Raw genomic sequence first — 72,089 nt, 5'->3', positions numbered from 1 at the left:
GTCATTCTAGGTTTACACTGTAAATCCAGGTCGCCTGCTCATCTTTAGAAGCCCTCAGTCACAGATGACTTTCGATTGCCTTGAGGTTTCTGCGACTTCCAGCTGCAGAGCTCTTATCCGGTTGTTAAGCGCTGACGTAATGCATCACGTGATAAATCTGTTTCCGGGTCCAAAGACCTCCAAGTTTACAATTAAAGTTACGTCTGTTTGATCCTTTTAAGGATCTACAGTTTAAGTTTAGTTTGGGTTTACATTGTGCGCAAACCTCCGTCCCTCCCTTCTCCGCCTCCACCTCTGTTAACCGCATTCGTCTGGTTCTGTGGTCAGAACACTTAATAAAACTTTTGTTTTCTTTCACTTAACATATTTTATTATGCACAGGTAAAATATACATGTCTGTTTGTTAATAAAAAATTATTTATTACAATAAACAGGACGTTAAAGCGCAAACTTCACTTTTCACTTTCACTCCCCGAACGCAGCTCACAGCAACTTCCATTGAAAATAACGGAGAAACAACCTGAGCGTCTGACATTTTTACATAAAACAAGCGCAGTAACAACGTCTAAAAACCCAGTTAATATACCCAGGAGACTTTTAGGCACAATATACAAAAGTGTTAAAGTGCAGCCTGATCAGATCGTCTCAGTGCTGTTCTTAATGTTAATGACAGCGCGCCGTTTTTGTTTGGAGCCGGAAGCTGAAAATCACGATGCGTTACGTCACACTTAACAACCGGATAAACATGCAGCAAGCTATAAGGTCAGAAGGACCTCGACAAAGCTGTGTCAAACATGTACCACGCGATCTGCAGGAATTGACTGCCTCCACCATGAAACTGAATAACTACTTAATTCTAAAACCAGTCCTGAGGCGTGACCACTTTCCATGTTGAGTGACTGCTCTGACCTCAAGTACACATGTAATAGTCATGGTTGGGACCATTTAAGCATCTTAACTAGGATGTAGTAAATATTTAAAGAAATAAGTCACTGATGTTCTAAACTGAGCAGGTTAAAAAGCCACAGCACTGAGACCTGCTGATGAGCACACGTTCATGTCTACAACGTACAGTTGTAGTCAGAAGTGTCCATACACTTGTCATGAGTGTGGATGTCATGGTAATTTTAGGCTTTTAATGATGTCTGAACTAATCTTTTGCCAAGGTGGGACCATCTGTCATCAGTCTACGGCTTCATCCTCTCTGTGCCCGATCTGACCCCCAACATCAGCCTCTTCTGGTATTTCTTTGCAGACATGTTCAGACATTTCTGCCTCCTCTTTCGCTGCGTCTTCCAGATCAAAGTTTTCTTCTACACCATCCTGTTAATCAAGGTCAAAGAACATCTGGTATTTCTCATTTTATGCTGAGATTCAGCATACTTAATAACTCTGGGGGTGGGAAGAAAAAATAATTGAATGCACATCTGAATTTGGTTTGGATCTTCCCTAATCTGTACAGGGTCAAAAATATACATACAGGCTCTAATGTATACACACAACTCTTGTAATAAGGGGTGCTGACAGTTCTGGAATGCCTTAAGGTGAGAAGGCCTTAGTGGCCTTAATTCATTAGTGATCATCAAGCGACACTATTGTGCTTTATACAGCTTTGTTGGCTAGCAAGGTACGCTAGGCTAGTTAATGGCTAAATTAACGGTAGCTCTTCTGGCTATAGTTGGCCTACTTTTGAGATTTGCACTTTAATTTTACATGATAGTTTTTAATGGTTCTTCAGTTTAAATGGTTCTTTAATAGCTATCAATAGATAGTATCAAAGTTTAGGGTTTCCATTAGAAAGCATGTAGAGTATGGAATTTGTCTTCCTTTAGTAGCAATCCATAACCTAGCTAGCAGGGTGAACTTTAGATAGAAACCTAGAATGTCATAGCTTCCATTTATATGACATAACCAGATTTATAGCTCAGCCTGCTAGCTATAATTTAGTTTTACAACAAGTCTACAGATTAGGTAGATGTATACAACAATCTTCTCTTCACTCAAAAAAAGAAAATGTTGGATTTACTTAACCGAGTTATGGCAACCAGTCCCACGAAACTGTGTTAATTTAGATGTATTGAATACAGTTATGTTGAGTTTATTGAACAGAGTTATGTTAGATTTACTACACAAGGTTGCATAGATGTTATTAAATAAAGCCATGTTGGATTTAGCTAATAAAGTTATGTTGGATTTAATTAACATGTTGCATTTGGTATGTTGGATTTATTTAATAAACTTGTGTTTAATTTATATTTCTCTGTTCTGTACTGTCTGCATTTGTTCATTACATGACGCAAAAGATTTAACCAAGTTTTATGTCTTTTATTTGTCATCTTTCAGTTTGAAAACAGATGGGCAGATTACAATGTCAAAAAAAGGTTACTTTGCAACAAAGGCGAAGTCTCTTTCTCTAAAGTGCACAGGCATCTTTAAGTGCATAACCCCCCCCCCCCCCCCCCCAAAAAAAAACAGAAAACATTTGGCAGCATTACCAAAGCAAAGAAAACATGTAACCGCCCAAAACAAGCTCAAGCATCAATCAAAATGACAACTTTTGAACAATACTAAACAAAGCAGCTTTCCAAAAAAATGTGAATATCATGGAGAAGTCTATTTATTTCCATAATTCCATCAAAATATTAAACTTCCATAGATTGTAGATTCATGACCAACATTTTAAACTATTCCAAGAATTCATTTGTTTATTCTTACATATTTTGGACTTCCAGGTCAAAAAACCATGAATACAGGATTTCAAAAAATTAGAATATTGTGATGAAATCACCATTTTATTCAGAAAAAAAAAAGAAAGAAATCCGGCTCACATCAAATCAGTGGAAATATGGTACATTCTAAACTACATGTCAATGTTCAGTACTTGATTAGGAAGGCTTAGCATTGAGGCGAATGGCAGGGTCATTGCATGAGAGTTATGGAAGCACAGATATCCTTGATGCTTTGCTGTCAACTGTTTTTTGTTTTTGGATCTGGTGAACCTCAATTCCCTCTTGATTATACCCCATAGATTACCAGACCACATTTAGGTACTTTGGTGGTATAAGCATTCTAACTCACCAGACCTAAAACCCCATTGAGAATCAATGGGATGTTACCAAGAGGAATTTCGTGGACAATAGACTAAAAAATAAAGACTTGACAGCAACCGAAATCTGACAGGTAATGTGGGTTTCCATAACTCCCGTGAAATACTACAGGCAATCAGCCACAGTCAAGTTTTAAGCATTAAACCAGGTTTGGTAATAGAAGTGAATGGCCACTGACTTCTATACAGTATTTATTATGGAATTATGGAAATAAATAAATTTTTCCATGATATTCTAATTTTTTGCAAAGGGCCGGTATATTGTTAAAATATCAATCAAAAAGCAGTAGCACCTACTGGGAGATGCTCGAGGACTCCCAAGACTTCAGTGCAATACCAATAACAAGTCACTTTTTGACATTTGGCAGCATTACCAATGCAAACAAAAAGTCCAACAGCATAAAAAAAAACAAACTGAAGACTTCAGTAGAGGAAATGTATGTAACCCTTCACAGCTTTGAACTTAAATTGACCACTGTGCCAAGTAAAAAACTCAAAATAAAATGACAATGTAATGAATGTCATACATTGGGTGCTTTTGTAAAATTGCTATACTGCAGACAGCAGTAAAAGATGATAAATTAAGCTCCATGCTCAAAAATATTGTCTGATCCAACATGTAAAGTGAGGACAGACAAGAATCATGTCTTTTTTTATACAAGTGTGATTCTTTAACTACAGACACTATTGGCCTTGTAAATGTAATTTCCACCACACCATTGCCTTACAATGTAAAGCGCCTTGGGGCAACTGTTTGTTGTGATTTGGCGCTATATACATGTGCTCTGATGTCACTGTTTATCTCCATAGAAACTACCCAAACAATCTTTCATACAAACTGTTTAGGGACATTACAGTGTTGTGGTGGAAATTACGGCAATAGTGTGGGACAACTACATTTTGTTTAAAAAAAATCACAACAGTTGTATGACATTGAATACCCCAATTATGTTTTGATTATTTTACTGATATTTTATTCAGAGATATTTTAAAACATTAGAAAAAAATGTTTCTTTACCATTCATTTTTATCATTGAAGATCAAAAGTCTGGGTGTGGGACAAGCACAAAATGGCAATATTTGCATATAATGATGCTGAAAAAAGGTGAAAAAGTCATCATAGACTACTAGAACAAATTTCTTAACACACTTTCATTGTAAAGATAACTATAAAAGTGTGACATTTCCCCTTTTTTCTGTTTTTCATACAATATGATCAAAGGATATAATAAGTGCCTGTAGTCTAAGAATCACCCACAAACAAAAACATAATCAAGCCAACAATCACAAACCAGTAGCACCTACTGGGAGATGTTCAATGACTCCCAAGATTTCAGTGCAATACCCAACAAGTCACTTTTTGACATTTGGCAGCATTACCAATGCAAACAAAAAGTCCAACAGCATAAAAACCAGGCTGACAGTAAAAAGATGATAAACAACACTCCTTGCTCAAAAATATTGTCTGATCCAGCATGTCAAGTGAGGACTGACAAGAACTATGTTGGCTTGATTATATTTTTGTTAGATTGTATAAAAAAGACAACAATCACAAACCAGTAGCACCTACTGGGAGATGTTTGACGACTCCCAAGATTTCAGTGCAATGCCCAACAAGTCCCAAGGACATTCAAACAATGCAAAAAAAGTCTGCCACTCTGACTCATTGTCATGCCTTGCAGCAAAGTCTCGTGTTGACTAAAGGAGTTTTTGGCTGCTTTTTACAGGTCTCTTTTCCAGGTATGAGCCATCCTCTTTTGAGCAATGAAACACGGCTTGAGAGTCACAGTGTCATTCACTGGTTAACGTTCCTTGATGGCATTCCATTCAATTTCACTCCATTAGACAGTCACCTCCATCTCCAATTGAAATGATCAAATCAAATCAATTTTATTTATATAGCGCCAAATCACAACAACAGTTGCCCCAAGGTGCTTTATATTGCAAGGCAAAAGCCATACAATAATTACAGAAAAACCCCAACAGTCAAAACGACCCCCTATGAGCAAGCACTTGGCGACAGTGGGAGGGATCAGCAATGCTGTATGTGTGAGACAATGTGTGTGTGTGTGTGTGTGTGTTAGTTATCCAACTAGCACTGCACATGTTGAGAGGACACGTTGAAAAGATCACTGGAGGAGCCGGTTTTTAAGGACTTTCAACATTGTGGAGAGTCGCCTGCCATCCAACTCCATGATCACTTTCTGTAGAAATTCAAACGTGCTCTTCAACTCTTTTGGGTAACTTAAATTCAGGCAGTAAATGAGGCCGAGCAGCAGTGCACATGCATTTGCAGTGTTCCTCAGACCGTGCAGAACTTCCACCCTTTCGATGACGATTCCAACATCTTCAGGATCCTCGTCGGGCTCTGCTCCCTCATGTTCTATCACATAGATCCCCATGATGGTGGCCTCCATCTCACGGGTTGCCTCAGGATCAACATCCTGACAGTGACATGAGACATACAATTGGTTTTCTCTCACACACTGTTCAAATAAACATACCATTCCAATTACAGAGTTCACTTGTTAGTCAGTATACAGGTGCTGGTATTATAATTCGAATATCATGAAAAAGTTGAATATTTTTTGCCCCTCATTTCATAAAGTGAAACCTAGCTATTGTATAGATGCGTTACACATTGAATGAAATATTCTTTACAATTATTTCTTGATATTTGGCTCACAGATGTTGAAAAACCAGAAAATTATAACATTGCTGCTTCAATAATAAAGGGTGTTCTAAACAAATTGTTTAAAGGCTTCTGAATAAGTATGCTAATTTTGAAGTGTTCCTGGCATTCCTGGCATCCTTTTGCATAAAGAACTGCATCTATGTGGCGTGGCATGGAGGTGATCAGCCTTTGGGTACTGCTCAGGTGTAGTGGATGCCCAGGATGCTTTCATTGCATGCTTGTGGTCATCTGCATTGTTGGGTGTGGTGCCTCCAATTTTGATAATTCCCCACACATTCTCTATTGGGCTCTAACCAGTTAACTTTGCAGGCCAATCAACAGTACAGTAACACCATGGTAGGTGTCAAATCCTGCGGTAAAATGAAAACATCTCCATAGAGTTATTCAGCAGAATGAAGCATGAAATTCTCTAATGGGCTACAAATGTCACATTCCTCATAAGAAGCCACTCCTGAACCATATGTCTTAATTATCTTGCCAAGGCTATGGAGGAAAACAACTGGACATTTGCTCCAGTTCAAAGTCTGCTTTTTACATTAAAAATAAATACATTTTACAGTTCATTTGGAAATCCAGCTCTTGTATGAACAGTGTAGATACTGAATCCGCTTGAAATCTTGCATGAAGTTTACAGCATTTGATATGGGGAGCCATGTCACCTGAGGGGTCAACTGTGTTTTTTTAGTCTATAGTCGACACAACTATCAATCACCAAATATTAAAAAAAAAGAAGTTATGCTTCATTTTGCTGAATAAACTATGACCATACCAATTTCACTTAACAGCAGGATTTGCCACTACCCATAATTTCAAATGTACAAAAAGTTGGTTCAGTCACCATGGTGCTACTGTACTTCACTGGCCAGCAACGTGTGGGATATTATTAAGAGGAAAATAAGACACCAGATCCAAAAATGCAGATAACCACAAGCATGCGATATAAGCATCCAGGACATCCACTACACCTGAGCAGTGCCCACAGGCTGATCACTAATGCAGATATAACATATAAAAGGAGGTTCAACCAAGAAATGAGAATACTTTTCAGAAGCTTAACATTTTCTGTTTAATACACAGTTAATTATTGATTAATAATATCTAATTTTCAGAGATACTAAATTTAGCATTTTCATCATCTGTGAGCCACAGTCATCAAAGAAAGAAATTAAGCCTTGCAATGTTTGACTCCATTTGTAACAAATTTGTACAAGAGATGTGTTTCACTTTCTGAAATTAGTGACAATATTCAACTTTCATGATATTCTAATTATGTGACCTGCACCTGTACAAATTAACAAAATCAGCAGGGGATCAAATACTCATTTCCTCCACCATAGCCAAAATTTCAAATTGGCAAAATGTAGTATGTTAACATCAGTGATTACTAAGGTAAGGTCCACTTAATTAAAGCTTACCTGGTAGGTCCGTCCTAGGCTTTCAGGCTGTTCATTTACGTAGACGCATAGCCCTTTGAGGAGACATTCTCTGCGCATCTCAACACTGGGATTCTGAGCGGGGGGGGGATTTCAAATTTTTTTCAATGTAAAGCAGGGGTCTACAACTTTTCTGGGACCAATTGTTACCTGAAGGATTGGAATACTTAAATGAGTCAATTGTCCGGTACAAATAAAAATGAAGTATTATTGTTACCTTTAAAATAAACAAAAACATTAAACATGATTAGAACACCACAAAAAAGAAAGAAGGAAAGAAAAAAAAAAAAAAGCCCTTACAGCACCTCAGGGTTATGGCAGTCACAATACTGGGGGCCCCTGATACTCAATGTTATATATACTTCTATTACTCACATACAATTTGAGGCAAGGTAAATAAACAAAATTGGGAAGGTACAGATTTAAAAAAAAAGTGCAATCAGAGCTGCAACCTGCTTCCCCTTCCCAATCAGATCTCACGCACGTCCAATTTCTTTTAGCTGGGTGCAGGGTCAAAACGTAAAGTTCATGTAAGGCAAGGAAGAACCACGTGGTTCTTCCTTGCCTTACATGAACCTGCCTCCCCTTGCCATTGCTGTAGGTATATCATGCGACACATAGATGTGCGTGCGTGTATTTGCCCAATACAAGTGTGTGTATGACCGTGCGTGTTCGGCTCTCCTCGCAGGCAACACAACAGCAGACAGTCGCACAGACAGACAGTTAGGAAGCAACACTCGTGAATCCATTTTGCCTACTGTTGTGCAAAGTCAACAAGCAATGGGTAGAAATTAAGAGGTAATAACCAAAATATTATTCTGCAGGTGGTGTCCAACAGACACTTTCTCCTTTTTCATCTTTTCTGGCAGATTCTTTGGTCTCGTGCATTTTGTCAGTGTCCCACCCCTGGAGGTACCATGAGGCAGTGTCTATCACCCACTGAATTTGCTTGTTCAGCCAGAAAGGATGAAAAAAGAAAAGTGGGCTGTGGCCACATCACCAACTATTTTAGAGTTAAGTGTCAGAGATGTTATTAATTATTTTATTATACCGGTAATAACATTATCTCTCTCTTCCGGCTGTTACTGCTTCTAGATTCTGCCTAGGGGGCAATCACAGGCAAGTGCAGAATGAATGGAAGTCAACAGAGCAAAGACCCTTCATGACCAGACTCATATGGTGGTGCCATAGCCAAACTGCCTCTAATAGTAAGGAATAGGCAATACACTATATAGGTATATGATATCTATGGTCACTGCAACACCTGGCCTTCAGGGAGTAAAGGGGAAAGCAAGGTCATATTTCTTAATGTGAAAAGGTCACATACCTTGTCCATGGCTGCCGTGATCAGTCTGAGTTTGCGTCCTCCTTCACCCCCCTTATTTCTGAACACTTTCAGTAGGCAATCAGAGTAGCCATCTAGCTGGGACATGAATTTTGGCAGAAGTGGTACAGTTGTGATGCGGGTAAATTCGGCATTCACCTAAAACAGAACACAAGACAAACAAATATCATTCAAAAGGAAATGAACCTAGTGTTGATATTCCCCCTTTGACAGAATGTTTGACTGTTTGAAATCAGATGTGGACAACCTGGGACAAAGGCCTTAGCAATAGTGTTAATTGAGTTAGTCTGTGTCGTGAAAAGTTCTCAGGCATACTATTATCCCTGCAGGAAAGACAGGGCCTTGACCCATTGTTAAGAAAACCACTATATCAACATCAACATCTCCATAGAGTTATTCAGCAGAATGAAGCATGAAGTTCATTAATGGGCTACAAATGTCACATTCCTCTGTAATATTTTTATTTTCTGAGACTGAATTTTGCCTTTTCATCATCTGTGAGCCAGAATCAAACATCAAGAAATTAAGGGTTGCAATGTTTCACTCCATGTGTAACAAGTCAATACAATACTGTAGATGGGTTTCACTTTCTGAAAAGAATATTCAACTTTTTCATGATATTCTAATTACATGACCAGGACCTGCATAGAACAAGGATGCACAACAAGGACACAATCTACATTACCTCACTCTCAGAAAAAAGAGCTGGCCATCTGCTTTTGAACTCGGTGATGAATGGCATGTCCTGGATGATTTCCTGCCTTCTGTAGGCAAATGTTTTTTCCATTTTAATTTTTACTTGTTGCTGGTTTTTCTTCTTCACCTCCAAAAGAAGCGTTTTCCGTTCCTCTTCAAGGCTCTCTTTCGTTTCACCCACAGGATAGGCAGGACAGTAATTAACTTCCGCTTTGCGTGGCTTTTTCACCTGGTTGGGGCTTCCTTGGTTTGTGGTACATTTTCCCTTCATTGAATTTATGCTAAGTTCTGGGCAACCAATGCTTCTCAGTTTGGTTCTGTAGTTGGCCATTTTATATTTTAGACTAATTTTCCACCCATAGTAGCCACATGCAGACCCTTGTTCCTTCAAGCATGGGTGTTTGGTTACTAGAGCCTCAGCCACAGTACTGAACTCTGCGCTTGTAGGGTACACCTTGTACTTCATAATTTCAGACACTAAAGCTTCCAGGATGTCGGACTTGAGTTTGGAGCCTGGAGTAAAAAGAGTGCCACTGCTGCAGTATGCACTGTTGGCCCTCTCCAGCTGAAGCTCAACCTCATAAGCAAATTGTGGAATTTGGAAGGTTTGGGGCCACGGCTTGGAGCGAAGAGATGAACCTGAACTTGATCTTGATGTAGATGTGGAGGAAGAAAGTATTTCTGTGTCTGCCCATGACGGCGATGGTGAAATGCAGGCTACATCATCCAGTCCTTGAGAAAGAGGAGCTGTATCAGGGTGAGGACTAATGGCCGACTCATTTGTTAGGTATATCACTTTCACTGTGCTCTTGTCTTGGAGGTCTAAAGTAGATGTTAAGTTCACATACTCACTGTCAAAGTCAATGTCTTTGTACTGTAGTCTAAACGGTTCCTGAGAAACTGTACTGTCTTGCAATTTGGAAGAATCAATTTGCTGGAGTCATCTGTGCCAAGGACGACCCTTAGGGTTGCAGCCATCTTGAATTCAATCTGAAAATTAAAGCACATTCCATACCAAGAGTAATTAGGATCAAGTGATAAATATTATTGCAGCAATGACGCAGATTATTGTGCCTTTCGCATTTTTTCTTTCATATTATTGTATTCTGAATGATGATTTGATGTGATTCTGAATTGAATATTGAAACTTTAACCCATTTATGCCTAAAACACCTGCAAAAAACAAACAAACAAACAAACAAACAAACAAACAAAAAAACGCTTGTTAAAGGTAGAGTATGTAAGATGGTGGCCAGAGTAGGCATTGCAAATATGCTGCCCATTCCCAAATTTGATCTTTTCATGAATATTTACTAAGTAATAAACTAATATTTACTGGTCTGACCAAAGTACTGTACGTTTTGCAGCTAAAAATGTCTATTATTGCTCTTTCAGCTCCAACATACCAACATTTTTAATTTTTAATAAAATCTCAGATAGGTAATGAAAAATACATGTTCCATGATTATTTCATATAACAAATAACATTTTAAATCATGCCAACACACAGACCAATTGATGTAACACATAGAACAAGACACCTTGATATGAGAGAGGTGGTAAACTTGGTATGAGGGGTGGAAATTTTTAACCTTTGGTTGGCCTGTACAGATGATTAACTTGGAAAAAAAATGACAGTGCACTTTTAATAAGTGAGAAATTAAAAATGTTACATTACCAGTCACATGCACAAATCTCTTCAGTGTCACCATTCATACGGATCCCGTTTTGTAGTCTGCCAAGGGGAACTGGTCAGCAAGTTCCTTGACTTCCAGAAGTTCAAGATGACTTGTCGGAATCAAAGGCTCGGTAGTGTTCCCTATACCATGAGCACAGTTTTTTTTACAATGAGGCTCAGGCAATCACAGAAAACACACAACTGAATTATACTCAACAAAAATATAAACGCAACACTTTTGGTTTTGCTCCCATTTTGTATGAGATGAACTCAAAGATCTAAAACTTTTTCCACATACACAATATCACCATTTCCCTCAAATATTGTTCACAAACCAGTCTAAATCTGTGATAGTGAGCACTTCTCCATTGCTGAGATAATCCATCCCACCTCACAGGTGTGCCATATCAGGATGCTGATTAGACACCATGATTAGTGCACAGGTGTGCCTTAGACTGCCCACAATAAAAGGCCACTCTGAAAGGTGCAGTTTTGTTTTATTGGGGGGGGGGATACCAGTCAGTATCTGGTGTGACTACCATTTGCCTCATGCAGTGCAACACATCTCCTTCGCATCATCCGTGAAGAGAACACCTCTCCAACGTGCCAAACGCCAGCGAATGTGAGCATTTGCCCACTCAAGTCGGTTACGACGACGAACTGGAGTCAGGTCGAGACCCCGATGAGGACGACGAGCATGCAGATGAGCTTCCCTGAAACGGTTTCTGACAGTTTGTGCAAAAATTCTTTGGTTATGCAAACCGATTGTCTCAGCAGCTGTCTGAGTGGCTGGTCTCAGACGATCTTGGAGGTGAACATGCTGGATGTGGAGGTCCTGGGCTGGTGTGGCTACACGTGGTCTGCGGTTGTGAGGCTGGTTGGATGTACTGCCAAATTCTCTGAAACGCCTTTGGAGACGGCTTATGGTAGAGACATGAACATTCAATACATGAGCAACAGCTCTGGTTGACATTCCTGCTGTCAGCATGCCAACTGCACGCTCACTCAAATCTTGCGACATCTGTGGCATTGTGCTGTGTGATAAAACTGCACCTTTCAGAGTGGCCTTTTATTGTGGGCAGTCTAAGGCACACCTGTGCACTAATCATGGTGTCTAATCAGCATCTTGGTATGGCACACCTGTGAGGTGGGATGGATTATCTCAGCAAAGGAGAAGTGCTCACTATCACAGATTTAGACTGGTTTGTGAACAATATTTGAGAGAAATGGTGATATTGTGTATGTGGAAAAAGTTTTAGATCTTTGAGTTCATCTCATACAAAATGGGAGCAAAACCAAAAGTGTTGCGTTTATATTTTTGTTGAGTGTATCTCTGAGAATTCTGGAAGACCCCCACATGATCCATGCACTACTATCATGCCCTTTCTGTAATTAATGCCATTAATGGTTACACTATGAGCAAGGTTTACAGCAGTGACCCCAGGGTACTTCAGAGTAAGGGTACTCAAAACATCGCTGTTTAAGACATCAATGGGGACCTTTGAGACTTGGGTTACCTCCAAGGAAGATTTTTCAGCATCAGATGTGTGCATGTGATGGCTAACCATTACCTGATGTTTTGTGGCCAATGACAAAGTTACATTTCGGAAGTTCTTTGTATGCCTCACAATCTGCTTAAAAAAGCTATGCTTGGCTTCGAACCGCATGGTCCATAGCGCAACAAGAGGACCATAACATCTAATCAGCTCTGGATAATGCTCCAGAAAATGATGTTTTGGCCAGGAAACACCTCCTGATAAAGTTTTCTGTGCTCTGAGATTTTGCTCTCCAAATAGTCCACTGACTCTGCACTGTGAATAGGAGCAACAACTAACTCCACAATGTACTTTAAAGTCAAAATCACCTGTCACGCTGGTTCATCAATGGGAACTAGAGTACCAACCATCAAAGGAAGCAATCTTAGGAAGCACCAATTTTCATGGGCATTGCCACCTATACTTTTTTTCCTTTGGAATGCTTGGGGTAACATGTGAGGGCGAGTAGTCTTATCCCCCCACTTGTATGGAAACGAACGAATGACATCATTAATGTGATCGAGGGTGAAGTACTTCTTCGAGAGAAGCACACCAATGCAACGTGCCAGTTCAACAGGGACTACGCCCTCAAAGCAATCATGCACAATATCTGGCTGGTACTCCCTAAGTACATTAAAGTGTGTTAGACTATCAGTTAAAACACAAGATCTCTTTACACCAAAGTAATTCACTTTGTCCTTCCTGAGCCGTTCTGATGTGTAGCTCATGATTTTCTTTACTTCTGAGCTGGAAGGCTCCTGATTTGACTTCTTGTGACTGGATATCACTAAGCTGAGTAGTGCAAAATCGACAGAAGTACTTCCCGGAAAAACTTTCCACAAAACCCGCAAGCCCATGTGGCCCAAGGTTATCAGCAATAAGGCACTGCACTGTGCCCTTCACAATTAAACCCAACTGTGGAATAAACAACGCTTGCTGCTCCAAAAACACCAAGTCATTCAAAAGGGGTTCCAGTATTTTTGAGTAACCAAATTCTTTCACATGAACACTTTTGCACAGCAATGCTAAGTAAATGGAGGACAAGGCTGAACAACTACCAGGAGGTAAATTACCCAAGACCCAGTATACTGCACAGAGTTTATGTTTTTTTCGTGATGTTCCCAATGGATTGCAGAGTTCAGAGTCATCTATATACAACCATATGCAGATTCTTAAATCCTCAGATGAAAAAAAGGAATTGTTCTTGTAATGTGTTCCATCTCTGAATGACAAAAATTGCTGTGGATCTACATTATGTACCGCATGAGCATCAACAACCTTTTCAACTATATCGTTGCAACTGAGAAGTAGTTGTAAAGACCTGAGAAAGGGAATATACTGAAATGTTTTTTTTTTGCCCTTGCATCAAGAACATACTCAATAGGTTCCACAACCTTAAAGTGTTCCATGTAGTATTGATTTCTTTTATAAGATGTAGCTAATTGACCATCTGTAGCTGTTGCTTTTAACAAAGGATTCTGAGAAGAAATTGCAGTGCTCAGTTAATCAATTACTGACTGATCAATGTAAAGGTCATGCTTTTTGAAAATATCAACAGTGATACGGTTTGATACAGGCAATACAGCAAAATTGAAAAGAAAGTGCAATTCTGCAAGGAGCTCATCAATTGCTGAACTTGGTACATGTGAGTAAATCTCCAATTTCAGAAGAACAGATGCCAAGTTCTGAATAAGTGTGTCTTGTAGGTTCTCATTACCTATATCTGACTCAATAAAACCTTGACTAGGACCTGGTTCTGCAATATCACTGACAATTTCGTCAAATTGCTGGTCAAGTTCTTCAGATTGTTCACTTGTTTTAGTAACTTTCACCACTTCATCCTCAAAGTCTTTTACTGTGCAAGTGGCATGTTTCCTATTCTTGTGAGATTTGAAGGTAGCATAAATGTTACTTTGAAATGAACAATTTTGAAACATACGAGGGCTGTCAATAAAGTATAGGTCCTTTTTATTTTTTTCAAAAACTATATGGATTTCATTCATATGTTTTTACGTCAGACATGCTTGAACCCTCGTGCGCATGCGTGAGTTTTTCCACGCCTGTCGGTGACGTCATTCGCCTGTGAGCACTCCTTGTGGGAGGAGTCGTCCAGCCCCTCGTCGGAATTCCTTTGTCTGAGAAGTTGCTGAGAGACTGGCGCTTTGTTTGATCAAAATTTTTTCTAAACCTGTGAGACACATCGACGTGGACACGGTTCGAAAAATTAAGCTGGTTTTCAGTGAAAATTTTAACGGCTGATGAGAGATTTTGAGGTGATACTGTCGCTTTAAGGACTTCCCACGGTGCGAGACATCGCGCAGCGCTCTCAGGCGCCGTCGTCAGCCTGTTTCAAGCTGAAAACCTCCACATTTCAGGCTCTATTGATCCAGGACGTTGTGAGAGAACAGAGAAGTTTCAGAAGAAGTCGGTTTCAGCATTTTATCCAGATATTCCACTGTTAAAGGAGATTTTTTTAATGAAAGACGTGCGGACGGGACACAGCCGGCGCGGTGGCACAGGAAAAACACCTCCGTGTTGATAACCATTTGTAAAATCCAGGCGGCTTTTGATGGCTTTCAGTGGAGTGAGTATCTGAGAAATTGTTTAACAGCTGGACATGTTCCAACTTGTCCTTAAGGCTTCCAACAGAGGTGTTTTTCCTGTGGCGGAGCGTCGCGGCGGCTGCGAGCCGACGCTGCAATCCGTCCGCACGTCTTTTACAGTGGAATATCCGGATAAAATGCTGAAACCGCCTTCTTCTGAAACTTCTCTGTTCTCTCACAACGTCCTGGATCAATAGAGCCTGAAATGTGAAGATTTTCAGCTTGAAACAGGCTGACGACGGCGCCTGGGAGCGCTGCGCGACGTCTCGCACTGTGGGAAGTCCTTAAAGCGACAGTATCACCTCAAAATCTCTCATCAGCCGTTAAAATTTTCACTGAAAACCAGCTTAACTTTTCGAACCGTGTCCACTTCGATGTGTCTCACAGGTTTAGAAAAAATTTTGATCAAACAAAGCGCCAGCCTCTCAGCAACTTCTCAGACAAAGGAATTCCGACGAGGGGCTGGACGACTCCTCCCACAAGGAGTGCTCACAGGCGAATGATGTCACCGACAGGCGTGGAAAAACTCACGCATGCGCACGAGGGTTCAAGCATGTCTGACGTAAAAACATGAATGAAATCCATATAGTTCATATTTTAGAAATGACTCTGTCCTGATAACATTAAAGGCAATTACATATTTTGGCGAAATTACAAGTTGAAATGACCATTAAAAAAAAATTCATCATGAGGTTTATGTCACAGAAATCCTACTTTACAATCACACTGCAGTCATTGTTAAATTATTTCCTGTTGCATTAAAAATAAACATTTGTATTTATTTACAGTGTCTGTTTTTTATGGTTGAAATGAGATATAATCTACCTGACCTAAAAAAAAAATGTACAAATTTCCATGTTATTTTGTCTAAAAATAAATGTCTGAGGTTCCTTATGTTAAACAAGAAATTAATCTGAAATAACAGGTGGTTTTAATTTACAGATGAAAGGTTTCTAAAGAACCATTTATTGATTTATTTAGCTATTTTAATTACAAGTGTTCTCATTTTTTTTTAACAGTAATCAGAAATTCTGATGTAACAACAAAAAACATTTCCAAGGATTTTTCTTCAGAAAACTGCTCCATAAACAAGCAGTCCTGTGACACGTTTTGTTTTGTAGAGATCAGTGGTTTCTGCCACTAGTCTTCCGTGTTTTGGCCCGATGCATCGTTCCTATTGGACAACGCAAAGGTATGTCACAGCTCAGTGCATAGAAAGTTGGATTGAACTTTGACTGCCTCAGCCTGCCGACAAGCGGCAATGCATGCTCCCGTCAGAAGCGTCGGTTTAGCTCGGCTTTTGACGCAACGCATCTGACGCATCTAAAAACCAACGCGTCTCATTGAAAATGTTTTTTAGACCGATTTTTGACGCATTTGACGCATTCAGTGTGAAAGGCCCATTAGGCTAGTCCTCTCATAGCCACAATACCAAAATGACATACAAATGTACCTTGCCTAATGTAGAACATGCACTTTCATTAAATATTGTAAAAAAAAAAAAAAAAAAAAAAAAATGGAACTTACCAGGAAACAGATCGATGACGGGTTAAAATGTAACAGACAACCAAGAAAACCGTTGCGTGATATGAATCTAGCCAAAATGTGCACTGGAGTTCAACAAAATGGCCGGTGCGGTGCTTCCCCCCCTCTGCCTTACTGACCGTGTGCAAGTACAGAGAGCGCATTGGGACAACCTTAATGCAGTTTAATCAACGGTATCATAAATCCAACCCAATGAGGTCTAATAATCCTAAAAACCAATACTGTAAGGTTATTTCAACAAAACTGACTTGATTTAATCTTTGAACACATTTAATAAATTTAACATGAAATGGTTAATTCCAGCAATATGCATGTTTCATTTCTTTGAGTGTTGTATGAACACTTAAGATTCAGGAGCTAACTCCTATAATATTAGGTAGTTATATTTCTTGTGTTTACTGCCCTGTTGATGTAAATAACATACATGCTGTCCATATTCTTGAGCTGCTTAGGTGGGTAGGGAGTGCTCTCATGGGATAAAAGAAAACTTAAACCTACCATCCCTGCTTCTCAAGACCAGGCAGGTAAGTGGCTTTGCTCTTTTTTTTTTAAAAGATATTTAGGTGCACCTTAGTATACACTAGTAGAGTTCCACCTTAGATTTGAAACGTATAATAGAAGATACATTACTGAATTGTCATAATTGACAATTGGTCATTTCTCTGGCAGCATAAAAAGGATGTTTGACAGCCTTCATTGGACTAACCAGTACTTAGAACAGGACAGTCCAAGCAACTCAGTGAAGATGTAAGAGATATTGTAGAGATACCAAAGCTGAGAAACCTCAGAAACTAAGCAGTCTGGGTCCTGGTTAGTACTTGAATGTGAAACCTCTCTCCAGAGGGCTAGGTGATATATATACATACACACACACACACCTCCAAACAGCTTTATTGTTGCAACATTTGGGTGTTTTGACATAAGCTTTAACATGTCAAGACTGGTTGTGGGTTGGATAAAGAAGGCCAACATAGAGCTTCTGGAATGACCTTCCCAAGTAAGTCAACCAGTTCAAATCTACTCCAATTTTTGTCAAGAATGGCCAGCTATCCAGCCAGAATTGTGCTCAAAGCTTGATCATTACCAAAAGTATTTGGTTGAGGTGTAGCTTGCCAAGGGACATTCAACCAGTTACAGAGGGGGTGTACACATATGCAGTTTTGACCCTGTGAGGATTAAGAAGATCCAGAATACAGTGAACACAAACACTCCTTTACAGTTTTGAATATGCAAAACAGAAAAACTTCTGCAACTGTTGGTACCAGAATTGTAAAATTATTCATGTGACTACTAAATATTGGAACCCGATGAGTGTTGTGTTCACCCTGTATATTCAAACTTGTGCACCAAGAAGTCTTTTGTTGAAGGTGTTAAAATTATTTACAGTCATTCCACCCTGACAGAACAGTTCTGAGACATTAATAGGCAAAAATTACCATGACAGTGTATGTAAACATCTGACCACACCTGTAGACCAGTATCACTGCAGCATGCTAAAGACCAACATTCAGTCACAACTGCAATTCAGCAAAGTACACAAATGTATTTATTTTTCTTTGAACATACAGCAGTAACTTCCACTTGGGTGCTTTTTAAAAAAGCAGTCATGAAGCTTGAGCGCCCTCCAGCAGGGGCTCCCGCATCTGAGCTTCCAGGTCAGAGCTCCAGCAGGGGAGGATTCTTGCTCTGTCTCTGAAAGGCGCCGAGCTGGGCGACAGGATGTAGTCGTACAGAAACGCTGCAACCACGCCTGCACTCATCGGTGCTACCCAGTACACCTGTGGGAGGGGGTACAGAGCATTTTAGCACAAATGGACTGTCGGCGCACCTGCAGATAGACTTAATGCATACATACCCAGTGATCCGCAAAAGACTGCTGAATGACCGCAGGGCCAAAGGTGCGAGCAGGGTTAATGCCGCACCCTGTGTAGCTGAGCTGGAAAGGAGAAAAACAATCCACTTATGTGCTGGATGTGAAGTCAGCTCCTGTCAGATTCACTCATCCAAAGTTACTCCAGACTAACGTGGGATAAACAGCTTCACTCACCCCAGCGAGGTGTCCAACCCCGACGGACAAGCCGATAGCCAGAGGTGCAAACCCGTGCATATCCCGTCTATTGTCAGTGACGGCTATAACACACAGGACCAGCTGGAGGGTGAGCAGGAATTCTATTCCAAATCCTTGACTTGTGCTGACTCCATATAGCTGCAAAGAAAGTAGTGTCAGGATGCAATTAGAGGGACGATCCTGCTTCTACACCACCTTTATTTATAGCACTTCTACTGCAGCAGGTAACAAGATATTTACAGAGGACGTGTGCAAATGGTGATAGAAGCACCAAATTCAGCACAAATACACCTTAGACATTACTCTTTTGGTAAAAAAAAAAAAATATATATTGAATTATCAGTAGGCAGCCAGGTAGGGCTCAACTGAAGAATTACACAGGCATCAAAATTAAAAGACGCTCCAGTTATTGAAAACTATTCCATCATTTGTCTGATCACAATGATTCCAAGAAGGTATAGTTTGGACTATCTGTCTGAATGTTGGAGTTATGGGCTAAAACAGCAAGAATAGTGGTAAAGGTCAGTTTTTACAGGGGTCAAAAGTTAAAGTTGCTCAAACTGGTAAAAAGTGATATATTATTGGTTGAGTTAATCAGGTTTAAAAAAAGGAGTAGTTTGCACCATGCGTCTTAGTTATGTTACAGGTTAAAATATGTCATGTCAGAATCCAATGGATGTTGACATTGTTTGATCTTTACTTTGGAGACCAAACAGTCAAAACTATTCCATTTATTAATCCTATTAGCTCAACCAATAATTTGCACCATGTTTTAACAAAACTGGAGCAACTTTAACTTTCAACCCCTGTACAAACTGAAATTGATCTTTGTCACCATTTTTGCTGTTTTTACCCCATAACATGGAATGACAGTCTAAACTATACCTTTTTTTGGAATCTTTATGCTCAGACAATGTGGTGTAGTTTTCAATACGATTGGAGTATCTTTTTAATTTTGACCCCTCTGTAATTCTTCAATTGACCCCCTACCTGGCTGTCTAATGAAAATTCAAACGGCCAATCCCCTCCCCCCCACCCCAAAAGAGTTATGTCTAAGGAGTATTTGTCCAGAATTAGTTGCTATCACCATTTGCAGGATTGTTTCAGTTATCTGCTGCACTATTACGTTTTTAACAAAAGTGGCCATTATGTAGAGTTTTCAGTCTCCATCTTGCAGATGGTCAAATGTCATGTTTAGAATCCCTCAAGCTGCACAGTTATTGTTATAATACACCAATAGGGCAGCAGTGCAAGTTTCCAGGATGTGCAGCATACTGTTAGTTGACCGTGTTTAACTACAGACAGGCCAGATTAACAAAGAGGTGAACTACCATTTCCATTTGTATCAGCTACATATGCCAGTGCTCCACATAGTATTCAAACTTGTAGAGAATTTGCACTTTTGATTCTGGCTACCATTTTCTGAAAGGGTCCTGTGTGCTTCCAGTATTATACTGAGATTGCACCATACAGAGTTTGGAATTGTGAACTATGAGGTTAGGGAACTCAACCATTTCTGTTGTGCTCAGATTAGATGTATTTTAGTAGTTGCATCTGAGAAACATGCATGACCTATGATTCCCCCCTTGCATGAAGTGCACTTCAACACAACTAGCTCATACATGCTAAGAGACTACACTTAATATAAAATAAAACTTGAAGCCATTAGAAAGAAGAGTTTGAAATTTCAACAATTTGATCATGACAACTCAGTCTTTTTTTTTTTTACTGTCTCAGTACGTGGCACCAGAACAAGGCTGTAAATCTGATGCCTCAGCTTGCAAGCAAATCTTCAAAAGATAAGCACACTCTGAAGAAGACCCTTTGTGTAGAAAAACATGGGATGGTACTCTGTTTAAGTTATCAAGTAGGCACTAATATAAAGTCCTTTTTAACACTTTTAGAAAGTTATGTGTTTGTCTGCTGACAAAGTTTTAGGTGAAGTTAATGTTCTGAAATTCAGAAGAGGTCACATCTTTGCATACTTCTGGAAGCCACGCACAATTCAAGTATGGTCCAAATCCAAGATAGTGTCCAGAACATCCCAAATACAAAGTGTTCCATACAAGTAGTAGGGATGTGTATAAAAATTATCCCATACAAATATAAAATTTGACAGTTCAGAAAGAACATGAAAAACCCTTCAAAATGACACTAAAATCATGTGATTATCTTAGGAAATAAGGAAGTTATGTACGTTTTTGTGCTAGGAATCAAGCTGGTGTTAATCCGGATTTTGGCGATTGACCAGAATCTTTGGGGAAGCAGCCCATACTTCTGAAATTCAGCAAAAATTGAGAAATACCTACTCTTTATTCCCTATAAATTGATTTTTTTAACCCCCATTCTTCCTTACAGTACAATTTAAGTGACTTTGGTGAAGCAAAACAAGAAATCAGGTGGGGAATCTAATTGAGGAGCTGGCCTACTTCGTCCCTATAAAAGTAGATACATGCTGAACATATATTCTTTAGAAGTGTGAAAATAAAGCATATGCTTATTGCAGCACTACTCCATGTACTCAGGGTTGAGAGGGTGCTGAAATTTAATATTAAAACTCTGGTGCTACACAACTGCACAATGTAGCTAAAGTAGTTTTTGCACAATAGTCAATTTAAACTGTTGCAACAAACAAGAGCACAACTTCATTCGAGGCCTACGTGGAGCATAACAGCAGCGAGTTTAAGCAGTTGCCTCATTTTTCACTGAATACAAACATCACATACACACACAGCATATTGTTGAGTAACTCGAGACCGTATGGTGGCTCACCTTGGGGACACCAAGTGACGGCGTGTTTTCTGGTTTAACACCATAAACGATTCCACTGCCAGCCAGCGCACCCAAAACCTGGGCTATAATGTAGAAAAAGGCTCTGAGGACACTCATCTGGCAGGTGAAGAGGAAACCCAGAGTGACCGCAGGATTCAGGTGGGTGCCACTAATGTGACCCGTGCACTGCGCTAAGGTGGCCACAGCCAAACCAAACGCAAGCGCCACTTTCACCTCTTGGTCGGGGAAAGAGTTCTGCTGGTTTCCCACCATAGCCAAAAGGCCAACAAAGACGAACACGGTTGTTCCAAGCAGCTCGGCCACAACGGCCCTCCAAAACGCAAAACTTTTGATTTCTAACATTATACCCCAAACAGCTGGTTCTCCACAGTTACAATGCACCAAAACTGCACCACAGACCCCCCCTTAGTACAACCTCTGACTCCACCGCAGGCCTCACTGCAGCATCACGAGTGACATCAGTCAGTCTTCAAACCTGCAGCTTTAAAAAATTAAGCCTAATTACAACCAGCTGAGAGGAGGACCGTCACTTCCCATTCAGCTGTGAACAGACACGAACAAGGTGCTGCTTTTTGCAGAGCAAAAGTGTTAAAATGTCAAAATAAGAGTGTTTATTGGAATAAAAAGAAACAATGACATGAGTGTGGTTTTAACAGATGAGTGCCAAATTATAAAAAAAAAGGGTGTTACTTTGACATTCTTTATATAAACACTTTAAACTCTGAACATTTCATCCTGCTCAAATTAAGATTGTTTACTGGAAGAAAAAGAAAAATGGAAACATTTTACTGCATTAGCACACATTCAAAATATTACTTTCTAAAGGGTGAAGTGTTAAAAACTAAAAAAGAAAAAAAGAAAAAAGAAAATAAAGAAAGATGCACGCATGATGTTTGATGTAATGAAAATTTAGATTAAGAAATATTAACAAATGTAAAGTTGTATTATATTGAAAACAGAAATTATTTACACATGATCCAGGAATTTGACCATGAAATGAGGCCCTATCTTGATTTATATATATATATATATATATATATATATATATATATATATATATATATATATATATATATATATATATATATATATAAGGGGTGACTGAGAGGTTTTGAGCCTGATGCAGAAAAAGCAGGGCGTGGCTCTCCATCTGCATTCTGAAAAACCAACATTTTTCAACATTGCACCCAGTGAATCAAAACCCCACACATTCACTCTATATAATAATATATATTCATTAGCGTGTTGCCCGTAGGGTTCCACAGTCTCTACACTGGGTTGTGTTTATAAAATAGGTAGCTGACATTTTTCAAGGGTGGTAATAAATTGTGCAAAGTTTCTATAATGAGTTGGAATGGAGTGTAATTCCAGAATGTTTTTTAGAACCTTTGATCTTAAGACCTCAAACAGTTTTTAGAAGAACTCAACCATTTTACTTCCTGTTAATTAACTAATTTTTTTAATGTTAATGTATTAATAAATTGTTTAGGTTGTTGCTATCATATACACACATTATTATTATTATTATTATTATTATTATTATTAATTATTTTGTCATTTAATTTTTAAAATGGAGCACAATGGAAATAAGTGTTTTTAACTTTCTTGTGTCATCCATGTAGTTTTTAATGAATTTACAATTATATTATGTACTTATGTTGAACATACTAAATAAAATCACGCATCCGCGTACCCCCGCTTTTAATGTATTGATGATTTACCACCCTCTACTGGATTGGTGTGTTAGTCCAGAATGTAAATATCAATGTCCATTGTTCAGTGTTGTTTGCTAATATATGTAGCTTCTCTAAAAATATTAGTCCTATGACCCAAAATACATAAACATATCAAATGTCATCTCCCCCAGTTATGCCATGATCAAAGCCATACACACGCATGCACGCACACACACACAGAGGCCACTTGACTATTATATATATATATATACAGTTAATGTATGTGCTACTTTAAATAATGAATATCTATCTATCTATCTATCTATCTATCTATCTATCTATCTATCTATCTATCTATCTATCTATCTATCTATCTATCTATCTATCTATCTATCTATCTATCTATCTATCTATCTATCTATCTATCTATCTATCTATCTATCTGTCTGTCTGTCTGTCTGTCTGTCTGTCTGTCTGTCTGTCTGTCTGTCTGTCTGTCTATCTATCTATCTATCTATCTATCTATCTATCTATCTATCTATCTATCTATCTATCTATCTATCTATCTATCTATCTATCTATCTATCTATCTATCTATCTATCTATCTATCTATACATTGTGGACCTTGTGGTCAAATCAATGTTAGTTGTAAATCCCTTTAAATGGAAATGAAGCAGACCTTATATTTGATTTAACACATGTGCTATTTGATAAAAATTGGCCATATGAGCTTGATGCTGATGGATCCATCAGCAGGTGACTGGACTCTTGCTGCAGGGTATGAAGTGTTTGTGTGGTTTCACTGTTCACGATTGTGAGCAGACGAGCAGAAAGGTGCAGGGCAAAAGCCATAAGCTGTTCAATTGCTTTTCTGTCCTCCACTGATAAATTGTCACAGTGTGGCCAAATGACCCCTGGGGGAGTGCAGAGAAAGGGGGTGGTGGTGGTGGGGCGTCAGCGCAACCTCCTGTAAATTGCCAAACCAGGAGGATGCCGCTGATGTAGTAAACCTGAGCTTAGAATCATTTTCTGATTTTGGAAGACAATCGCTTAAAATTTCCCTGTGAATGCGTCTCTTATGTTGGCATGTTGTTCACAGCGATGCTTTTCCTGTCTGCTGTGCACAATAATAATAATAATCATCAGATGTTAATGCCCTGTTGTTTGTGCAGCCCTGTAATTATTTATCTTTGTACAATGTCGCTCTCATTGCTTTAATAAAAACAGACTGTTTCAATGCTCTCTAACAATGAAGATCAACACATTCACATTTCATAATGACGACATTGAACGGTTCCTCACTAACTTCAGTATTCTTACTTTTTTTGGAGTGCTGTGGTGAATGTGCACACATGTACGGTCACTAAAAATATACCTTTTCATGCAAAATGAATATAAATGAATATATTTAAGCAAAATATGCTTTAAAAAGCAACACTTTGCATGATATGTTATGCTTAGTTGTCATGTTATCATTATGTTAACATTTTGTCATGTTGACCTTGTTTGACCTTTACTTTGGAAACAAACATTCAACACAATCCAAACTATTCAATTTATTAAGCTGTAGCCTTTTATCAAAATTGGTGCAGGTTTAATTTTTGACCCATGTACAAACTGAAATTGACCTTAACTTAGTCATAAATACTCTGCGAAATAGTACGTTTCTCCCTTTTTACTCAAGGTCACTGCAGTGGATCTGACATGGATCTGCTTGTTGATTTGGCACATATTTTACACTGTCACAGCGCCATCATTACATGCAGATGGGTACTCTTGAACCAGGAACCTTCTCTTTAAGTGCACTGACTACTTGGTCACCACACTGCCCTAAATATGTAATATAGATAAAATATAATACAAAACTAGAGCAATCGGAGATTTCTGAAATCCACCAATCCGGATCCGGATCACCTCCAATATTTAATGGAGTCTTGCATGGCCTTATATCGATCTGTGGTGAAAATTTCTTAAAAATTCATGCAGTAGTTTTGATGTAATCCTGCTAACAGGCAGACAAATAAATACATTTTAAAAAATGAATAAAATAAATAAATAAATAAACACTGATGATTTTATTACGTCCTTGATAATACGTAAAATATGTGATTGTTTTCACCTATAAAAAAATACATAGGTTGGTCTCCTACGGTTTATTAAAAAGTCAGGCAATGCTAGTCTCAGTTTGTTTCATAATTTCTGTCTTTACATTGTCTTGTATTAAACTTTTTAAAGGTGGTCTCCCACTGCTGATTTGTGATACCTATGGTTTTGGTGAAAGAATGAATTACAAATAATTGGATACCTAAACTTGGCTTGCCATCAGGTGTAAAGCAATGGTAAAAGTAGGGCATCCATCACACATAGTGCGAATTTGGTCGAATTGCACATAAAGTGTGCATGAAGCAGGAATCGTATGCAAAACGTGTAATCGTACCTGCCTCTAACTCCTCGTACACCTGTTACTACAACTATTTGTGCACACCAGCGGCTGAAAGACAGAGTGTGCGCTGTGCGAGCTCATCGAACCCTCTCACGGCAGGCGTCAGTCAAATTCCAGCTGACACACACACAAACATCTAGTGTTGCTCGTTTGGCACTTAGAAAATGTGTGGCCATTCACACTATTAACATGACAACAGTCAGCAGACAATCACTGTCGAGCTGGATGTGAAATTTGTCCAAGTGTCCCCACGACTGTGAAGTTGGCGAGTATACATGTGGCGTGCCAGAGTGTCGGCTCCCCCCACAACATGTGTGCGTGTGGGTCACACATCCCCCCGGAGGCAAGGTGCCTCTCATCTGATCACAGAGTGATATCCTGGTCTGTGTGCTGAACGGACGGGGCCGTAGCAGCTGTTGACAACTCTGGTCCTGGACATCAGAGCTGCAGAACATGCACTGTGTTTTGGTGGACACGCGTACGTGTGTGTGTGCTTGCTGTCCTCACATCGAAATACATAAAAACATATATTGCTTTTGCGATGGGCTGGAGAGCATGCACATTGACAGGCTGTTCCAGCTGGACCGGACCGTCACTTCATGTGGACATGCAGCAGGGGATCTGAATGTCACGTCTGTCTGACAGGACAGTGAACAGCGCGCTGCAGTCCCATATGACAGGCCAGCAGTACAACACATAAAATCAAGCAACAGGAAGTTGAGGACTTTACAGAGCACATCAACTCGGTGGACTCCAATATCAAGTTCACACGTGAGGATGTCAGAAACAACCATTTAGCCTTCTTGGACTGTGATGTTACAATTGGAGAGAACAGGCAGCTCCAGACAGGGGTTTACAGAAAACCCACTCACACTGACCAATATCTGCTCTTTGGCTCCAACCACCCCCTTGAACACAAGCTCTGGGTGATCTGGACTCTTCAACACAGAGCCCTACAGGTGCCCACAACTACAGAGGGAAGGGCTAAAGAACAACTACTTGTCCGGAAAGCCCTCACAGTATGTGGTTACCCACGATGGTCCCTGGATAAAGTGCAGAAGTCCCAGCGAACAAAGAGACCAGACAGACAGGAGACGGAGACAAGAAGAAGAGGAGTGTCTCTCCCTTATTTAGCAGGAGTAGGGGAAAAACTACAGAGGATCTTCAGACAGCACAAAATCCCAGTTTACTTTAAACCTGTTAACACCTTGAGACAGAAATTAGTTCACCCTAAGAACGGGATCCCTAGTTACAAACAGAGCAATGTAGTGTATTCTATCAGATGTCAGGAAAACTGCAACGAACACTACACAAGTGAGACTAAGCAGCCGTTACACTAAAGGCTATACCAGCACCGCAGAGAGGGCGCCAGCGGACCTCAGTCCTCAGTCAACCTTCAAGACACTAACCACACGTTTGAGGACAAGGAAGTTAAAATCTTAGCCAGAGAGAAGAAATGGTTTGAGAGAGGGGTGAAGGAGGCATTGTATGTGAAACAGTTGAAACCCAGCCTTAACCATGGAGGGGGTCTGAGACACGCTTTGTCCCCTGTTTACAATGGGGTACTCAGGTCAAAGCAGTTTCAGTCTTTTGTTCATGATAATGAGTCATTCACGTCATCAGGAGACTCGTCAGGAGAGGTGTCAGGAGAGGCATCAGGAGAGACGTCAGTCCCATCGTTACGAGGGACAGCTACTCTGTCATTAGGAGCACAATAGCTAGAGCACAATAGGTGCTAATTAAAGCAATTGTTTAGTCACTAGCAATAGTGACTAAACAAATATACAAATAAAAATAGCAGTCTGTCTCTCGGTAGGAGGGGTCTGGTTAGGTTTAAAACTCCAGGTTTTGTGGCTTCTGTTTGTTCTGCTCTACAAGGGTCAAGACAGAAATCAGACTACCAGAGCAAGAATTTTAGTTGAGGAAGCTTCTGTGATTTGAAGCAAAACGTCCTCGCGTCAAGCAAGCCAGTCCAGTCGACTGTTTTTTTTTCTTTTTTTTAGAAAATACATTTATCTGCTTGTTGATTTTAGCCATTTCACTGTCCTATTATAAGACAATGATTGTAGTGCAGTGGTAAAGATTCTGTCTGGTAATCAGAGTGTGTGGGTTCAAATCCTGTGAGTGGTATTTTTTTTAACCAGGGTTTTTTAACCGCGGGGTTCTGTATTTGTATTATTTATATCAACCCAGTGATATTCACTAATTATACAGCTGGCTTTAATTTTATTTTCCTCCACATCAGCGATGTGATGTGGTGCACCTCGTCCCATGAAACACAGTGCAAGCAGCTGCAGTGTTCCTGCTTGAAAGACACCATCATGTGCACGAACCATCACACCAGGATCGTGCATGCCTGCCCGTCAGCATGATGTTTTGTGGTTCGCTCATAAGTGCTGTTTTGCCGTGAGTTGCCTTGAGTTGTACATATTCACACTATGTGTGAAGGGCCCCGAAATGTGCAAGCATATTTAAAAAAAAAATTGATGCTGGGAGACATTGTAATCCAAAACAGTGAAAGCTGAGATGTAATTTGTGCAGAGCGGGTGTAAAAGTTTGCAAAAATAGTTGACAGTGGACACCAGACCTACCGTTCTCTTCTGATTCTCCTCTGCAACATAAATCCCATGAACAACATGTTGCATTCTTCAGCAAAAGACAGTTTTGAGATGTAACCAAATGCATGTAAACTTTTTGGGAAAATGTGGGAATAACACGGGAGTAGCGTGGTGTGCCAGCAATCATCAGTTAACACTCCTTTGTAAGCTGTCACGTTATAGTAGTTAATACAAATGTTGCCAGCTATTTTATTATTTCAAGCCTTATTTCCTCAGTTTTGGAATTGGGAAGCAAATTGGGTCCAAAAATTAGCAGTGGGAGATCACTCTCAAATATAAAAATGAGGCTTGTAAATATAAAATCAATTTGTTTATTTTATAAAATAAAAATGTTTGCAACAGAGTGTTGCAAGAGATATCTGATTTTATGTTGACTGTCTAACAGCTCCCACCCACCCAGAAACCCAAACACTGCATTTTTGCTGAAATTATAGGGTTCCCACTATTTTTGCACATTATTTATCTTTGTTGGAATTCTATTATTAATGTGCTGGATTTACTGAATGCTGCAGTTTGCTGGACAGACTGTAGTCTTCTGCTCAAATAGAGATAATGTGAAAGAAATGCAGGGTGACACCACCCCCCCCCCCCCCCCAAAAAAAAAAAAAAAATTCAGAACCCATAAAGATTGTAATAAATCAGATATTGGACCTTCCCCAAGACATGTTTGGGAAGACTATAATTCCAGTCGTCTTCCCCACCATGTCTTGGTCAACCAAGGAAAAGACATCTTGGAGCATAATTTTGTAAGGACATAACTTTTGAAACGTTGGGGAATCATCATACACAGACTGAAGTTTACCTTTGTAGGATTTATTACCATTTTTATGGGTTCTGTTTTTTTTTTTGGCTCACCCTGAAATTCATGATTGGCTAAATTGCTTCGCTGCATTTGTTTTTCTTTTTTGTCCTCGTGTGCCATTATTTTCACAGCATCCAGCACTCATGCTCTTCTGTATTACACAAGCCTCGGGTTGGTGGACTCTATTCTTTTTCAGCTGGTCTCATTTTTATTGTTAGGATATCCTGTCATTGTGTGGTGTTTTAACACTGCCAAGACAAAATTACATTTGTTTTCAAACTTGTTGAACCTCTTTAAAAAAATTAAAACAATAAAATTAACTGATTGGTGAGTCATGTGTTTGAAGGCAATGGTCAGAATTTGGTCCAGAGAGACATCAGCCTCAATTTCACCAGCTAACGCTTAGCCTAGGCTCGTGTGTCATACATCACACTGACAAAGTGAGAAACTTTGGGGTAATTTTTGATCCCATGTTGTCCTTTGATCACCACATTAGAGATATTACGAGGGATCCTTTCTTCTACTTGTGAAATACTCGTATAGCGAAGATTCATCCCATCCCTACCGCGTGCTGGGTAATCGGGGAGTCGGGAGTTTTCCCGGTGGGCTGGTCCAACCTGGGGCCGTTGTGAGGGGGTGTTAATATATGTGAAGCAGCAGGACCTTCGTGGCCGGGACGACGGTGGTGATCGGGCCCACGCAGCTTGCACAAAAGACCGTTCCTCTACCAGGTCAGCCAAAGGGGAACTCCCCATTAGCCAAGCTAGCGGGAACGTCTTTTCAACTGGGACCCGGGACTTTCATCCCGCTACACATCTCCCCACCATTTTTGACTTCGTCCCGAAGTCACAGGTGCATGTTAGCATACTCTGTGATCCACATCCTGTTCGTGACGCCAGATTGAAGCAGGAGGACCTTTGTGGCCGGGACAACGGTGGGGATCGAACCCACGCGGCTCGCACAAAAGACTGTTCCTCTACCAGGTCAGCCAAAGGGGAACTCCTCGTTAGCTAAACTAGCGGGAACGTCTTTTCAATTGGGACCCGGGACTTTCATCCCGCTACATATGCATACATATATGACCACCACTAACTGTTAGGCTACACAGCAAGACACTTGGGCTGCTGTATCTTAAAGAGAAGACATTAAGTGTTATAAATGTTTTACAATCACAAAAATTCACAAGAAAATAACTTAAGACTGCTTCTTTTGCAACGCTGTTATCTTTTCCAAAGCCTAAGGCAGGGACATACCATTACACGTTTAACACCTCTATGCATTCATTACAGTTAGTTCAGTCCAACCAAGCCCTGTGCGCCCAGATGGGACTGAGTGAGTGAAAAGATGGACAGAAAAAAGCCAGGTGGAGCTGAAAAAAATAGATTAAGAAAAAGAAAAGCTTTGGAGTAAGATGCTGCCAAGTGTGCAAAACTCACAGATATTTTTTCAAGAAGACAGAGCGAAGAGGGAAATGGCAAATAGGGCCGGGTGTAACAGGCTACATGCCTGTTGATGCCAGGATGTCAGCCATATCAACATTTGTAGTACAGTACCACCTCTTCCAGCTACTTACAGACTTCACTGACTTAAGCTGGGCAGACACTGTACGATATTTTCAATTGCTGTACTTGGCTCCAGCTCAAACTGTGCGACAAAACCGCAGGGTTTAAAAGTCCAGAGCACACGATTCATGGTCTCACACTGTAAACCAGCCTTAGGTGGTGTACTGGTGAGTTAACAATACAGTTCTTGTTTTAACTAAGGCGGGCTTACACTGTGCGATTTTTGGCCCTTTTTCAGCCGATTTTTCACTTGTGCGAGAATTTTTTTGGATCGCGCTGAGTTTCAGCTTAATCGTGCGTCCTGCGTCGTACAGTCTACATGGAGTAACGAGCTGCGTTTAACGTCTCACAACCACCTCCTGATCGGGAATCATATGGTGGGATAAAAGTCAAACCTGTTTGATATTTTGGTCGGCCGTCGTGGCTCGTGAGGGTTCTGCGCTGTTGAAGCAGCGCTACAAGCGTCTACGCGCTGATTACTTTGCGCACTGTGCATGTGCAAACACCGGAGAGAGCAAACAGTGATCTCATGTAAAGTCTTGTGGGGTTTTTTTTTTATTGCGTTCCCTCGCAATAACCTAATATATTAAAGTTCATGCCTATCAGCGCGCACAGTGAGTGGAATCAGGTGGGGGGAGACTGAACGTATATGCGCACACACAGCAGACAACAATAAGATTTACGACAGATGAGCACAGCTGTAAGACTCCATATGAACTATAGTTTGTTTATACAACAGTGTAAGTACCAACACCTGTTATGAATGTTTATGTTTTCTTTTTTTTTACCGTCCTCTCGTTAATCACGTTGCTGTCTGCTGTGTTCGCGCACGCATATACGTTCAGTCTCCCCACCCGATTTCACTCACTGTGCGCGCCGATAGGCATGAAATTATTATTTTTTTTTTTAAAAAGAAAAAAAAAAAAAGAAGCTTCTGTTACGTTTTGCTTCCCGACGTGTGGTTTTTGAACGTACAATGTGAACAGTCAGATCGCATCAGAGCATCGGGCTGTACAGTGTGAGACCATGAATTGTGCGGACTTTTAAACCCTGCGGTTTTGTCGCACAGTTTGAGCTGGAGCCAAGTATAACGATTGAAAATATCGTACAGTGTCTGCCCAGCTTAACTAACTTTTACTTTCTATTATAAGCCACCCAATTTTCACAGTCAGTCAGCACATAAATGCCACAGCAGAACTCTTATTATCCCTGTGCGCTGGCGGAACTGAAAAATGTTCCCAGCACGCCTCTGTCCCATCCTGTCTATGGCTGATGCTGAGACCCTGATCCATGAGTTTATCTCTTCTAGATTGGACTACTGCAATGTTCTATTTTCTGGTTTACTGCAGTCCAGCGTTAGGGGTCTCCAATTGGTTCAAAATCCTGCAGCCAGACTTTTGACACGAAGCAGAAAATTTGACCACATTACACCCACTTTGGCATCTCTTCACTGGGTTCCTGTTAGAGGATGACATTTTTTCAGGAATCCTACGGGTCACAGGATTCCTGTGGGATTCCCACGGGATGGGACTCAACTTTGCTATTTATCACGTGATTGGGACGGTACAGGATTAAAAGTTCACGGGAGCAGACGGGAGTGGGAACCAAGGTTTTAGGCAGCGAGCCATCCTGCTGCCATTTGAGCGGTCAATTTTTGAAAACGAAGGCCAAAAAAATAGCGAGCAGCTTTGCTTAAAGCCGTCTAAAATTAGGACTGCAGCCATCTGTGTGTGTGTGTGTGTGTGTGTGTGTGTGTGAGTCAGCTTGCTGTGAGGAGGGAGAAGAGCAGAAATCACATAAAGCACTCTGAACGTTAACAGACTGTTATTTTACAAAGATATTTATTTTAGTGGGCTTAATGTAGTTGTTTAATGTGCAAGCACAAAATGTGACTGAGGAGGACAAAAAAAGGAAATGAACTCTAGTCAGAATAAAAATACAAGCTGATGATTTTTATTATTGTTCAAAGTTATTGGGCTGCAACTATACGTTTCCTCTTATGATTTTAAAAATCATGGGAGTCAAATCAGTCTGCATTGTTCAGGTTTTCCTGCATGTTTGTGTATTTTTTCCTTCTTCATAAGCATTTGGTGTTTGCATTTGTTCTACAAAGTTTGAAAAACAATAAAATGTTAACACTTTTCTTTATAGCAGTTCTGTAATTTCAGAAATGCAACAGAAACAACCACAAATCAGAAAAAGTTGGGACTGTATGCAAAACGAAGAATAAAAATGTTGCACTATTCCCAGTTTTTCCACGCACACCCACAGAAGCCAAAAATTCTTCTAGAGTTGTGTTTTGGTGCCTTCCCTCACTTGTCTTCTTCCAGCATGGACATTTAGTTTTTGAGAACTGCCTTCCTGACACAGATTTACCATCCAAACAGTACCGCACTGTATTTATGAATAATATATATTGTAAATATATATGTATTTCTGAATATAAAGGAAGTCTAAGAAATATTCAGTGATTTGGAAATGTTCATGTGTTCATCCTCTGACATTTCTCAAGAAAACTGGTTGTAAAAATGATTAATTAATTCTTACATTTAGAATAAACTGACTTGTCCCAACCTTTTTTTTTCTTGAAAAATGCTGCAGGCCTTAAATGTAGGAATGGATATATATATTAACAAAAAATAAATACAAATAAAGCTGACCACACAAAACATGAAATATGTTGGTTGCATACAGTCAGCAGTTACAGAAATAGAAGACAAAGTAAATGTCAGAATCATTACGTGTCCACTACCACATTTTGAAAAACTGTAAGACCACAGACCATGCATTAATTATTCAAAGGATTCAAAGGATTCAAAAGAATTTTATTGTCATATCCTAGACCACCAATAACCAGCAAAAATCAATTTAAGCATAAAAATTCAAAAAGAAAAAATAATATAGCACCTTCAACTGCACCACAGACTAAAACAGTTAAATGTGGTCCATTAAACATTAGGTCTCTCTCTCTTCTAAGTCCCTGTTAGTAAATGATATAATAATTGATCAACATATTGATTTATTCTGCCTAACAGAAACCTGGTTACAGCAGGATAAATATGTTAGTTTAAATGAGTCAACACCCCCGAGTCACACTAACTGTCAGAATGCTCGTAGCACGGGCCGGGGCGGAGGATTAGCAGCAATCTTCCATTCCAGCTTATTAATTAATCAAAAACCCAGACAGAGCTTTAATTCATTTGAAAGCTTGACTCTTAGTCTTGTCCATCCAAATTGGAAGTCCCAAAAACCAGTTTTATTTGTTATTATCTATCGTCCACCTGGTTGTTACTGTGAGTTTCTCTGTGAATTTTCAGACCTTTTGTCTGACTTAGTGCTTAGCTCAGATAAGATAATTATAGTGGGCGATTTTAACATCCACACAGATGCTGAGAATGACAGCCTCAACACTGCATTTAATATATTATTAGACTCAGTTGGCTTTGCTCAAAATGTAAATGAGTCCACCCACCACTTTAATCGTATCTTAGATCTTGTTCTGACTTATGGTATGGAAATTGAAGACTTAACAGTATTCCCTGAAAACTCCCTTCTGTCTGATCATTTCTTAATAACATTTACATTTACTCTGATGGACTACCCAGCAGTGGGGAATAAGTTTCATTACACTAGAAGTCTTTCAGAAAGCGCTGTAACTAGGTTTAAGGATATGATTCCTTCTTTATGTTCTCTAATGCCATATACCAACACAGTGCAGAGTAGCTACCTAAACTCTGTAAGTGAGATAGAGTATCTCGTCAATAGTTTTACATCCTCACTGAAGACAACTTTGGATGCTGTAGCTCCTCTGAAAAAGAGAGCTTTAAATCAGAAGTGCCTGACTCCGTGGTATAACTCACAAACTCGCAGCTTAAAGCAGATAACCCGTAAGTTGGAGAGGAAATGGCGTCTCACTAATTTAGAAGATCTTCACTTAGCCTGGAAAAAGAGTCTGTTGCTCTATAAAAAAGCCCTCCGTAAAGCTAGGACATCTTACTACTCATCACTAATTGAAGAAAATAAGAACAACCCCAGGTTTCTTTTCAGCACTGTAGCCAGGCTGACAAAGAGTCAGAGCTCTATTGAGCCGAGTATTCCTTTAACTTTAACTAGTAATGACTTCATGACTTTCTTTGCTAATAAAATTTTAACTATTAGAGAAAAAATTACTCATAACCATCCCAAAGACGTATCGTTATCTTTGGCTGCTTTCAGTGATGCCGGTATTTGGTTAGACTCTTTCTCTCAGATTGTTCTGTCTGAGATATTTTCATTAGTTACTTCATCCAAACCATCAACATGTCTATTAGACCCCATTCCTACCAGGCTGCTCAAGGAAGCCCTACCATTATTTAATGCTTCGATCTTAAATATGATCAATCTATCTTTATTAGTTGGCTATGTACCACAGGCTTTTAAGGTGGCAGTAATTAAACCATTACTTAAAAAGCCATCACTTGACCCAACTATCTTAGCTAATTATAGGCCAATCTCCAACCTTCCTTTTCTCTCAAAAATTCTTGAAAGGGTAGTTGTAAAACAGCTAACTGATCATCTGCAGAGGAATGGTCTATTTGAAGAGTTTCAGTCAGGTTTTAGAATTCATCATAGTACAGAAACAGCATTAAGGAAGGTTACAAATGATCTTATGGCCTCAGACAGTAGACTCATCTCTGTGCTTGTTCTGTTAGACCTCAGTGCTGCTTTTGATACTGTTGACCATAAACTTTTATTACAGAGATTAGAGCATGTCATATGTATTAAAGGCACTGCGCTGCGGTGGTTTGAATCATATTTATCTAATAGATTACAATTTGTTCATGTAAATGGGGAATCTTCTTCACAGACTAAGGTTAATTATGGAGTTCCACAAGGTTCTGTGCTAGGACCAATTTTATTCACTTTATACATGTTTCCCTTAGGCAGTATTATTAGACGGCATTGCTTAAATTTTCATTGTTACGCAGATGATACCCAGCTTTATCTATCCATGAAGCCAGAGGACACACACCAATTAGTTAAACTGCAGGATTGTCTTACAGACATAAAGACATGGATGACCTCTAATTTCCTGCTTTTAAACTCAGATAAAACTGAAGTTATTGTACTTGGCCCCACACATCTTAGAAACATGGTGTCTAACCAGATCCTTACTCTGGATGGCATTACCCTGACCTCTAGTAATACTGTGAGAAATCTTGGAGTCATTTTTGATCAGGATATGTCATTCAATGCGCATATTAAACAAATATGTAGGACTGCTTTTTTGCATTTGCGCAATATCTCTAAAATTAGAAAGATCTTGTCTCAGAGTGATGCTGAAAAACTAATTCATGCATTTATTTCCTCTAGGCTGGACTATTGTAATTCATTATTATCAGGTTGTCCTAAAAGTTCCCTGAAAAGCCTTCAGTTAATTCAAAATGCTGCAGCTAGAGTGCTGACAAGGACTAGAAGGAGAGAGCATATTTCACCCATATTGGCTTCTCTTCATTGGCTCCCTGTTAATTCCAGAATAGAATTTAAAATTCTTCTTCTTAGTTATACTTATAAGGTTTTGAATAATCAGGTCCCATCTTATCTTAGGGACCTCATAGTACCATATCACCCCAAGAGAGCGCTTCGCTCTCAGACTGCAGGCTTACTTGTAGTTCCTAGGGTTTGTAAGAGTAGAATGGGAGGCAGAGCCTTCAGCTTTCAGGCTCCTCTCCTGTGGAACCAGCTCCCAATTCAGATCAGGGAGACAGACACCCTCTCTACTTTTAAGATTAGGCTTAAAACTTTCCTTTTTGCTAAAGCTTATAGTTAGGGTTGGATCAGGTGACCCTGAACCATCCCTTAGTTATGCTGCTATAGACTTAGACTGCTGGGGGGTTCCCATGATGCACTGAGTGTTTCTTTCTCTTTTTGCTCTGTATGCACCACTCTGCATTTAATCATTAGTGATTGATCTCTGCTCCCCTCCACAGCATGTCTTTTTTCCTGGTTCTCTCCCTCAGCCCCAACCAGTCCCAGCAGAAGACTGCCCCTCCCTGAGCCTGGTTCTGCTGGAGGTTTCTTCCTGTTAAAAGGGAGTTTTTCCTTCCCAAAGTTGCCAAGTGCTTGCTCACAGGGGGTCGTTTTGACCGTTGGGGTTTTTCCGTAATTATTGTATGGCCTTGCCTTACAATATAAGGCGCCTTGGGGCAACTGTTTGTTGTGATTTGGCGCTATATAAATAAAATTGATTTGATTTGATTTGATATGCACAAAGGAACATGTTCCCTGCACAATGAAATGTGTTTACTGCATTTAACCCATCCTAACTGCCAGTTAGGAGCAGAAGTCGCCTTTAGGTGCCCGGGGAGTTATGTTTTGTGTCTTTTAGTGAAGTTTTTTTTAAAATCTGGATTAAGGCAATAAGTGCCTCCCTGTATTACCATAGATGAACTGTTCCTGTTGCCACATCTTCCGAAATAAAACTGCAGAACACTAAAGCCTAAAAACTAAAAGAAGGGAAAAAAAGGAAAAAAAGTGGGAGCGGTACAGGAACGGGAGTCATTCTAAATGGGAGCAGGATGGGAGTGAGAGTCATTTTACTAGGAGTGGGAGGGGACAGGAATTAATTTATTTTTTACTCTGGCCCGGGATTGGGATGAGACAGGAATTTTTCTGGGGGAGTGGGACGGGACAGGAGTAAAAATCTACTCCTGTGTCACCCTCTAGTTCCTGTCTCTGTGAGATCAGGTTTTAAGGTTCTGCTATTAACCTCTAAAATTGTTCACGAACTGGCAACTCCCTACTTAGCTGATCTAATTAAACCTTACGTACCGGTCTGGGCTTTGCATTCTCAGGGTGCAGGGCTACTTTGTGTCCCTAGGGTGAATAACAAGTCTGCAGGTCATAGAGCTTTCTCTTATCGTGCCCCTGTTCTGTGGAATGATCTCCCTGCGTCAATAAAAGTCAAATTCTGTGGAGACTTTCAAGTCCAGACTTAAGATGAACTTATTTTCCCTTTCGTATGGCTAGCATACTGGCATAGTATGTTAGTATGCTTTTTTTACTCTTTTAAATTAATTTTATTAGGAAACAGAGCAGGCCACAGCCTCAACTTTATCAAAAATCTGTATCTTTTAGTGAAGCTTAGGGCTAGTGGCCGGCGATCACCTTAGTATTTCTTCTGTTTTTCTTGTTGCTTAATGCTGACAAATTATACTGTATTTATTGTCTTTCCGATGCCTGATTCTTTTTTGTTTTCTCTCTGTTTGAGGTACAGCTCCACCCAGAGATGGGAGTGGTGTCTGCTTCTGCCACCCTCCTGTCCTGTGCACCAGCAGAATTTCCTGTATATTTGTTTTGTGAATTGTTTTGTATATTGTGACGGTAGAATGGCCCCTGCAGTGGGTCCCCCCTTTGAGTCTGGTCTGCTTCGGGTTTCTTCCTCAAATCATCAGAGGGAGTTTTTCCTTACCACTGTCACCTGTGTGCTTGCTCTTGAGGTTGGTAAGGTAGACCTTACTTGTGTGAAGCACCTTGAGGCAACTTTGTTGTGATTTGGCGCTATATAAATGAAATAAATTGAAATTAAGTTGAAATTGTTGGTACGGTAGACTTCCCACCGGATTTGGAGAGTACTCCTCAGGCAGCGTTGGTTGAATCGCTCCAGGATCTTCAGGTGGTGGCAGTAGGTGGTCCAGATATCAGAGTTCTAGAGCAGGGTTGGCATGACAACAGCTTTGTAGACAAGGATTTGTGCCTTGCGTCAAAGGTCCCTGTTGCTGAGAACACGGGTGGGAAGGCAGCTCCTGCATAGTTGAGTCGGTGTTGGATCTCGCCATCAATGTCGACATTTGATGACACATGGCTGCCAAGTTCCGGAAAGTGGGTCACATTTTCCAGGACCTGTCCAAGCAGTTTGACAGCAGGAAACTTTGGATTGATCATGCTGGCTGGTGTCTTACTTGTAGTTCCTAGGGTTTGTAAGAGTAGAATGGGAGGCAGAGCCTTCAGCTTTCAGGCTCCTCTCCTGTGGAACCAGCTCCCAATTCAGATCAGGGAGACAGACACCCTCTCTACTTTTAAGATTAGGCTTAAAACTTTCCTTTTTGCTAAAGCTTATAGTTAGGGCTGGATCAGGTGACCCTGAACCATCCCTTAGTTATGCTGCTATAGACGTAGACTGCTGGGGGGTTCCCATGATGCACTGTTTCTTTCTCTTTTTGCTCTGTATGCACCACTCTGCATTTAATCATTAGTGATCGATCTCTGCTCCCCTCCACAGCATGTCTTTTTCCTGGTTCTCTCCCTCAGCCCCAACCAGTCCCAGCAGAAGACTGCCCCTCCCTGAGCCTGGTTCTGCTGGAGGTTAAAAGGGAGTTTTTCCTTCCCACTGTAGCCAAGTGCTTGCTCACAGGGGGTCGTTTTGACCGTTGGGGTTTTACATAATTATTGTATGGCCTTGCCTTACAATATAAAGCGCCTTGGGGCAACTGTTTGTTGTGATTTGGCGCTATATAAAAAAATTGATTGATTGATTGATTGATTGATTGTCTGATCCAGGATCTGTCTCTTCATCAGGTTGATGTGAAGACCAAGTAGCATGGTGGAAGGAGATTTACAGGAATGTGTCCAGTCATATGAATCCACATTTCATCTATCAAACACATATGTAAAAAAAATAAAAATCCTAAGACTTGATTAAACTTCACTTCCAGCAGAGCAGCAACAGGAACCCATGAAGAGCAACAGCTGTTAACAATATGTGTTTTATGTATTTTAAAAAGTGAGAGACATTTCAACAGTGTACAATCAATACATTATCAGTCAGAGAAAAAAACAAAACAAAACAAAAAAACACCACACACACATATAGAATTATGTATACAAAATGGCTCAATATAGAATACTGATATTTCAAATAATTTTAACACAGGGAGCATCTGGGTCACGATTCTGATGACCTGGACTGCAAGTAAAACGGTGCACAGAGATCAAAGAAAAGAGTGAATTAGTCAGAGCTGTTAACTGATCCTCCCCCCACACCATGATCATCTTCATTGGTATTTCCAAAGAGCACAGAACGATGACAACCTACAGTGACGCTGCAAGAGAGCAGAAACAGCTGCAATCTACGCGGATGTGACTGCGCGTCACTATTTTGATGCCATCTCCACGGTTGTGGTGTCGTTGGCTTCGTTGACATCGTAATCTCTCGCCGAGCCGCTGATCAGGACCTTCATACGATCAGGGAAGTCGCTGAATTTGGGACTCAGGAGGAAATCGTAGAGGAGAGCCGCCGTCACACCACCGCAAATGGGTCCCACCCAGAACACCTGCAGCGAATCAGTGATCGGCATTTGAGTTTGGCATCAAAACCCAACATTATCACGCAAAAGACACGAGAGAATCGACACAAAGATTCCAGAGCGGCAGTTACTGCTCACTTCTGTCGATATTTGGAGCCGTAAAACAATAGCAATGTTTTCACTGATTAACTTTGTGGCCTGAAGCCATGTACATGTTAATGAGTTATTGTAGAAAAATATGCTCACAGGCAAAGTGCATGTGAGGAGGACAAAGTACAAATGTTCCCCAGTAACATACCCAGTGGTTTGTGAAATCATTCAGGATCAAAGCCGGGCCAAAGGAGCGAGCGGGGTTGATGCTGCAGCCGGTGTAGCTGATCTGTAATCAAAGACAACAATCAGAGATGCACACCCTGATTACTTCACGCAGACGCTGGTGTCCAACCCACATCTTCACCTCAGCCTCATCAGCATCGCGGTTGTGCGCATCAAATCCAGAAAAATCCTTCGATCTTTATGATGCTGACTGTTAGAATGTTGCACTCATTCAGAATTTTGACTATGCTGATCTCTCAGTACCTAAAAATCCTTTTTTTTTTTCCAGTAATCTGCTGTTGTAGTATTGTAATATTGTTAATTTTCATTCATTTTAAAATTTCTGTTGCATTATTTTCTTTAACTCTGCTGTTCTTATATTTGATTGGTGTTTTTTTATTGTTGAGAAACACATTGTAAATTGATATTTTACATCACTACATCAGTACAGTCTTCTTCAAATAAAAACCCGCCCTGCTGGCAGTGTGTGTGTGTGTGTGTGTGTGTGTGTGTGTGTGTGTGTGTGTGTGTTTGTTGACAAAATACAGACATATTGTTATCCAACCCTTGTTTCCACCCGGTTCCATAAGTATTTGGACACTACCTCATTCCATTCTGCATATTAGGTGAATGATTGCTAGGCAACCAGCACTTTCAATCAAAGATGGAACTGAGTGACATTAATGCAGGGCTGCCCAAATGTGTTCCTGGAGGGCACCTGCCCTGCGTGTTTTTGTGTTTTCCTACTCTGCTCACGTCTGATGATTTAACTTTGGTGTTACGTAGCTTCTCGTTAGGGTAGGCACACCTGTCAGAGTTAAAGAGCTGTGGGTGGAGTACAGAGAGTGAAGAAAAGATGCAGAGTGAGTGACCTCCAGGAACACATCCTTCATCTTTGTCACTTCAAAGATCTCAACTGCTCAATACTTTCATCAAGTTAACATTAGGAGTTAAACTTTGCTAAGTATTTAGATATTGCAGACAGGAAGTAAGGAAGGAAGGGAGTAAAGAAGGAAGGGAGGGAGAAAGGAAGTCTGGCCTGTATGGTAGAGTGGCCAGACGGAAGCCACTCCTTAGTAAAAGGCACATGGCAGCCCGCCTGGAGTTTCCCAAAAGACACCTGAAGGACTCTCAGACTATGAGGAACAAAATTCTCTGGTCTGATGAGACAAAGAACTCTTTGGCGTGAATGCCAGGCATCATGTTTGGAAGAAACCAGGCACCATCCCTACAGTGAAGCATGGTGGTGGCAGCATCATGCTGTGGGGATGTTTTTCAGCGGCAGGAACTGGGAGACTAGTCAGGATTGAGGGAAAGATGAGTGCAGCAAAGTACAGACACATCCTGGATGAAAACCTGCTCCAGAGCGCTCTTGACCTCAGACTGGGGCGGCAATTCATCTTTCAGCAGGACAATGACCCTAAGCACACAGCCAAGATATCAAAGGAGTGGATTCAGGACAACTCTGTGAATGTCCTTTAGTGACCCAGCCAGAGCCCAGACCTGAATCTGATTGAACATCTTTGGAGAGATCGGAAAATGGCTGTGCACCGACGCTCCCCATCCAACCTGATGGACCTTGAGAGGTGCTGCAAAGAGGAATGGGCAAAACTGGCCAAAGATAGGTGCACCAAGCTTGTGGCATCGTATTCAAGAAGATTTGAGGCTGTAATTGCTGCCAAAGGTGCATCAACAAAGTATTGAGCAAAGGATGTGAATCATCATCAACTTTTTTCTTATATAGCGCCAAATCACAACAAACAGTTGCCCCAAGGCGCTCCATATTGCAAGGCAAGGCCATACAATAATTATGAAAAACCCCAACGGTCAAAACGACCCCCTATGAGCAAGCACTTGGCCACAGTGGGAAGGAAAAACTCCCTTTTAACAGGAAGAAACCTCCAGCAGAACCAGGCTCAGGGAGGGGCAGTCTTCTGCTGAGACTGGTTGGGGCTGAGGGAAAGAACCAGGAAAAAGACATGCTGTGGAGGGGAGCAGAGATCAATCACTAATGATTAAATGCAGAGTGAGGCATACGGAGCAAAAAGAGAAAGAAACAGTGCATCATGGGAACCCCCCCACAGTCTACGTCTAAAGCAACATAACCAAGGGATGGTCCAGGGTCACCCGATCCAGTCCTAACTATAAGCCTTAGCGAAAAGGAAAGTTTTAAGCCTAATCTTAAAAGTAGAGAGGGTATCTGTCTCCCTGATCTGAATTGGGAGCTGGTTCCACAGGAGAGGAGCCTGAAAGCTGAAGGCTCTGCCTCCCATTCTACTCTTACAAACCCTAGGAACTACAAGTAAGCCCGCAGTCTGAGAGCGAAGCGCTCTAATGGGGTAATATGGTACTACGAGGTCCCTAAGATAAGATGGGACCTGATTATTCAAAACCTTATAAGTAAGAAGAAGAATTTTAAATTCTATTCTAGAATTAACAGGAAGCCAATGAAGAGAGGCCAACACGGGTGAGATATGCTCTCTCCTGCTAGTCCCCGTCAGTACTCTAGCTGCAGCATTCTGAACCAACTGAAGGCTTTTTAGGGAACTTTTAGGACAACCTGATAATAATGAATTACAATAGTCCAGCCTAGAGGAAATAAATGCATGAATTAGTTTTTCAGCATCACTCTGAGACAAGACCTTTCTGATTTTAGAGATATTGCGTAAATGCAAAAAGGCAGTCCTACATATTTGTTTAATATGCGCTTTGAATGACATATCCTGATCAAAAATAACTCCAAGATTTCTCACAGTATTACTAGAGATCAGGGAAATGCCATCCAGAGTAACGATCTGGTTAGACACCATGCTTCTAAGATTTGTGGGGCCAAGTACAATAACTTCAGTTTTATCTGAGTTTAAAAGCAGGAAATTAGAGGTCATCCATGTCTTTATGTCTGTAAGACAATCCTGCAGTTTAGCTAATTGGTGTGTGTCCTCTGGCTTCATGGATAGATAAAGCTGGGTATCATCTGCGTAACAATGAAAATTTAAGCAATACCGTCTAATAATACTGCCCAAGGGAAGCATGTATAAAGTGAATAAAATTGGTCCTAGCACAGAACCTTGTGGAACTCCATAATTAACTTTAGTCTGTGAAGAAGATTCCCCATTTACATGAACAAACTGTAATCTATTAGACAAATATGATTCAAACCACCGCAGCGCAGTGCCTTTAATACCTATGACATGCTCTAATCTCTGTAATAAAATTTTATGGTCAACAGTATCAAAAGCAGCACTGAGGTCCAACAGAACAAGCACAGAGATAAGTCCACTGTCCGAAGCCATAAGAAGATCATTTGTAACCTTCACTAATGCTGTTTCTGTACTATGATGAATTCTAAAACCTGACTGAAACTCTTCAAATAGACCATTCCTCTGCAGGTGATCAGTTAGCTGTTTTACAACTACCCTCTCAAGAATCTTTGAGAGAAAAGGAAGGTTGGAGATTGGCCTATAATTAGCTAAGATAGCTGGGTCAAGTGATGGCTTTTTAAGTAATGGTTTAATTACTGCCACCTTAAAAGCCTGTGGTACATAACCAACTAACAAAGATAGATTGATTATATTTAAGATTGAAGCATTAAATAATGGTAGGACTTCCTTGAGCAGCCTGGTAGGAATGGGGTCTAATAAACATGTTGATGGTTTGGATGAAGTAACTAATGAAAATAACTCAGACAGAACAATCGGAGAGAAAGAGTCTAACCAAATACCGGCATCACTGAAAGCAGCCAAAGATAACGATACATCTTTGGGATAGTTATGAGTAATTTTTTCTCTAATAGTCAAAATTTTGTTAGCAAAGAAAGTCATGAAGTCATTACTAGTTAAAGTTAATGGAATACTCAGCTCAATAGAGCTCTGACTCTTTGTCAGCCTGGCTACAGTGCTGAAAAGAAACCTGGGGTTGTTCTTATTTTCTTCAATTAGTGATGAGTAGAAAGATGTCCTAGCTTCACGGAGGGCTTTCTTATAGAGCAACAAACTCTTTTTCCAGGCTAAGTGAAGATCTTCTAAATTAGTGAGACGCCATTTCCTCTCCAACTTACGGGTTATCTGCTTTAAGCTACGAGTTTGTGAGTTATACCACGGAGTCAGACACTTCTGATTTAAAGCTCTCTTTTTCAGAGGAGCTACAGCATCCAAAGTTGTCTTCAATGAGGATGTAAAACTATTGACGAGATACTCTAACTCCCTTACAGAGTTTAGGTAGCTACTCTGCTCTGTGTTGGTATATGACATTAGAGAACATAAAGAAGGAATCATATCCTTAAACCTAGTTACAGCGCTTTCTGAAAGACTTCTAGTGTAATGAAACTTATTCCCCACTGCAGGGTAGTCCATCAGGGTAAATGTAAATGTTATTAAAAAATGATCAGACAGAAGGGAGTTTTCAGGGAATACTGTTAAGTCTTCTATTTCCATACCATAAGTCAGAACAAGATCTAAAATATGAATGCTGTGTATTTTTTATTTTTCATAAATTTTCAGAAATTTCTCCAAAAAAACTTGTTTATGTTGTCATTATGGGGTGTAGTGAGTAGAATTTTGAGGGGAAAAAATGAATTTACTCCATTTTGGAATAAGGCTGTAACATAACAAAATGCAAGAAAGCGCTGTGAACGCTTTCCAAATGCACTGTAGATACACTGTCAGTAAGTTAAAATGTGTGTCCAGTTTCCACCTATGACAAAGACTATACAAATTTCTGCAAGGTCTTAACAAGGTATGGACAACAGTACCAAATTTAATTATAGTCCATACAGTACTTGCGATGTTATCGCATAAGAGGGCTGTCCATAAAGTATAGGTCCTTTTTATTTTTTTCAAAAACTATATGGATTTCTTTCATATGTTTTTACGTCAGACATGCGTGAACCCTCGTGCACATGCGTGAGTTTTTCCACGCTTGTCGGTGACGTCATTCGCCTGTGAGCACTCCTTATGGGAGGAGTCCAGCCCCTCGTCGGAATTCCTTTGTCTGAGAAGTTGCTGAGAGACTGGCGCTTTGTTTGATCAAACTTTTTTCTAAATTTGTGAGACACATCGAAGTGGACACGGTTCGAAAAATTAAGGTGGTTTTCGGTGAAAATTTTAACGGCTGATGAGAGATTTTGAGGTGATACTGTGGCTTTAAGGACTTCCCACGGTGCGAGACGTCGCGCAGCGCTCCCAGGCGCTGTCGTCAGCCTGTTTCAAGCTGCAAACCTCCACATTTAAGGCTCTATTGATCCAGGACATCGTGAGAGAACAGAGAAGTTTCAGAAGAAGTCGGTTTCAGCATTTTATCCAGATATTCCACTGTTAAAGGAGATTTTTTTAATGAAAGACGTGCGGACGGGTCCGCGCGTCGGGACGCAGCCGGCGCGGTGCGGCCCCACAGGAAAAACACCTCCGTGTTGATAACCATTTGTAAAATCCAAGCGGCTTTTGATGGCTTTCAGTGGAGTGAGTATATGAGAAATTGTTTAACAGCTGGACATGTTCCAACTTGTCCTTAAGGCTTCCAACGGAGGTGTTTTTCCTGTGGCGGAGCGTCGCGGCGGCTGCGAGCTGACGCTGCAATCCGCCCGCACGTCTTTCATTCAAAAAATCTCCTTTAACAGTGGAATATCCGGATAAAATGCTGAAACCGACTTCTTCTGAAACTTCTCTGTTCTCTCACGACGTCCTGGATCAATAGAGCCTGAAATGTGGAGGTTTTCAGCTTGAAACAGGCTGATGACGGCGCCTGGGAGCGCTGCACGACGTCTCGCTCCGTGGGAAGTCCTTAAAGCGACAGTATCACCTCAAAATCTCTCATCAGCCGTTAAAATTTTCACCAAAAACCAGCTTAATTTTTCGAACCGTGTCCACTTCGATGTGTCGCACAGGTTTAGAAAACATTTTGATCAAACAAAGCGCCAGTCTCTCAGCAACTTCTCAGACAAAGGAATTCCGACGAGGGGCTGGACGACTCCTCCCACAAGGAGTGCTCACAGGCGAATGACGTCACCGACAGGCGTGGAAAAACTCACGCATGCGCCCGAGGGTTCAAGCATGTCTGACGTAAAAACATATGAATGAAATCCATACAGTTTTTGAAAAAAATTAAAAGGACCTATACTTTATGGACAGCCCTCGTATACTACATTTTAGAGTCTCGATCCCTTTGTAGCTAACTTCGAACATGTCTGAAATCTTAGTGAGGTGACCATGTGCACCAGGTTTCATCTTGACACATGAAGTCTTTCTCAAGATATCGAAGATTTCAGAAAAAAAAAAATTAAAAAAGCTCTCTTGTGTCTGCAGCCTGGGTAAAATGCCACGCTGCTTTGGATGTGAGATGTAGAACTTACAGCTGCCAAATGTCCCAGGCAGACTGAAAGTCCAATGGCCAAGGGTGCAGAGCCGGTGACATCACTCCGCCTTTTATCAGTAACTGCAATGACACAAAGCACCAACTGGAAGGTGGCCAGGAGCTCGATGCCGACACCTTGGCTTGGAGTCACACCGTTGAGCTGTAAGAGTTAGAGAGGGATCCAAAACAACAACAGTAAGTTTGTCAGTCTGTGTGACACTGATGAATAGTTTTTCCTGTTAAAGCCACTTCCCTTTTCAGTACTTCTGTAAAAATCTGAAAAAAAAAACAAACAAAAAACAAACAGTCTGTCATATTGCTGATGTAATTTTCAGGTGTTGAAGACCCTGACCCTGCACAGGCGTTATCAGCTGGTAACCACTCAGATGGAAGATAGGCCTCACTGCACACAGAAGTAGCAGCGTGCTGCTATTCAGAACCAATATTTATCAAAAACAAGCATGCATGGTTTAGATCTAATTACCTCTGGCAAGGAGGTAATGTTTTCACCACTGTTTGTCTCATTACGCTAAAATCACCTATCAGATTTTTGTGAAACGTGGTGGATGGTGGGATATGGGCCAAGAGAAGAAAACCTCATAACTTATTGGAGAGGATCTGGCAAATCCAGGAATATTTATATTAACATTCTTTAACATTGCAAAATAGGACATTTTTGGAGATTCTTGTGAATATCTCAAGAAATAATGCACAGATCTTTATCAAAAGAATCAGACATATGTAGAATGCTAGTATCTCTATTATCTCTTGAAAAACACAAAAATCTCACAATATTAAAGAAAGCAAAAAAGTAAAAAAAAAAAAAAAAAAAAATCCTAGATCCATCCCCTTACTTTGATCTACTCCAAAAGTTAATGGTTTCTACCCTTTCACTAAGTTTCAAGAAAATTTACTGAGCAGTTTTTGCCTGATCCTGCTAACATTTATTTCTAATAGTTCCAGAGATATGCTGAGGTGTTGGTGGAGCGATGTGCTGTTGTAAAAACTCAGTGTAGTCACTCATTTATGCGGCATAACATTAACTGTGGGCAGGAGATTTTTTTTACGTCACATCTGTTTCTAAGCTCCGTCTGCAACTTGCATGAACTGGTTCACTTACAGTGTTGAGCCCCAGTGTATCAGTGGTACTGGGACGTGTTCCATACACGATACCAGAGGCCAGAGCCGAGCCCAGCATCTGGGCAATGATGTACATGATCGCTTTGAAGACGCTGATCTGGCAGCTGGCTAACAGCCCCAGGGTGACCGCGGGGTTCAGGTGGGCTCCGCTGATGTGACCCAAACTCTGAGCCAGCGTGGCGATGGCCAGCCCGAAGGCCAAGGACACCTTCACCTCTTGGTCTGGGTTGCTGTTGTTCTGGTTCCCGATGGCCGTGGAGATGCTGAGGAATATAAAAAGGGTCATGCCGACCAGTTCGGCCAGAACGGCCCTCCAGAATTTCTTGCTTTTGAACTCTGACATAGTAGCTGTTGGGGCTGTGGGTCCTCCGATGTGTGCACTCACAAACAGGCTGTATATAAGGGGGAGGCTGATAATGCAAGGTGGGCGGGCTTTCAAAAAAAAAAAAAAACTGAAAGGAAGAGCCACACTGAATTAATGAGAAACCCAAAGGACTGCTTTTTCATTTCCCTCCCTCTTCTCCTTCCTCCTCCTCCACCTCCTCTTGCCCACCAGCTTGTCTCCCAGCACCTCCCTGTGCAACTTTTTTTTTCCTGCTCTTTGGACTTGTGCAACCAAATCCCAAATTCAAATGACACAACATTCAAAATAATTCTAATTTATTTATGCAATTACATTTATACAGCTGTCAGGGTCAGGTTTTTTATGCACTAATTTGTGGGGTGCAACTTTAAACGGACCTACTTATATTTGTAAAAATAAATAAATTAATTTAAAAAAATCCTAATAGGCTAATATGAGTTAGATTTTGTCCAATACATGGATTCAAATCACTAAGGAGAAACGTCTAATGATCCTTGAAGGTCTCACTGTGTTCTCTGCAGAAAAGCTTTTCAATCTTTGGCTGTGTGGGGGGATGGATGCCAGAAACAGTTTTTTGTGTTTGGGAGGTAAAAGGGGTGCTGGTGGTGTAGGAGAAGAACAACGTGCAGCAAACACAGCTTTATCAATAACTACTTCAACATTTTTATAAAATATTTATCAGTGTTATAGAGGTCCGGCCTATAGAGGCCTGTTCTTCTACAGAACCTGAGGTTTATGAAACAACTCATGGAAAAGTGAGAGTTGAAGATGAGTTTTTAAACTTTCATGAGAACACCGCCATGTGATGAAATCGATCTGTTAGCCTGAATCCGAGCGCCTTCTGTTTGATCTGCCCCCGATGCTGCAACGCAAACTCAAACATAAAGGGCGCTCAGGACGTGGGTATATAAGAACATTCACAGATTTGGTTCACACCACTTGAATGAACCCCCATCTGTTGCTTTTGGCAGGATGGAACGTCTGAAACAGGAAGTTTCTATTCTGAGGTTGCCGGTGCTGGTGCTGCCTCAGGATCTCCAGGAGAGAGAATCCCCAAAACCTCTATCTCCAGCATGGAGTACTATCCTGAAGGACGTGGAGCATAAAGTTGCAAACCTGCCTGTGCGCAGACTCACCCAAAATGAGATCAGAGGAAAACAGGAATAACTGGTACCAGTGCAGTGATCAAACCCAAAGCTGGTGAGTGACTTTGCCACTAGATTTTCCCCTGATCTTCTCTACCTGATTAAGAAATTAGGCAAATCTGTGACGTGTTGGGAGATTGACTCAACCCGAAATACATTTCAGTTAATTTCATGTCATTGCTGAATGGCAAGTGTGATCCACAACTTTGACCGACGGGGATTTATGTCGGCCGTTATTCCATATTTAATTGACAGCATGACCCGTGGATCAAGAGGGGAAGCTGATCCATGGCATCAGCCGCGCTGTGTGACTGTCTGTCAGGTGGGGGAGCTGGTGTGACAGTTTATTTTGAAATATTGCGCATGTGCGAAAGTGGAGGGGTAAATTTTGATTTTGTGCATGAACTGGAATGAGCTGTTCTGTGGTCTGTTTCCCCTACATCTATAAAAGGTTTGAAAATGATTGGTAGTAAGCCTGTAGACAGTATAATTAGGCTTTCCTTCTGTTCTGTATTTCTTTCTGTTCTGCCAAAAAAAAAAAAAAAAAATCTAAATTCTAAAATATGCATTTTTTTTGTGATTGGAGCTCATACACTAAGCATGAAGGCAGTAAGCATCACCTCCAGGAGATGGAGGAGCAGCAAGTCAAGCTAGAGTAAATGCATTAATTAGATTATTACAATTTTTTTCCATAATTTTATTTCTTCATATTTCTTATTCATTGAATAATTTCTGTACTGTGAATAAACTATGTTGAATGGAAAATACGGTTTCATTTCATTCATTCAATTTTTTTTTTATGTACAACTTAATCATCAGCTAATATTGACATAGTAAGTAAGTCCCTTCGGCTGCTCCCTTGTTTGCACTCGGGGTCACCACAGCAAATCCAAGGTGGATCTGCATGTTGAATTGGCACAGGTTTTACACCAGATGCCCTTCCTGACGCAACTCCACATTACATGGAGAAATGTGGTAGGGGTGGGATTGGAACCCGGAGCCTTCTGAACTGAAACGAAGCGCATTAACCACTTGGCCACCACCCCTGCATCAGCTAATATTAACATGCTAAACCTTTTTGGGAACCTCCATGTTTGCGCTTAAAACATGTTAAAATTTAAGCTCTTTAGGTCTGTTTTTCTAGGTTTTACCGAAAAAGCCAAAGCTAAATTCATCTATTAAAATTTAAAAGTTAGCTCTTAGCTGGAGTTTCCACTAAATATTTCAGCGGTTTGTTGCTTTAGCATATCAATCAATCAATCAATTTTTTTTATATAGCGCCAAATCACAACAAACAGTTGCCCCAAGGCGCTTTATATTGTAAGGCAAGGCCATACAATAATTATGTAAAACCCCAACGGTCAAAACGACCCCCTGTGAGCAAGCACTTGGCTACAGTGGGAAGGAAAAACTCCCTTTTAACAGGAAGAAACCTCCAGCAGAACCAGGCTCAGGGAGGGGCAGTCTTCTGCTGGGACTGGTTGGGGCTGAGGGAGAGAACCAGGAAAAAGACATGCTGTGGAGGGGAGCAGAGATCGATCACTAATGATTAAATGCAGAGTGGTGCATACAGAGCAAAAAGAGAAAGAAACAGTGCATCATGGGAACCCCCCAGCAGTCTAAGTCTATAGCAGCATAACTAAGGGATGGTTCAGGGTCACCTGATCCAGCCCTAACTATAAGCTTTAGCAAAAAGGAAAGTTTTAAGCCTAATCTTAAAAGTAGAGAGGGTGTCTGTCTCCCTGATCTGAATTGGGAGCTGGTTCCACAGGAGAGGAGCCTGAAAGCTGAAGGCTCTGCCTCCCATTCTACTCTTACAAACCCTAGGAACTACAAGTAAGCCTGCAGTCTGAGAGCGAAGCGCTCTATTGGGGTGATATGGTACTACAAGGTCCCTAAGATAAGATGGGACCTGATTATTCAAAACCTTATAAGTAAGAAGAAGAATTTTAAATTCTATTCTAGAATTAACAGGAAGCCAATGAAGAGAGGCCAATATGGGTGAGATATGCTCTCTCCTTCTAGTCCCCGTCAGTACTCTAGCTGCAGCATTTTGAATTAACTGAAGGCTTTTTAGGGAACTTTTAGGACAACCTGATAATAATGAATTACAATAGTCCAGCCTAGAGGAAATAAATGCATGAATTAGTTTTTCAGCATCACTCTGAGACAAGACCTTTCTGATTTTAGAGATATTGCGTAAATGCAAAAAAGCAGTCCTACATATTTGTTTAATATGCGCTTTGAATGACATATCCTGATCAAAAATGACTCCAAGATTTCTCACAGTATTACTAGAGGTCAGGGTAATGCCATCCAGAGTAAGGATCTGGTTAGACACCATGTTTCTAAGATTTGTGGGGCCAAGTACAATAACTTCAGTTTTATCTGAGTTTAAAAGCAGGAAATTAGAGGTCATCCATGTCTTTATGTCTGTAAGACAATCCTGCAGTTTAGCTAATTGGTGTGTGTCCTCTGGCTTCATGGATAGATAAAGCTGGGTATCATCTGCGTAACAATGAAAATTTAAGCAATACCGTCTAATAATACTACCTAAGGGAAGCATGTATAAAGTGAATAAAATTGGTCCTAGCACAGAACCTTGTGGAACTCCATAATTAACTTTAGTCTGTGAAGAAGATTCCCCATTTACATGAACATCCATATCACGGTTACCTTTTCGGCTAGTGGATTAGCAGATATCGAAGCTAAAGTTTAAATTAGTTGTCCCTACCAATGTCAGGAAGCTGATACCATAATACACACCCCAAATATGGTGAATCTTTCTCTGTATCAAAAATCATGTAAAACATACTTTTGCACAACTCGGATCACAGTGTTGATTTGAACTGGGAGACATTTATGGATGTGCATCCCACTAGCTCACTTGTTTGAACCCTTGTCCTTACTTTGGAAAACCTTTGAAACCGGGAGTGTGCCTGTGCTGAACCCAGATATTCCGTGTTTGCTCTGTGGTCTTGTTTGAAGCATGGCTAAATTTTCAACACGTCCGAAAATGTCTTCCCCACCCCCGTCAGGGTCTTGCAGATACTTTGGTGATCTCTTGCATTCCCGTGGAGCTGGTAACGTTGCCGTAACATCACAGGGAGTTTTTCCGGAATGCCATGGTTGTGCTAAAGTTATAAAATGGGTGTGCTACGGTTGTTTTTGCGCATTGTATGGTACAAGCCTAGCATGTTCAAACTGCATGCTAGATCACACTCATGGCAATGCATGATCTTCACTGTAAAGTTAGAAAGTGAAATTGAGAATGGAATTTACCTACAAGCTGGCAGAGGTAAGGATGAAGGTAGGATATCTCAAAAAGTAGAGGACAGTTTGTATTGTACTTTAGGAGGGAGCTGGTGTTATTGCTTGGGACGCTGAAGAGCTGGTAGTAATCCTGAGCCGCCTTAATGATTTGAAATTTCTGCTTTATTTAATGTTCTTATCTTATGATGTCTTAAAGATATACAATTTCATCCTGAATTTCAAAATTAGCATTCAGAAATATGTGATCGATGAATGAGCCTTAATCCATATAGTGGATGTGGCAATGTTTGAATTCAAACTCTGCCAAAATTTATGCTATTATGCCATTTGTTGTTTGCAATAAAATCACCATATGTGTGCATCCAAGCTACACAGAAAATGACCAAAGAAAAAGTTAGAATTCTTTCAGCCTCCTTTTGCAGTCTTAAAATGTAAGTAAACTCAACTTCAACATTTTGCTATGAGCTACTGTGTAATTACAAAATTGCAGAGAATGAACAGGCAATTGATGGTTTTAGAGTATCCTAGAATCCTTTGTGTGCTGGGGAGGGAGGCTTGATAATGGCTCAACTTAATGCTAATTTTAACATTGAAAATGCCATAGACATGCTAATGCGTTAGCATCGGCCTTGTTTTTAAGTTATAAAATACATCTATCAACTGTTTCAGAAGACCATAATAGGTCAGTTTAACATAAAAAAGGTAAATATTACTCAAAAACATATTTTAACAGGAAAAATTAAGATAATGTGAAATAAAACAAAGAACCATCGAAGCATCAGATCAAAGATTGAAGCACTGTTTCCTTGGTTCAAGGTTCAAAGCAAAGGCACGCTTGATTACAGACCTGCTGCAGGGTCTGTAATCAGTGTAGAGAAATGATCATTTTCCTGACAAACATTCCCAAAAACAACGGGCACTCTGAAGGACCAATAAGCAAAAAGGCTATTGATGTCGATGGATCGAATCATTTCTTAAGGATACCTGAAAAGAACCGGTTTCTGACACACAACGCTAACAGCAACACACTTTATATATACAGTGAGGAAAATAAGTATTTGAACACACTGCAATTTTGCAAGTTCTCCCACTTAGAAATCACGGAGGGGTCTGAAATTTTCATCTTAGGTGAATGTCCACTGTGAGAGACATAATCTAAAAAATAAATAAATAAATAAATCTGGAAATCACAATGTATGATTTTTTAATAATTTATTTGTATGTTACTGCTGCAAATAAATATTTGAACACCTGTGAAAGTCAATGTTAATATTTGGTACAGTAGCCTTTGTTTGCAATTACAGAGGTCAAACATTTCCTGTAGTTTTTCACCAGGTTTTCACACACTGCAGCAGCGATTTTGGTCCACTCCTCCATACAGATCTTTTCCAAATCTTTCAGGTTTGGAGTTTCAACTCCCTCCAAAGATTTTCTATTGAGTTCAGGTCTGGAGACTGGCCAGGCCACTCCAGGACCTTGAAATGCTTTTTACAGAGCCCCTCCTTAGTTGCCCTGGCTGTGTGTTTGGGGTCATTGTCATGCTGGAAGACCCAGCCATGAATGTTCTTACTGACAGAAGGAGGTTGTTTGCCAAAATCTCATAATACATGACCCCATCTATCCTCCCTTCAATACGGTGCAGTTGTCCTGTCCCCTTTGCAGAAGAACACCCCCAGAGTATGATGTTTCCACCCCCATGCTTCACGGTTGAGATGGTTTTCTTGGGGTTCTTCTCATCCTCTAAACATGGTAAGTGGAGTTGATTCCAAAAAGCTCTATTCTGGTCTCATCTGACCACATGACCTTCTCCCATGCCTCCTCTGGATCATCCAGATGGTCACTGGTGAACTTCAAATGGGCCCGGACATGTGCTGGCTTGAGCAGGGGGACCTTGCTGCCCTGCAGGATTTTAAACCATGACAGCATCATGTGTTACTAATGTAATCTTTGTGACTGTGGTCCCAGCTCTCTTCAGGACATTGACCAGGTCCTCCTGTGTAGTTCTGAGCTTTCTCAAAATCATCCTTACCCCACAAAGTGAGATCTTGCATGGAATCCCAGACCAAGGGAGATTGACAGTCATCTTGTGTTTCTTCCACTTTCAAATAAATAATCATAACAGTTGTTGTCTTCTACCAAGCTGCTTACCTGTTGTCCTGTAGTCCATCCCAGCCTTGTGCAGGTCTACAGTTTTGTCCCTGGTGTCCTTAGACAGCTCTTTGGTCTTGGCTATGGTGGACAGGTTGGAGTGTGATTGATTGAGTTTGTGAACAGGTGTCTTTTATACAGGTAACACGTTCAAACAGGTGCAATTAATACAGGTAAAGAGTGCAGAATAAGAGGGCTTCTTAAAGAAAAATTAACAGGTCTGTATGAGCCAGAATTCTTGCTGGTTGGTAGGTGATCAAATACTTATTTGCAGCAATAACATACAAATAAATTATTTAAAAAATCATACATTGTGATTTCTGGATTTTTTTTTTTTTTAGATTATGTCTCTCACAGTGGACAGGCACCTAAGATGAAAATTTCAGACCCCTCCATGATTTCTAAGTGGGAGAACTTGCAAAACCGCAGGGTGTTCAAATACTTATTTTCCTCACTGTATATATATATATATATATATATATATATATATATATATATATATATATATATATATATATATATATATATATATATATATTAAAGACTCATATTTAGGTTGAACGCATCTCCAGAATGACGAGAACGTGATTACGTGTGAGATTTGACACTGTAAAGGCATCAATAGCTGGATGAGGGTTGAAGCTATAGGAGAAACTGAGTAAAACAGTCACAGATATAGTACGCATGAACATTTTGGATAGAAAAGTACATGTTCTTTGTGTTTTTTTTTTTTTTGTGTGAATCCTTTGTGTTATTTGCCTTGGCCCCGAGGGACCAAAGCCATGCCTGTGGCCTTGAGGTGTTGACACTTGATCGCAACATTGGTACATTGTTGTTAGCAAGAAACATTAACTGAACATCCATGTGTTGGTCAGATTCTGATCTTCTTAGTCAAAAGAGGAACTGAAGCAAATGTTGAAAGTTATCAGCATTTATTATTATTACTGGTCCAACACATACGATTTTACACTTGGCATCAATACGTATATGTGTCTCCAGTGACCACACTGAAATCTGCCATGTCCAGCTCATTCCACACCTCCTTAGCTGGTGGCATTGTGTTATTTTTTGCTTTTTGAAGAGGGGCAGGAAGCCAGCAGGAATGCCAAAGAGAGTTGCAAGTTAAAAAAAAAGAGTGTCACAGTGATCATTTGATATGTCCATGTAATTGGAATGCATTTGGACTGGAAACAGAGTCACATTTACATGAGTATTCACTGTGGTCTCTGTGTCTTCCTCACCAGTTGGTCTGATGTGATCATTATCCGTCCTCACTGCGTTTTAAGTACATTTAAACTTACATTTTTTAGGGGATCAAGCACTATCAGATTGCAATCCGATCACACAAAACACATTTTACATCTTTTTCTTTTTTGCTTTTGGCTGCCACAGTTGCTTGAGGTCACTACATTGCTTTCACCGAATTAAATATTCTTCCATTGAAAGAATGTAAAAACATTCATTATTAGTTTTATATAACGGCTAAAATAGATCCTTGTCATTTTATATTATATTAATTTACAAACAACAGAAAAGGGACTTACATTTTGGTACCTCCTCTGTGCAGCGAAAAAAAAAAAAAAATCACCTAAGAAATGAATCCAGCATTGGTGCGTCACTGCTGCACAATCCAACACGAACTTTAAATAGGAGTCAATCAATCAATCAATCAACTTTTTTCTTATATAGCGCCAAATCACAACAAACAGTTGCCCCAAGGCGCTCCATATTGCAAGGCAAGGCCATACAATAACCATGAAAAACCCCAACGGTCAAAACGACCCCCTATGAGCAAGCACTTGGCCACAGTGGGAAGGAAAAACTCCCTTTTAACAGGAAGAAACCTCCAGCAGAACCAGGCTCAGGGAGGGGCAGTCTTCTGCTGAGACTGGTTGGGGCTGAGGGAAAGAACCAGGAAAAGACATGCCGAGAAGGGGGGCAGAGATCGATCACTAATGATTAAATGCAGAGTGATGCATACGGAGCAAAAAAAGAAAGAAACAGTGCATCATGGGAACCCCCCCACAGTCTACGTCTAAAGCAACATAACCAAGGGATGGTCCAGGGTCACCCGATCCAGCCCTAACTATAAGCCTTAGCGAAAAGGAAAGTTTTAAGCCTAATCTTAAAAGTAGAGAGGGTATCTGTCTCCCTGATCTGAATTGGGAGCTGGTTCCACAGGAGAGGAGCCTGAAAGCTGAAGGCTCTGCCTCCCATTCTACTCTTACAAACCCTAGGAACTACAAGTAAGCCCGCAGTCTGAGAGCGAAGCGCTCTAATGGGGTAATATGGTACTACGAGGTCCCTAAGATAAGATGGGACCTGATTATTCAAAACCTTATAAGTAAGAAGAAGAATTTTAAATTCTATTCTAGAATTAACAGGAAGCCAATGAAGAGAGGCCAACACGGGTGAGATATGCTCTCTCCTGCTAGTCCCCGTCAGTACTCTAGCTGCAGCATTCTGAACCAACTGAAGGCTTTTTAGGGAACTTTTAGGACAACCTGATAATAATGAATTACAATAGTCCAGCCTAGAGGAAATAAATGCATGAATTAGTTTTTTAGCATCACTCTGAGACAAGACCTTTCTGATTTTAGAGATATTGCGTAAATGAAAAAAGGCAGTCCTACATATTTGTTTAATATGCGCTTTGAATGACATATCCTGATCAAAAATAACTCCAAGATTTCTCACAGTATTACCAGAGATCAGGGAAATGCCATCCAGAGTAACGGTCTGGTTAGACACCATGCTTCCAAGATTTGTGGGGCCAAGTACAATAACTTCAGTTTTATCTGAGTTTAAAAGCAGGAAATTAGAGGTCATCCATGTCTTTATGTCTGTAAGACAATCCTGCAGTTTAGCTAATTGGTGTGTATCCTCTGGCTTCATGGATAGATAAAGCTGGGTATCATCTGCGTAACAATGAAAATTTAAGCAATACCGTCTAATAATACTGCCTAAGGGAAGCATGTATAAAGTGAATAAAATTGGTCCTAGCACAGAACCTTGTGGAACTCCATAATTAACTTTAGTCTGTGAAGAAGATTCCCCATTTACATGAACAAACTGTAATCTATTAGACAAATATGATTCAAACCACCGCAGCGCAGTGCCTTTAATACCTATGGCATGCTCTAATCTCTGTAATAAAATTTTATGGTCAACAGTATCAAAAGCAGCACTGAGGTCTAACAGAACAAGCACAGAGATAAGTCCACTGTCCGAAGCCATAAGAAGATCATTTGTAACCTTCACTAATGCTGTTTCTGTACTATGATGAATTCTAAAACCTGACTGAAACTCTTCAAATAGACCATTCCTCTGCAGGTGATCAGTTAGCTGTTTTACAACTACCCTCTCAAGAATCTTTGAGAGAAAAGGAAGGTTGGAGATTGGCCTATAATTAGCTAAGATAGCTGGGTCAAGTGATGGCTTTTTAAGTAATGGTTTAATCACTGCCACCTTAAAGGCCTGTGGTACATAACCAAATAACAAAGATAGATTGATCATATTTAAGATTGAAGCATTAAATAATGGTAGGACTTCCTTGAGCAGCCTGGCAGGAATGGGGTCTAATAAGCATGTTGATGGTTTGGATGAAGTAACTAATGAAAATAACTCAGACAGAACAATCGGAGAGAAAGAGTCTAACCAAATACCGGCATCACTGAAAGCAGCCAAAGATAACGATACGTCTTTGGGATGGTTATGAGTAATTTTTTCTCTAATAGTCAAAATTTTGTTAGCAAAGAAAGTCATGAAGTCATCACTAGTTAAAGTTAATGGAATACTCAGCTCAATAGAGCTCTGACTCCAAAAATAATTCTGCTGATAAAGTCTGCCATGCAGTGCATCAGATCGTCGTCCATCAGCAAAACAAACTCCGCCATGTTTGTTTTGAAGCTAAGCGTGTGCGCGGTGCGCGGTGCACGTGTGCACGTGTACTACCAAAAGACTGCGTATATATATATATATATATATATATATATATATATATATATATATATATATATCTGTGAGAAAAGTATCCGACCTTATTATTTTTTTAAAAAACCATATGGATTTGAATCACGTGTGATTACATCAGCCAAGCTTGAACCCTCGTGGGCATGCGAGAGTTTTTTCACGCCTGTCGATGACGTCATTTGCCTGTGAGCACGCCTTATGGAAGGAGTGGTCCAGCCCCCTCGTCGGAATTCCTTTGTCTGAGAAGATGCTGAGAGACTGGCGCTGTGCTTGATCAAAATTTTTTCAAAAACTTTGAGGCACATCCGAGTGGACATCATTCGAGAAATTCAGCTGGTTTTCGGTGAAAATTTTAACGGCTGATGAGAGATTTTGGATTGTTTCTATCGCTGTAAGGACTTCCCACGTAGTGGGACGTCGCACAGCGCTCCGAGGCGACGTCGTCATCCTGTTTCAAGCTGAAAACCTCCAAATTTAAGCCTCTGTTGACCCAGGATGTCGTGAGAGAACAGAGAACTTTCAGAAGAGGTCGGAATCAGCAGTTTATCCAGACATTCCACTGTTAAAGGAGATTTTTTTAATGAAAGACGTGCGGACAGATTGGCGCGTCGGCTCGCAGGAAAGCGTCGCCACAGGAAAAACACCTCCATGTTGATAACCATTTGTAAATCCAGGCGGCTTTTGGTGGCTTCAGTTGAGTGAGTATCTGAGAAATTGTTTAACAGCAGGGCATGTTTCAACTTGTCCTTAAGGCTTCCAACGGAGGTGTTTTTCCTGTGGCGGGCGTGCCGCGCCAGCTGCGAGCCGACGCACCAATTCGTCCGCACGTCTTTCATTAAAAAAATCTCCTTTAACAGTGGAATGTCCAGATAAACTGCTGATTCCGACCTCTTCTGAAAGTTTTCTGTTCTCTCACGACGTCCTGGGTCAACAGAGGCTTAAATTTGGAGGTTTTCAGCTTGAAACAGGATGACAACGTCACCTCGGAGCGCTGCGGAAAGTCCCGCACCGTGGGAAGTCCTTACAGCGATAGAAACAATCCAAAATCTCTCATCAGCCGTTAAAATTTTCACCGAAAACCAGCTTAATTTGTCGAATGGTGTCCACTCGGATGTGCCTCACAGTTTTTGAAAAAATTTTGATGAAGCACAGCGCCAGTCTCTCAGCAACTTCTCAGACAATGAAAATCCGACAAGGAGGCTGGACCACTCCTCCCACAAGGCGTGCTCACAGGTGAATGATGTCACCGACAGGCGTGAAAAAACTCTCACATGCCCACGAGGGTTCAAGCTTGGCTGACGTAATCACACGTGATTCAAATCCATATGGTTTTTTAAAAAATAATAATAACGCATTAGATTACTCGTTACTAAAAAAAGTGGTTAGATTAGAGTAACGCGTTACTTAGTAACGCGTTACTAAGTAATGCGTTACTGGCATCACTAGTGATGACCCCTAATGGGAGCAGCCAAAGAATGATTGGAAGAAGCCCTTTAAACAAAGTAGGGGCATGATATCCAATCTCTGCAGCCCGCACCCTGAAACTACAGAGCATGAGACAGCACACAAGGTGCAGGTTCCAAAAGATAAGGGGTATATATAACCGATATAACCAATTATTGCTCAAAACCTTTAACATCTGTATTCTGAATCAACTGAAGAATTTTTATGCTACAATCTGTAAAGCCACAAAACAAAATATTTGTCGTCAGTTCAAGAAGATGCAAAAGCATGAATCAGTATGGCTGACTCAGTGGTTGGCACGATTTGTTGAGTGACTCAGATGTTACGCCGATGGAAAAGCATGTCCTTTACTTCCTTAAGATAGAAGGCAACAATGTTGCAACATCCAACATTTTAAAGTCTTTTAATGTCTTTCACAATGGAATTACACAATCATCAAGAGATCATTTTAATTGATCATACAAATGTAGGGCAAACTACCATCAGTTTAGCCTTTCAAAAGCTTAAAAACCTTTAACCCTTAATGGCAGCCAAATTTGTATTTGCAATACAAATCATTTTCTGCTTTAACAGGCATCTAAAACTGCATATCATCATCATGACAATGAAAGTTGATCTCATAATTATGTATAAACTGATCAAGAGATGGAATTTTAAAGGATTATTATTATTTTCTTTGAAATCCTGCTTTTTTTTAGCTTATAGGGCCCATTCACACTATGACGTGAAGTGGTTGACGCTGCTTGACCTAGCCAATTTCCAAAAATCTCTGAAACACCGGAGGAGGCTCTCTCTAGGGGACCAAATTTCCTGTCTTCAATGTAGGTCAGTGTCACTCAGTGGAGGGTAGCATCGTACTGGCAGAGCTCAACCTTTGGCAACACTCTACTGACTTACCATAGGACATAGTTCAGATTTTGCCATCGGATGGTGGGTGCATTGGTAACGTGGAGGCGTAATGTAGCTGATCGTTCATTCAACGTTTGTGACATCACTTGCTTCTGGTGCATCGCTGAGACAGGTGCTACATATTCCTTCACATTTCTTCATATTTCTACATATTTCTTCATCCCTAGGGGATCCAGAGGAGGTGGTGCATGGAGTCAAGCCTCTGACGTTGGCCAGCGGAGGCTGGTGGAGCCAAACAGAGCAGTAATGGCGTACTAGCGGAAGTGACATAACGGAAGCGGTGCTCATCTCTTGCTGGCATTTTAGCTTAAACATCAAAGATTTTAAACATGTAGAAAACGTTTCTGGTGCTGGTCAAAATTAATCAGCTTTTCACTCTCCCTCTGCAAATGCTGGGCTATTTGTCAGACTGTGAATGCCCCGTTATGTTGCTAAGTTCATCCCTTGAACTTGTTCATTCCTTGAACTCGGCACCATTATGTTACAGAGTTCATCCTTTGCTTTGAACTTGGTGCAGTCATAGGTCTGGTGAATGACTTGATGGACAGGGTCCTCCTGAGAATTTCATGCTCTCTCTCTCTGTCTTTATCCCTGTTATTATTATTATTATTATTATTATTATTATTATTATTATTATTATTATTATCATCATCATTTTGTGGAAAATAACCTCTCATGGATATGCTATCATGTCAAACATTCAAATGAATTGGAAACCTCCCCCCTCCCTCTAAATTCATTCTAATTATACTCTTTGATGAAAACTGAATTTTTAAAGTATAATAATAGCCAGCATATTTCATGCATAAATGCTTTCTCAACTTTAATGTAAAAAAAAAGAAAAAAGAAAAAGCAGAGAACATTTTCTATAAGCTGTTTACGGTTTTAGACACAACACGGAGCTCTCGTAACATTGACAGGGAACCTAAGTGTAAGACAGCCATTTATCCTTGAACATCAGTTGCTGTTTTTTGCATTATGTATTCGCCTTGTTCAGCTTGAATTATTTTTTCTTACACCATGAATAAAAATAATTCAACTCTCGTTGTTATAGTAGAGAAGCTCGAATCTTCGGCTGGACTGGGTTGCTTGACGCGAGGACGTTTCGCTTCAAATTGCAGAAGCTTCCTCAGCTAAAATTCTTGCTCTGGAAGTCTGACTTCTGTCTGACTCTTGTAGAGAAGAATAAAACAGAAGCCAACAAAAGCTGGAGTTTTAAACCTAACCAACTCTCGTTGTTTACAACCCCAATTCCAATGAAGTTGGGACGTTGTGTAAAATGTAAATAAAAACAGAATACAATGATTTGCAAATCCTCTTCAACCTATATTCAATTGAATACACCACAAAGACAAGATATTTAGTGTTCAAACTGATAAACTTTATTGTTTTTGTGCAAATATTTGCTCATTTTGAAATTGATGTCTGCAACACGTTTCAAAAAAGCTGGGACAGTGGTATGTTTACCACTGTGTTACATCACCTTTCCTTCTAACAACACTCAAGCGTTTGGGAACTGAGGACACTAATTGTTGAAGCTTTAGGTGGAATTCTTTCCCATTCTTGCTTGATGTACAACTTCAGTTGTTCAACAGTCCGGGGTCTCTGTTATCGTATTTTGTGCTTCATAATGCACCACACATTTTCAATGAGTGACAGGTCTGGACTGCAGCCAGGCCAGTCTAGTACCTGCACTCTTTTACTATGAAGCCACGCTGTTGTAACACGTGCAGAATGTGGCTTGGCATTGTCTTGTTGAAATAAGCAGGGACATCCCTGAAAAAGATGTTGCTTGGATGGCAGCATGTGTTGCTCCAAAACCTGGATGTACCTTTCAGCATTGATGGTGCCATCACAGATGTGTAAGTTGCCCATGCCATGGGCACTAACACACCCCCATACCATCACAGATGCTGGGTTTTGAACTTTGCGCTCCTAATAATCTTGATGGTCTTTTTCCTCTTTTGTCCAGAGGACACGACGTCCATGATTTCCAAAAACAATTTGAAATGTGGACTCATCAGACCACAGCACACTTTTCCACTTAGAGTCTGTCCATTTCAAATGAGCTCAGGCCCAGAGGAGGCAGCGGCGTTTCTGGATGCTGTTGATGGCTTTCGCTTTGGATGGTAGAGTTTTAACTTGCACTTGTAGATGTAGCAATGAACTGTGTTAACTGACAATGGTTTTCTGAAGTGTTCCTGAGCCCATGCAGTAAGATCCTTTACACAATGATGTCAGTTTTTAATACAGTGCCGCCTGAGGGGTTGAAGGTCACGGGCATTCAATGTTGGTTTTTGGCCTTGCCACTTACGTGTAGAAAGTTCTCTAGATTCTCTGAATCCTCTGATCATATTATGGACTGTAGATGATGGAATCCCTAAATTCCTTGCAATTGAATGTTGAGAAACATTGTTCTTAAACTGATGGATTATTTTTTCACGCAGTTGTTCACAAAGTGGTGATCATTGCCCCATCTGGTGATCATTGCTTGTGAACGGCTGAGCCTTTTGGGGATGCTCCTTTTATACCCTCACCTGTTTCTAATTAAACTGTTCACCTGTGGAATGTTCAAAATGTGTTTGAGCATTCATCAACTTTCCGTCTTTTTTGACACATCTTGCAGGCATCCATTTCAAAATTAGCAATTTTTTGCTCAAAAACAAAAAAGGTCTATCAGTTTGAACACGAAATATCTTGTCTTTGTGGTGTATTCAACTGAATATATGTTGAAGAGGATTTGCAAATCATTGTATTGTGTTTTTATTTAAATTTTACACAATGTCCCAACTTCATTGGAATTGGGGTTGTATATTCTTTTTTTTTTTTTTTAAACTTGAGTGTTTATTCCCTCAATGAGCTCTGTGGCCCCTTTGGAAGGCCCATCCCCTGGTTTGGGAACCACTGATTGGGCACTTGACCCCTGTCTGACAGTAACCAGAGCAGCGTGATGAGCTGCACGATTGTCTGACCTGTTGCTTTCTTTCCTGGAGACAAAAAGCAACAAAGCCCCATGTGATGCAACAGTACCATTCACAGAAAGATCATCAAACTTATCATTTTAGTTTGCACTCTTCATCCCATTCATCTCACTTTTGCGCTATCTTGTGTGTTTTGACATGAAGGTAAGTGCAAATACTCAAACTGTAAATCTTATAATCTCAAGTATTTCACAATTTAGACTATAATAAATAGCTCTGCATTTTATCAGATATTAGTGCCACTCTTTTCTGCTGCTTCTACTATCCTTTAAACACTTACTGCTGGAACATGTCTGCGGGAGGACACAAACAGAAGTGTGAGGTCCTCTGACCATCAGTAGAGGAATGCAGAGAATGCTTAAAATCACAAAGTATAAACACTATGAAGTGATTTATGTAAGAGATTAAATAAACGCAGGGAAAACCTTCAAAATTTTCAGCTAATGGAACTGACTGGTATTATGTTTTGCACATGTGCAAAACATTCGGGGCGGAAAAATATCGAACAGCAGTTGGAGTGCAGTCTGACTGCAATCTAAACATTTGTACGGCATGAAAGGGGCATTCAAAGCATTCTGATTGCATTCCAGGGGCATTTCGAAAGGATCCACCATTTTGGATCATGGCGGAATGTCTGGACTGTGCCTGAACGCACCACGAGTGCACCTCAAGTGCTGCTGGAATATATTCCCTCCACCCGCAATCAGACCTCACTCGTATGGCAGTGTAGATGTCGTCCTGTCCCAGTGAGATCAGATTTTAAGGTTCTGCTACTAGTCTCTAAAATTATTCATGGACTGGCACCTCCCTAACTAGCTGACCTAATTATACCCTACATACCGGCCCGGGCTTTGCGTTCTCAGGGTGTGTCCCTAGGGTGAATAAGAAGTCTGCGGGTCACAGAGCTTTCTCTTATCGTGCCCCTGTGGAATGATCTCCCTGCTGTCAATAAAACAGTTAGATTCTGTGGAGACTTTCAAGTCCAGACTTAAGATGCACTTATTTTCCCTTTCGTATGGCTAGCATACTGGTATAGTATAGTTCTATGCTTTTTACTCTTTTAATTCATTTTATTAGGAAATGGAGTGGGCTGCGACCTCAACTTTACCTAAATTCTGGGTCTTTTAGTGAAGCCTGGGGCTAGTGGCCGGTGATCACCTTAGTATTTCCCGTTTTTCTTGTTGTTTAATGCTCACAAATTATACTGTATTTCTTGTCTTTCTGATGCCTGATTCTGTTTTTTGTTCTCTGTCTAAGGTGCAGCTCCATTCAGAGATGGATGTGGTATTTGTGCTGGAGACCCTCCTGTCCTGTGCACCAACAGCATTTCCTGTATATTTGTTTTGCAAATTGTTTTGTAATTTATGTTTGTAGCATGGCCCAAGCAGAGGGTCACCCCTTTGAGTCTGGTCTGCTTGAGGTTTCTTCCTCAGAGGGAGTTTTTCCTTACCACTGTTGCTCTGGGGGTTGGTAAGGTTAGACCTTACCTGTGTGAAGTGCCTTGAGGCAACTCTGTTGTGATTTGGCGCTATATAAAAGAGGAATAAATTGAAAAAATTGAAAATTATAGGTGCATTTGTCATATTCTCACTGCATTCTGACAGCTGTCTGGGTGATCCTAATGTGTTCCACCTATTGTACATTTGTAATGTGTTCGAAGGCTCATGTGCACAGCATGTGCATGAATCAGTTGGGGCGGGTTGGAGCACAGTCTGGGGATTCGGACGGTGGTCTGCCACAATTCTTATCCCCTCCCAGATGTGGCACGAATTCTGTTGTTTTTGACATTCCGCCTGACTCAACTTGGCTCGTGCTCATTCGTAGTAAGTGTGACGAGGCCATTAAAGTTTAATCTCATATGGCAGCTTGCTTTCCTCCCAAACAGAAGATTCTGATTTCAAAACCCCGTCTGCCCCATTCTCCATGTACGTACATCTGGAATTCTGTCAGGAAAGTGACTGAGCACAGAACCTGTGTGCTAATTCCACATGTGGATCCATACCAGATCCACTGCTGTGACCTCGAGAAAAACAGGAACAGTCAAAAGATAGATGCGAGACTCGCCTCACAAACACTCCCCTGTCATCTCTCTCTCTCTCTCGCTCTCTGTTCCAGTGCTTGTTTTTTGGAGCTCTGCAGGTCCCCCAGTCTTCTGCATATATCATGTGTTTGTGGCATTTCACCTTGTTGTCATGACATCCAGGTCTTCTACATTTGGAAATGATACAGTCAATGCAGCCTCCACATTTGTATCACTTCTATTCCTTATTTGTATGTTTGTTTAAATAAAATGAAAAAAGGATTTTCTTTGGCACCACTATAATTTTTGTTCTGTAGTATTTAAATAAAGGATTAACAATCTTATCTCGTCAGCATTATTCAAAGTTGCATTTCCTGGAAACTGTTTAGGATTTTGACCCACATGGGTTAAAATACAGCTACAAGATGACATGACAAACCAGGAAACCCACTTTCCCCTTTCGATACAGATACCTGTGTGACCTCTCTCACAGTAAATCTAAGTGTAAAAGGAAAACAAACAAACCGACTAGAGCACCGCATTCATAGACCCCAAACCTCCGCAACACTTGTTTCCAATTCCACCTTGGAAAAATGTTCAAGCTCAAAGTCTTGTTAGAAGTGGCTTTCCATAAGTTAAAATACAATACAAACTATAGGTCAAATGGGCTTTTCGATGCTAATATCAAATATGTGCTAAATCCGCGATACAGATCAGCTGTGGATCAAATAGTCTATACATTGAGAGTACCAGTTTCCACCTCATTGTCATGTACGAGAGTGATTGAGGCACTTCTGATTGAGATATAATGCAAAATGTAAACCAAATGGGCTTTACAATTTTAAATTAAAATGTCTACGAAATCCACAATCTGGATCAGATCCAGATCAAACTTCATCATGTGATAGTGAGTGCCAGTCTGCACCTCACATTCAAATATGAGGGAGACTGGGGCACATTTGATTATGATATAATGTAAAATATGGGCTTTTCCATGTTAAATTTAAATGGACATGAAAATCTGTAATCTGGATCAAATGTTGTCAGTTGATAAAGAATACCATCCTACACAACAGTCTCAAATATGAAAGAAATTTTATCTTTATTGACAGTTATGATTTTTTAAAAATTTGCTCAATGTTAAAGATAGGGATTTTTCCAATTTTCCTGTCTTTTTGCTGACTCCGACCTTTGACCTATGACCTTAAAAACTGAATCAGTTCTTGCCTATCAGGATATGAATCCTCAGTAAAAATTTCATAATGATATATGAAAAATTGTGGGCTCCAGGCTGTTGACAATCAGACAAACTGACAAACAAACAGGGGTGAAAACATAACCATAATGCAAAAATAATAAACATAAACTGAAATAGAACCAAACTATGTTTAAGCCCTGCAGGAGTGGGTCTAGCCTCAGGTGATGGGGTGTTGTTACTTAGTTTTATTGTGACTACAGCCTTTTTTCTGCATCCCTAGTCATCATATTTAATACAGAAGTTTTATTTTAAACAATGGTAATCTTCTGAGTACAGTGACTTCAGCCAAATGAGTCACTACAGTAACTATATGGTCTTGTCCACACGGATACGGCACTTTCCCAATATGATCTTTTTCTATGTCGTTTTCAAAAAGTGTTCTGTAAACACGGCAGCATTTTAAGATTTATCTGTGTCCACACAAAAATGCTCAAAAGACTGAAAATGGTGTAGTACGTATGCCAGGCCTGCAAATGGCGCTGTAATGCTTCCACAAAACAGAGATGATGGGGAGCATGCACATAACTGCTGTAAGGAGCTAATCAGTGTAGCAGCAGAAGCTAGAACTTTACAAAGCAGTTGACAGAGTAAATAAAAAGTCCCTTTAGCAGGATTCATCATCACAGCCTGATAAAAACTGCTGTCCATAACCCCCCCCTTGTTTTGAACGACAACATCTGGAAATATTTTAATTCCTTATCCTGGAAATTACTTTTGAATAATAATAAAGTTTTTTTTAAAGACATCTCTCTTCGATTGAGCTGTGTGCATTTCTCAGCCCAAGCGTGTTGTTCCTCCACCATTAAGTAGAAAAAAACCCTTATTTTAAAAGATGAAAGCCCTTTCTGCAATTATTTTGTTAGCGTCACATTTATTCACAATCAGCGTTCACCACAGCCATGCTTCGCCTCTTCAGCACTCTGCTAGCATCCATCCATCCATCCATCCATCCATCCATCCATCCATCCATCCATCCATCCATCCATCCATCCATCCATCCATTTTCTTCTGCTTTATCCGGAGTCGGGTCGTGAGGGCAGCAGCTCAAGCAAAGCCGCCCAGACCTCCCGATCCACACACACCTCGTATGCTAAATTGTTAGATTCATCCACTCTGGGACTTGTTTTCAACTATAGAAAACGCCTTTTCTGTGTGGATGAATTGCCAATACGATACAAAACTTACGCCTAAACCCATTTCTGTGTGGTTGGGGCCTAATTCCACATGCAACAGTTTCATCAGTCAGTCTTTGTTTATGTAAAACTTTTCCCATACTTTATCACACCCTTGTTCAGCTGATTGGAGGGGGGGGGGCACAACCCCTTCAACCCCCTTCTAGATCCCCCCTGCCCTGATGAACTGTGGGGCATGCCGTGCAGTGCTTGTTGGACATAAAGTGTTAAAGATTTCAGACCTCAATCAGCACAGAAATCCAGTGATCCGTGAAACTGTCTGTGACAGTTCTGAGCTCATTTCACTAATTGCTCAAAAATAATTTAATTACATTATTGTTTATTCAGTTTGCTTGTCAAATATTTTATCTTCAGTGGTTAACAAAGAAATAATGATGCCAAATGAAATACAACCCTGCAGAATTTTTCTCTCCACCAAAGTTAAAAAGATATATGACTTCATAAAATAACTGGCTGTTTGTAGAACATACTCCTTTGTGACCTCACACTGACAAGTCAGGAATTTATTTGCTGGCATGTGAAGACAGACAGAGACAAAAGAGTCCAACGGCTGATCAAACAATTTGTCGGACTCCGGATTTGTTACAGAGTGTTTGACTGACGTGACTGAAAACATTCCAACAGACCTCCATCCACAAATCATCATCACAGGTCTTTATTTAACCACCGCGCACAGGAGCAGCAAAATACAACCATAGTGCTGCTGAGGGACAACAGCTCAGCTATGTGTGGAGCCGACCCAGAACGGACATCAGTTACGTAACTGGTGCGCAGCATTGCACAAATAATGATGCCTGACCCAAATCAGATATTACCCATAGATATTCTCATTGTTACCATGGTTCAAATGATAAGGGATTAAGACTTAGACCCCCCACAGTTCCAGGGGCTTGAAACAGTTGCATGCTGTTCTGACCTGTAGTTATTATACTATTGCAATGTGCTACGTGAAGTGTGGCTCCACACAGCTGTCTTACTTAAGGCCCTGTCACACCTTCAAGATTTAGCCAACGTATGACGACGTATCAAAATTCTCTAAAACGCTGACATACACTGAACTATCAATGTTTTTTTCAATTTTGGGATACATAGCATATTCATAATGAGTTGGACATATACATAGTGTATTAGTAACATATACAGAGCGTTTGAATGTTTTGCTAACTTAGATAACTTATATTAACAAATGCCCACATTCTCAATTTATGGCCAGCAATAGTAACTTAAAAGAAATAGACGAGATCTGCGGACCAACCCCCCCGCCCGCCCCGTATACACAGATAGCTTAACAGCAAATGCAAATTTGGCCCCAAGATGGCACCACGAGTCACGTGACCATTTTTTTTTTTGCCTTGTCATGTGGCTACTCTCTGTATAAAGGGACTTTATCCATGTGCCTCCCTCCCCTTTCCCCTTCTCAATGCTTCTGTGCACCTTCTCAGTATGCAGGGGCACCTGCAACTGCAGGGGGCACCAATGTTCCAATTCCCCTAGGGTGATCACATTTTTGATTACCGAAAACCAAGACACTCGGCCCGCAATGAGATACTCGAATAATACTTGAATGCTGGTCAATTTAATGGCCCAATGAAAAACAATGAAACCCAGAACATTGCCATCACCAACCCAGGACGGCCAGGAAAGGATGTGAAAATAGGAAATGTCCTGGGAAAACAGGATGTTTAGTCACCCTAAATTCCTCACACAGTGATATGAAAACTGTTTTGCAGCACAGATGATTTTTTTTTAAGTGCTTGTACTGCCCCTCCCTCCCCCATGTGTCATGAAAAAAATGTGCCATGGGCGGTTGCCTGGTTCGCCTATGCCAAAAAATGCTGCTGGGAAGTGTTGAGCTTGATTCAGAAAAATTAGGGTGTGGTTCTCTATATTTTGCATTCTGAGAAACCAGCATTTCTCAGGGCCCCTTCACATATAACACAAAAGACGCAGAAACTGGAAGAAAATCCGTGAACCAAAAATGAAATGGGGAACTACGAAACATTCCAACTGCTGTCAGGAGAGAGGCATGCACAATACCGCAGCGAAGGTTCCATTCACGCTTGTGTTGGCGCTCATAAAATCAGTTTTACATGAATTACTTGATGCGCTCGAGCCAGCTGGCTCTCATCTCATGAAGAGTCGCTGGCCAGCAATCAGCTAACAGGCGCTTTGCCATGCTGTGTGCGCTCAGACGTGGCTGGTCATCTGTACATACATATCAGCATTTCATGCAAGTGTGCTCCCCCCCGCATGCCATATGTGTTGTGGGGGGAGCTGGGGGGGAGTGCAAAAAGACACACATGCAACATGTGTTGTGGGGGGAGCGGGGGGGATTGCAAAAAGACATGCACGCCACATGTGTTGGGGCGCAACAGACACGCATGCCACATGTGTTGTGGGGGGGGGGCGAGGGGGCACGACACAAGTGCACGCTTGCAATACACATGCAGGCCACATGTGTTGAGGAGAGAGCAACACTCTGGCATGACACATGTGTTGCTGGGTTACCCCACAATCCTGGGGCAATTTGACACTTTTCACAGACAGGTCGAATGTGGTTGCCTGTTGTCTACTCTCGTACCAACTCTCGCAACTAGCCTCGCCTTTTCTAATTGTCCAGTGAGCGTTGTTGGATGTTCGTGTGTGACACCTGGAATTTGGCCGATACCTGCCTCGAGAGGGATCGAATGGGCTCTCACAGGGCACTTTCTGTCTTTAGGCCACTGGTGTGCACAAATAGTTGTAGCGACAGGTTTCCGAAGCATTAGAGGCTGCTCGGATTTTTCACGAATGGCATGCAATTTCTCCTTCGTGCACTAGTCGGCTTCAATCGTGTTATGTGTGAAGGGGCCCTCAAGAACGTGTGAAGTTTTGACTCAATGGTGTAATGTTGAAAAGTAAGGAACCCCCCCCTCCGTTCCCCCATAGGTGAAGACCCCAATTAATTTCTATAGTTTACACTCATTGTTACAGTCATCACAATGGTCCAAAAAGAAACTTGAAGAAATTCCATCATTTCTAACCAGCACGTACATAGCAGTCCTGAGTTAAAGTTCTCCGGGAATTAAATTTCATGATTTATTAGTTCTCCTCTGCAACACCAATGTGGCAATGGTGCTTCCAGATATTGTTACAGTGAACACATGAGTTATGACATACCTGAAATTTCCTGCTGCCCCTGTATCATTTATTTATTTATCCATCCATCCATTTTCTGTATCCACCTACTCTAATTAAGGGTCGGGGGGTGGAGCCTATCCCAACAGTCATAGAGCATGAGGTGGCGTACACACCCTGGACAGGGACAGTCTGTCACAAGGCCACATATAGACAAACAAACACATTCATACCCGCACACACACCTACGGTCAATTTAAAGTTTCCAATACATCTAACCTGCATGTCTTTGGATGTGTAAGGAAGCCGGAGCACGCGGAGGGAACCCACGCAAACACGGGGAGAACATGCAAACTCCACACAGAAAGGGTGGGAAGCGATCCCACAACCTTCTTGCTGCAAGGCAACAGTTTATTTATGTATTTATATATTTATTTATTTCATTTTATTTTTTAAAGAGCGAGGTATAATGGTTTGGTGTGGTTTGTTTTGCACAGGAAGCATTAATGAGTCTAATGTTGCTTTAATTATTTTATCGGGAGTTATAAGGGAGTTACCG

The 72,089-nt window shown here is 40.6% G+C and overlaps 2 protein-coding genes across 2 annotated transcripts; both read right to left on the bottom strand.

Moving 5' to 3' along the window:
* Positions 1-18,240: 18,240 nt before the first annotated feature.
* On the bottom strand, positions 18,241-21,839 carry LOC117521282 (aquaporin-1-like). The gene is made up of 4 exons (XM_034182605.1): positions 21,477-21,839; positions 18,684-18,842; positions 18,492-18,572; positions 18,241-18,414 (listed from the first exon to the last, which is right to left on the bottom strand). Exons 1-4 carry the CDS (start codon positions 21,837-21,839, stop codon positions 18,241-18,243), a joined length of 777 nt encoding a protein of 258 aa, XP_034038496.1.
* Positions 21,840-39,326: 17,487 nt separating this feature from the next.
* On the bottom strand, positions 39,327-48,181 carry LOC117522208 (aquaporin-1-like). Its single transcript, XM_034183600.1, has 4 exons — positions 47,667-48,181; positions 46,545-46,706; positions 40,182-40,262; positions 39,327-39,910 (listed from the first exon to the last, which is right to left on the bottom strand). Exons 1-4 carry the CDS (start codon positions 48,027-48,029, stop codon positions 39,731-39,733), a joined length of 786 nt encoding a protein of 261 aa, XP_034039491.1. The 5' UTR covers positions 48,030-48,181; the 3' UTR covers positions 39,327-39,730.
* Between the last annotated feature and the right edge of the window lie 23,908 nt (positions 48,182-72,089).

The sequence above is a fragment of the Thalassophryne amazonica genome, chromosome 12 (assembly GCF_902500255.1).
Source record: "Thalassophryne amazonica chromosome 12, fThaAma1.1, whole genome shotgun sequence".
Classification (NCBI taxonomy): domain Eukaryota; kingdom Metazoa; phylum Chordata; class Actinopteri; order Batrachoidiformes; family Batrachoididae; genus Thalassophryne; species Thalassophryne amazonica.
This window is presented reverse-complemented; position numbering and strand designations above follow the sequence as displayed.

What these genes read in the sequence shown, in the direction of transcription:
- LOC117521282 (XM_034182605.1), bottom strand. Translation starts at nt 21,839, where the DNA reads ATGTTAGAAATCAAAAGTTTTGCGTTTTGGAGGGCCGTTGTGGCCGAG. An exon ending in CGTCACTTGGTGTCCCCAAG is followed by an intron (nt 18,843 to 21,476) that starts GTGAGCCACCAT and finishes CTTTCTTTGCAG; the next exon opens with CTATATGGAGTCAGCACAAG. An exon ending in AGTCTTTTGCGGATCACTGG is followed by an intron (nt 18,415 to 18,491) that starts GTATGTATGCAT and finishes CCCCTCCCACAG; the next exon opens with GTGTACTGGGTAGCACCGAT.
- LOC117522208 (XM_034183600.1), bottom strand. Translation starts at nt 48,029, where the DNA reads ATGTCAGAGTTCAAAAGCAAGAAATTCTGGAGGGCCGTTCTGGCCGAA. An exon ending in GCCTGGGACATTTGGCAGCT is followed by an intron (nt 40,263 to 46,544) that starts GTAAGTTCTACA and finishes CTTTGATTACAG; the next exon opens with ATCAGCTACACCGGCTGCAG. An exon ending in ATGATTTCACAAACCACTGG is followed by an intron (nt 39,911 to 40,181) that starts GTATGTTACTGG and finishes GATTCGCTGCAG; the next exon opens with GTGTTCTGGGTGGGACCCAT.